Source organism: Mixophyes fleayi, chromosome 4 (genome assembly GCF_038048845.1).
Source record: "Mixophyes fleayi isolate aMixFle1 chromosome 4, aMixFle1.hap1, whole genome shotgun sequence".
Taxonomy (NCBI): Eukaryota; Metazoa; Chordata; class Amphibia; order Anura; family Limnodynastidae; genus Mixophyes; species Mixophyes fleayi.
Genome location: NC_134405.1, coordinates 167,015,984 through 167,076,931, shown reverse-complemented (window position 1 = coordinate 167,076,931; position 60,948 = coordinate 167,015,984). Strand labels below are relative to the sequence as shown.

Below are 60,948 nucleotides of genomic sequence, written 5' to 3'. Positions count from 1 at the left end.
TGTATCTGCTTGTGTTATTCATTTGTGATATGTACAGCCCATTATTTTTCTATCCAAGACTATACGCATCAGTGCTGCTCAATAATACTTGGGGGTCACATAAAAATGCCAACAGAACACAAAAAGGTAGAGAAGGCACATCATCATCATGTCTCCAAATTTGAAATCATTTATATTATACATAATAGTTATCTAACTCATGGATTCATTTCAATAACACATATAGAATATAAGGGTTATTTCCTAACATTGCTTAAATCTGCACTAAACCCATATCATCCTATGAATGTAAATACAAATGCTATGTCTGCTTACCATATTCTGTACACTGAAGCCACTGCAGTGCTTTCTCTGCTTATCTATATGTAGCACAGCATCATGGATTGTCAGGAAACAAATGTCCGGTTTGATAGCCTCATGAAAGAAATCACATTTTTCCAACTGTCCAAAAATTGTATCTGCAAAATGTAAAATAGAACTGATGGCACATTACAGACAACTGTGATATGTCAAAACAATAACAAAATTATCTTGGCAAATGTTTTCATGACTGATATAATTGTTTCTTACACAACATGGTAACATTTAAAGGAGAACGCCAGGCAAATAAGAAATTGCCAAAAAACACCCTTCCCCTCAACCAGTAGAGGTCAAATGCCAGCTACCCCAGGCATAAAAGCCTATAGAAGTACACAGGCTGAATTGAACAGTGAGTTGTCGCAGTTTTTCAGCTCAGTTGCATCGGCAACGGTTTACTTTCAAACTTTCCCAAGCTTTAATGCCAGGAGAAGTAATGTTTACCAACACTTGTGGAGATGATAAGCTTGAGAACTATGGCAGTTCTGGGCATCTGACGTCTGTATTTCTATTGGAAGAATAGTGGTATACTGACATTGTTGATTTGCTTTGAGTTTTCTTTATTAATTGTGGAGGGGAGGGGGTTACAGACATAAACATAAAATTGTTTAGTGACAAGGCAGAAATAATACAGTATACTGTTATACATAAGAACAAATCTGATGTACTGGAAAGTACTAAATTTAAGTTTAGAAAAAAAGAACATTTATAAAGTTTAAAGATAGTAATAGGTTAAGACTTAGAGAACTGTTTTCTAGTATATAACAAGGACAATATTTATCAATATATTTAAATTCTGCCATGGATACACTTTTGACCCAAGAAGCCTACCAGAAGAAATAACATACCATCACATCCTGCAAGGTATACATCCACATTAATCCTTTGGAATTCTTTAAATATCTACAAAGAGAGTAAAATGTGTTCTCATCATATATTGTAAATTATAAAATAAAACTATAAAACCAAGTTGCACAAAGAGAGATTATACTATTAGTCAGTGCTTTTTTTGTAAGAAAAAAGGTGCCTGAAATCACATCACGTAGTCAATCACTGTACACACACCCACACACATCAGTTGAGTAATGAAACATAACGGTAGCCGTCCGCAGTAAGCACATGACCAATCACAAGCTGAGCAGCGCCACAAGCCGAGCAGTGCCATCACAACCAGTGCGGACAAAGTACGCATGCATCGGACTCGACACACAAGCAGCCCATATGCACCGTTTTAATGATTTTGCCGCCGACCTGCTACGCTCGACAGGGCGATTCAAGTCCACATGGACCAAACATCAAATGTTCAAAAGTTACTTTTAAAACTTGGAAAATCCGTCAAATAAAGGTACCGGAACACAGTTCCGGTGAGTTCTATGACAAAAAAAGCACTGCTATTAGTTAAATAGATGAGCAAGTAGGTTAGATGCAATATTCTTTCCCATAATAAACAGCAATATAGAGCTCCCACAGCTGTTTGCACATCTCTATACTCATTCCTGGGCTCCACCTTCCTACAGGTCATAAGGCAGGATTATTGTGATAGTGCACAAGGCACAATGTAAACATGCATATAATGCACTTAACAGCTTAAAATGTGCAAGTATAGTACAAAATAGAGAGGTTCACTGACCCCCATTTTTTGGTTTTGGTTTTGGATCTGGATTAACTTCGTGTTTTGGTTTTGGCAAAACCACCCTCGCATGTTTTGGTTTTGGACCCCGATTTTTTCTAAATTCCCAATTTTTTTGCTAAAATCACATAATTTGGCTCTTTATGATTAACCTCAATAGCATTAATTTCCAATCATTTCCAGTCAATTTTTGTCAAGTGGCAAGAACACTGCTACCCCTCCTGTTTCTGTATGAGCAATGTCACTGGAGACTGAAGAGTGACAAGAACACTGCTACCCCTGTTTCTGTGTGAGGAATGGTACTGGATCTCCTGGAGAAGGAGGTACTTATGGAATCCAAAACCCGCAAGATCCGACAATGACGTTTTTACTCAATTCAGATCTAAGGATGCGCGAAAGTAACGAGCCGGCTCGCGAGCCTACTCGGATCCCCTAAGTTCGGGTGGCCTGAGCATCTCTAGTACAAAATGCGTCCAAGTGAAAATATCAGACAACTCCTGATTACCAGTAACCTCCAAGCACCCATAAAAACAGTCCTTTTGGTTCTGCAGCGACCAGTTAAGCTGGGTAAACACTACAGGCTTTTCAGCCGATTATCGGGTCAATCAGACGATAAACAATTTTGCCCGATATCACAATAGTGTGTACGCTCCAGCGATGAACAAGTATTGTTCCAAAGCACAGATCATTGTTTTATGTTATTGTTCAGCAGAACTGTAAATATCGTTCAGTTATGGAAGGACGTCCTTCCAATCCTGGAGTGTGTATGCATTCACAACTGTCTGCCCATTGTGTGACAGAAATAAATGAATGACTGAATGAATATTGTGCTGTCATTCTCTAATTGACTACACTGCTCTTGAACCAGATGAAGAGCACAGATATGAAGGTAAATCGTGTATAGTGTATACACATGAATCGTCAGACTGAATGGAACTTCAGTAGTTTTTAAATTCGTTAGTTATAACAAATTGGTCGACCGTTTTCGTAGTGTTTACCCAGCCGTAACCATGGGACAGCGTTGTAAACAAGTGGCCTCCAGACATTAATTTTCATTTAAATATAAAAAAACGAAATATTATTTTTGCATGTGTGAACAATATAAAGCACATGAGTGCGCCTAGCTTTCATTTGCCCATCAGAAAATGCAAACTTTTTCACCACCTAGGTGCCGCCATCTTGAAATCCAGATCCATGTGCTTCCTGTAAAACAGGAGCATTGGCACAAAAAAAAGTTTCATGAAATTTCCAAACTGTATGTGCATTTTTGCAAGTTCAGAAATGTCCCTTTTGAGTGCTAGTTATGGGACTTACTGATCAATACCTAAACTACATGCCTAACTTAGGTATCACTTTGCTTACCAGAATGTTAAAATTGTAATTTTATTCAGCTGTTACGAGGTAGCAGTATTGACACACTGTATATCTAGTTCACTCCCTGACTTACCCTGCAGTTGGTTCACAAGTCTTATATGCTCTGAGATCGTCACTGTTTGCATGAAGGGGTACCTGTTTGGGATCATTCCTCTTTACCCACATGGCACAGCTGTTCTGCTTCCGCAGGGTTTCTCGTGCCACTTGACACCACTACTGGGCTCTTACTACAAACTCTGGGGTAGAGCAGTTGCCAACGAATGGCCTAATAACCTGCTAGTAATTAGTTGCCAGCACCCAATGCTTTTTTAAGCCCTATAAAAGCAACTTCCTGTGAACAGCACATTGTTAGCTTATTGAACCTTGTCTCTGTTAACCAGCACTCTGAATCATGTTGGTACCTGGCTGCCTTCCTATGTATTGACTCTTGGGGGTAAATTTATCAAGCTGTGTGTGTTTGAAAAAGTGGAAATGTTGCCTATAGCAACCAATCAGATTCTAGCTGTCATTCTGTAGAATGTACTAAATAAATGATAACTAGAATCTGATTGGTTGCTATAGGCAACATCTCCACTTTTTCAAATCTGCAGCTTGATAAATTTACCCCTTGGCATTTAGACAACTACCCTCTCTGGCTTTCACCCCTAGCTCTTGGACGACTTACCGTCTGGGGCTTTCACCTCTTGCTCTCTGACTCAAAGGTACAGTACCCCTTTTTGTTTAGAACTGCTTGTTTGTTTTGTTGCTATTAGAAACCATTAACCCATAAATCCTAATCACCAGTCCTGTAGAGTTTAGTAAATGTTGTGATAAATACATAGAAATGTCTCTAAATAAGATCACTTACGCCCTTTAGAGAGTCCACAGCTACCACATCAAGGAAGCTTACTTGTCCAAAATCAAAAATGATGCTGTGAATAGTAACCACAGGAACTGAAGCACTGATAGGGATTTCTTCATTCAAGTCTGTTTGCAACTTTACGTCATTGACCTCTTCCCTTCCTGATCCATCCTGGTTCTCCAAGCCATCATCTGACTCTGAATCTTCATCAGTACATGAGCCTTTTATCACATTCTAAAACAATATACACATCATATTTCTAGAATTCCTTTAAATGCCTGCGGTCATTATGTACACATCTGCAGTTTGTTTAGCCTTAAAGATTCAAAAAAAATTGCTTGATTATATGGACTATATTGGTTCAAATTTTACATATAATTCACCTCTTTTGTTGTTAATTGACTTTTCTTGATAAGTTTGTTTATCTTTTGTTGTGCCTTTGTTCTCTTGTTAAAAACTCTGACAGCATCGAATCCAAGCTATGAAAAACATTAATGAAATTTACCTTAAGTGACTTCAGTATTAGTTCCAAACACTTATGATACTTAAAGGAAGATGTACTCACAATTAATTTAATTCCATTTTTCAGGCTATCGACATTGCCATAAAATATTGCACTGGAGAAACGGATAATTTTAATTCCCTCTGGCTCATCAACCTGTACAATAAAACAAATTGAACACTTATTTAAGATTGTGTTCTGCATTATTAGATAGCACACTGACTCTAGGAACCTAAGAAACATCGGTCCTATTATGTCATTGATCATCACTTACTTTTTATGCTAGCCAAGTATAAAACACTGATAAATTAATAAAGCACATATCAAGCCTTGGATATAGTATTGTGAAACTTCCTAAGAACTGTCTATAATTGGATAACAACGTTACATGGGAAAAGAAAATTTTAATCACTTGTGGTTCACCAGCCTGTACAGTAAAAACATTTGTGGGACAACGTTTTCTTTCTTTTGTCAATTTTCATGAGAATGCATCCAACTCACTAGAAACCAGCAGACAGTTAGAAACTAGTATGTTTTCGGTACAAACAACATTCATAAGGTAATGGCTGTATTCTGGAGAATATTAGTTAATCTGTAGACAATAGGTGATGCAATACATCACAGGCCGTTTCATTTTTCAAGGAGTCTGAGTGGTACGAAATGGCTTGCTCTAGAAAGCTAAAGTTAAAGCTAAACAAAGACCCAATTTATTTTCATACATACATTTTTGTATTTCTTTGTATCTTTGTATATATCTGTACCAGGCACATTTCCAAGAGAACTGTATGCTGGACTGAGTAAAGAGAGAAATTACAAGTAATTGAATGTTTTTTTGTACAGCCAAAATTATTTGATTTGAAAACTGCACTACTAAATAGCAAATTATCTGTAAGCATAAATATTGGCTAGATGTGCTATTATAGTATTATCACTAGATTTTTATACTAATCCATGTGCAATCATTAGCTAACTTACACTAGATCAATCAAGGCAGATTTGCTGCTGTACATTACTGGACCTGTGCATTTTGAAATAAGTAGCCCACAAGGCGATTCCACAAACACAGGTTCCAGGTAAATAAAAATGAGAGAAAAAAAAGTATAACCTTTAAAGCCCTATTTGACACTTCTGCATACCAAAAACTTTGTGTAACTCAACTGAATAATGTATTTCAAGTGTAAGTATATCTTACATGTTCTCTTACAACTCTTTGCATCAGATTGTCAAGATAGGAGGAAGGTGTTTCTCTATTTGAGCCAGCAGAGTGTTTGTGCAGAAACTAATGTTGTGGATACATACAATGGGGAGGACCAGTGATATCACTGCAGCTTAAATGACTGAACTTTAAGCTTTTTAACTTGTATAAGTTCCCATTAGGACACAGTACAAAAGTACTGTAAATGGAATGTACCTTTGGCTGTCTATAAGGGTGTAGGGATACAATTCTTAATTATTTTTTTTTAGTTGTGCTGTAGTGGCATGTCAGGATAACAAGCAATATATGTTGCCTTTATTTTTCATTTACAGGTATGTAATCTGTTATCTATTAAGCACTAGGTTCCGCCTGGTTTTCTGAGTAAAGGGTATGTAACTGATGATGTTTGGTAATAATGCCACATACACAGACCTGATTAGAAATGTCTCCTATAGTCACTGTGAGGAGCACTACTAAACTCTTTAATGAGGATGTTAGGCAGTGAGCAGAAACCTAGAAGTAATTTTTAAATATAGTTTATACTATTCTAAGTTTGTCCTCTAAATGACCCCCTTTGTCAGTCACATTGCTCTTACATTAATGATGGAGTCTATATTAAAAATATAGAACACAATATTTTATGATGATTTTCCTTTACACATATATTACTGCACCAAACACCATTTTAATGGCATTACTATAATGGTAATGTAAGGGAATTAAATTATGGTAACAAAATTCAATTGTCATACTCACTACTGAACACGCAGAAGAACAGTAAACAGTCCAAACCCGATGCCAACCAATAATCCTAAATCAATGTCCAAGAGTAGAGACGCGGCACATGTGAAAAGCCAAATAGCCTAGAATGAAACATGTATATCATATTTATCATAATAAATAGGATCTCTGTGCTGGTTAGGCTATGTAAGGAATAATTCACAGTCCACATCTCTGTGTAAAAGACAATGAGGTTTGTTTACTAAACAGCTGTATCTGCTATTTCCAGATAAATAAAGGACTTTCTGTTGCATATAACTAATTTGCTGCTTTATCAGCTGAAAATGAAGTCTAGGGACCTGAATTATGAAGGAACGCAAATTCCGATAGGTGCCGTATTTTGCGTTAATTTGCTCTGCGCATGCCCTGAAACGAACTATATTCCAGAGAATTCAAGTGTATAAAATTCATCTGCGCTAAGGACACTTGCGACAGCCTACAATTCCATAGGTACAACAGAGAGCGGAATGGGCATGTGTACACAGTCAATGTACAAAAAGGACCTGCCAAGCTCGAGCGCATACAGCAGAACCAGATTCAAACTTTGGTCATCTCTAAGGTACGTGTTTTTCTGTTGTATCACTTGCACCAGTTACAAATCAGGTGTGAGTGCTAAGTGACAGTGATGACGGTCATGTATGCATTGCTAGAACATGTGTTTACAATTAAGATCAACTGTAAAAGTGCATTCTAAGTACTGTAGATATTAGTAACATCAAGATAAACATATTTCATGGGAAATTATTTTTTTAATGCTTTTTTATTAGTGACTATGGGCCTGAATCATTAGGGAAAGAAAATAGAGTAAGTTTACTGAACAAAGCCATGTTACAATGCAAGGGGTGCAAATTATTTTATTATTTTGCACATAAGTTAAATACTGGCTGCTTTTTCATGTAGGACACAAATACTTGATAGCTTATTTGTACACTGAAATATTAAGTTGATATTTGTGTGCTACATGAAAAAACAGCCAGCATTTAACTTATGTGCAAAATAATAAACTCATTTACACCCCCTGCATTGTAACATGGTTTTGTCCAGAAATCTTAAGTAAGAAAACTTACTCAAATTCTTGCCTAAGTTCCTTAATGAATCAGGCCCCATATCATCAACAAGTGACAATAACTGATTTTTTTTTTCCGTTCTCTTGGAACTTTATATTCCATAAACGTATTGTACATTTGCTGCAATGTGTTGTCTGTCAGAGCAGAGCGTATCTAGACCCATATTCAACAAGAGACATTTGTTCAGATCCGCTTCCAGCTGAATATGAATGTGCATATGCCTGATTTACGTGTTTTTTTTTTAAAAAAATGCGCAATAAGTTCATTTTGCAGGCCTTAATGAATCAGCTCGTAGATCTGTAATCTGTTCTGCAGAGCCTGACAAGCTTTTATTTCATATAAACTACCAGTACTGTATTTACACTTATACTTTAGTTACCTAGTTCCCTTAGTTACCTAGTTCTTACTTCCCTTCATGTCCCTGCTTCCGGATACATTCTTGTATAATGCTCCATTAACAACATTTACAATGCCCAGAATACACCAATTCTAATGCTCCCTCACTGTCTATACTGGCAATATCACTTTCAATTACAAAACACAAGGAAGCCGTATGGCGTATGGATAAAGCTGGAATTCAGGTGGCACATCCTATCTATTGACTACTGCACTCTTGGTTCTTAGGGTTTTATTACCTTATTATTGGAGAACAATCGCACAATTGAAAATGAAATATAAGCCTAGTATCTGTTTTATTCAACAGTGAAAATTATGAAAAAATTCCTTGTACAAAAATGAAATAATGTTTTATGATCTTATATTTTATTTTCAATTTCATGATAGTGGTCCTTTTATCTCTATATATATAAAAGAAGACGTTTGTTTGTTTCTTTGTTGTTCGAATATTTTCCACAGCTCTCAAGATAAAACTGCCAAATCTTACATGGTTGTTTAGTATCGAAAAGTAACCTATTAGACCACATAGTGACAGCGCGACAATGTGACAGAGCGACAAATATTGAAAACATCATTTTTTGGCTCTAAGCAATTGTTTGACTGTTGGAAGAAAACCTTGCGACAACACGACATAATAACAACGTGACAAAGCATCAAATATTATTTTCTAAATAGCATTTTTGGTCTATTTATTAAATAATTGGCTAATATATAAAAAATTCTACACAATACCTGGGCAATACCAGGTGACCCTGCTTATTATTTCTATTGTAAAATATTTTTTTGCTGCATCATATTCATTGATATGCCAAAGGTCTTAGGGATTTGCTAGAATTTACTAGATAAATGATAGCTAGAATATGACTGGTTGCTATGGGCAACACCACAACTTTTCCTTTTAATAACGTTTGATAAATCAACCCTATTGTCTTTTATTTTTAAAATTCAGTACTTTAACTGTTGGGGGAATTAATAAATAACCCTACCTCAAGACAGACAAATTGTGGGGCCCTGTGTTTGGGATACTTCCTGTTTCTCATGTACTTGCTGAAGGCTTTTTTCCAAGGCTTTGGAAAAACCATTAGCGAAAAGCGTGTCAGGTGACAGCGCGCAGCTTGCTCCACAATATAAACACGTTCCACTAACTTTAGGGACTTTAACCAGTCAAAAATATTACTCAGTTAGCTTAGTCAGGTCATTCAATGCTGGATCATTGGTATCAATAGCGCACTATGACAGAACATAACAGCATAAATTTAATGACTAGCTAAACCTGTTAAGTTACTGGACAAGTACTGGCTGCCTTAATAAAAGAAGAGAGCATCATTCAATAGACTTTCCAACTTTATATATTGTACCAAGGTGCTTGCTAAGATTGCACTAAATAATGTACCTGAATTATTATTATAGAGGTAGTTAAGAAGAGGGTTATATATATTGATTTATATCTATAGGAAGGCATACTAAATATATTATAGGAGCTGATTGCATCTTATCAGCGGCGCGCTATAGCAGTGTGGAACTGCTATTTTAATAATTATAGACATCTTCCATTCTTTCATTCACTTTACGTTAATAATATTTCGCTAATAAACTTTGATCCATATTTAACATAGAGATTATTAGAATTAATTGAGAATATTTTAACGTATATCAATAAAGCTTGAAAGTATATTTTATTTTGGACCTTTGAGTGCCCCAAAATCCACATTTTCCGTTCTTTCTTTCCTTTTGCTAAATTGAATAGTTGTGTGGGTGCACCTCTCCCATAATGCCTATGAGGACTATGGCCAATGTGAAATAAGGGAGTCATCAATTTAATATTAATTTTTGAGGAGGAGTGCGCAGGGCCTGATCAACCACTAGGCTGACCAGGCTGCAGCCTGGGGCGCTGAGTCCTGGGGGGCGCAGCGCGGCACACTAGCAAGCTGTTTTTTTGTTTTTTTTTGTTTTTTTATTCAAATGCCGGCGATCTGCTTCTTTCTCCTCTGATGGGGCCGCCCCTGTCCACAAGGGGGTGGTCCCGCATGTTCCTATACCCAATCACGCTGCCAAACTAGTTAGTAACTAGTTCTTAATCCCCTTAGAATAGTCCAGATCCTAATCACTCTCTTTCTCCGATCCAGTCTGCTGCCAAACTAGTTAGTAACTAGTTCTTAATCCCCTTAGAATAGTCCAGCTCCTATTCACTCTCTTTCTCCGAGAAAGTTTATCATGCAAAATCACTGACCAACTAATCCGGACATAAGGATTTCAACCATACTTCCCAGTTCGTATTATTAATGTTTGGACCATCCTCATATTCATATCACAATGAGAGAGCCCTAGTGTGAAATCCAATCAGAGGCAAGTTCTGGATTCCAGTGGAATATCTTAAAGATGTGCAATTTATCATCTGCAATCTGGTACGGGGCCAATTTGGAATGATTATTCCTACACTAATTAATTGGTGATAAGACACCATGTTTGGCGCTTCTCTCTTTTCTATTTTTATATATCTATATATATATATATAAATTTATTTTTTATTTACCCACACATTGGTGCGGGGGGGGGGGGGGCGGTAACCAGTGTAGTAGCCTAGGGCGGCTGTGACCCTTAATCAGGCCCTGGGAGTGCGGTCTACCCGGTGTTAGGTGTTATATATGTATATTGTCTAAGTTACTTCCTTGTAAGAATCTGTGCCCTTGTGGGGAGAAATGGGGGTGAGGCAGAAATGGAAATATTAACAACGTATATAATGCAAACTGAAACAGAGTATAGTAAGAATCTTGTACATATTCGCTTTTAAAAGGAGAAATTAGTGGGGGAAGTAACTTTGGAACTACTGACTGCACATTATGTCATAAAAACAATTACAAAGAGATATAATAATAAAAATGTAATAACTCACTATACAGTCAGTCTCTGCCAACAAGTAGTAGGTTTATCTGCTAATATGACATTGTGGATGTTGAAGCATAAACTGTGCTCTCTTCTAAGGTGGAAAGCACTACAGTTCAAGATGGGGATTAATGGTTATTGCTCCACTCTTTGAGAACTGGGAAAGAACAGCTTGGTGCATCCAGGTAAGGAGGGGTATTTCTGCAGCAGTTGAAGGCCTTGTTCAGTGGGTGTTTATTATATGTAGGCAAGCACTACTGGAGATCAGTAGCTTAATGGGAAAGTCCCCAAAGTAGGAAATTTATAACTTGAGGTTTTTATATCACTATGCCTAATTCCCCTCCATTGATTGCGGCTCTATTTGCAACTTTTCATTTTCACACACACACACACATATATGTATATCTATAATATAAATGTCTAGTGGCGTGTGTTAGTCTGTCTGTGTGTGTAAAAAATAAAACCAAGCTGCAGCGCCACCTGATGGGCGGAGTTATATACTGACCTACTAAATTCTTAGTGTGTGTGGGAAAAAAAATTCAGAAAGGGCTGAAATTTGGTATACCAAGATGTTTTTAATTTGTTAATTTAATTTGTTAATTGTTAAAAGTGTTTATAAAGATTTAAAAAAAATATATATATATATATTTCTTGAAGGAGAAGTGACAGTTGGGAGTGGTTGGTGGTTGCTGGGGGTGACAGTGGGGAGTGGTTGGTGGTTGAGGCCTGGGCTATGGCCCAAATGCATGACAAGAACCTTTTTAACACCTTAAGTAGCTTGATTTGACTAGAATGCATGAGTATCATGCACGGGTTAACTGACCTACTAAATTCTTAGTGTGTGTGTGTGGAAAAAAACCTCAAAAAGGGCTGAAATTTGGTATACTGATATTATTGACGAGTTGAGGGGTCAAACTCATTTTCGTGAGGTAATTTTACCTCATGAACACACATGTGTACAGTGGCAGATCCAGGGGGGTGTGATCGGGGCAATCGCCCCCCCCCCTAGCAGGGGTTTGCTGCCGACGGCTGCACAGTATGTGCAGGTCCGTTTGGCAGTGACAGTAAGCTACCCGGCTGCTCTGATTGTGTTTTAAACACAATCAGAGCAGCCGGGCAGCACACTGTCCCTGCCTGTCACTGCCGAGCGGACCTGCACATAGTGTGCAGCCCCCGGCAGCCTCAGAAGTCGGAAAGGGGGCGAGGCCTAAATCGCCCCGTCCTAACATCCCCCCGGGGAACAAACATTTTCTAGATCCGCCCCTGCATGTGTAGCGGCGTGTGTTAGTGTGTGTGTGTCTGTGGGAAAAACTATTTTCTCAGAAAGGGCTCATCCGAATGACCTGAAATTTGGTATACTGACATTATTTGACAAAAAAATGCATGAGTATCATGCACGGGTTAACTTGTATATATGTATATATATATATGTATATATATATATATATATATATATATATATATATATATGTACATACTTTAAACTAGTTATTTCTCTTTAAAAACTGAAATGCTGAATATGTGTCTGAAAAAGACATTGTCTCATACTAATTGGCAGGCAGAGCCTAGTACCAACCGACTAAAAAAAACCATCTATTTTTAGGCCCCGCCCCCTTTCTGACTTCTAAGGCTGCCGGCGGCTGCACACTATGTGCAGGTCCGCTCGGCAGTGACAATGTGCTGCCTGACTGCCCTGATTGTGTTTAAAACAAAATCAGAGCAGCCGGGCAGCACATTGTCACTGCCGAGCGGACCTGCACATAGTGTGCTGCCACCAGCAGCAAGCCCCTGCTAGGGGGGGCGATTGCCCCGATCGCTTCCCCCTTGAATCCGCCACTGGGCTTCTGTCATAACTGTTTTCACTTATTTTAATTTATTCATGATGTTTTAAAGAGGCAGAGCTATTATAGTATCATCCATGAACTGCAAGAGCATTTTCAGAAAACAAAAATCAATCACATGCAGATGTATACTCCTTTGTTCTCTACCAATAAATCTATTTTTGTATCCAGTTCCAGCATCTTTGTACAGGAGAACATTAAGAGAATGTCATTAAGAGAATGGATGCTTGGTATCTGACATCAATGCTTTCAGGATAGTGTAGACTTATAACCTGAATTTACCATTAGATGATGTTTCTCACATGAGAACTCATTTCTATATAGTTTAGTAATACGTCAGTAAAACTGCTGGTCATATGTATTACTTTTTCAGTGTAAAATATTTTCAAATGTGTAAAAAATATTTTCAAGGTTTGGCTATACTTACCAACTTTTATAGCCAGCTGTCCGGTAGGGGGCTCCATCTTGGGGGCATGGCAGCATGAATCGCGCCGTTAGGCCACGCCCCTTGACAATTTTTGCCCATTTCAGCCTATCGGTGGGTGGGGGCGGGCCAGGATGACACGCTTAGCCCCGCCCCCACCCACTTCAAAGATGAGGTGAGCTGGACCCGGGATGTTGTCCTGCTTTCCCAGGAGAACTCTCAAAAATTTGTGAGTCTCCCGGACATTCCGGGAGAGTAGGCAACTATGGGTTTGGCAAACCAGAAACCAGCTTCAGTTACACTAGTTAATTTGCACTAGTCATAATTGTACTAAGAACTGCAACAATTTCTGGGTTAGGTTTACATATGCATTAGGATGTTTCTTTCTATTTAGTTATATGAAGCCTCATAGTAAATAATGCAGCATTTCTCCAGGCTACAAGATCCAAATAAATTTGCCCCTTCTACAGTGCAACCTGGTTTTGCCAGAGAGCAAATGTGCTCCTTTTCTGCTTTGTTTCTGACTATATGAGGATCATTATATGTGTCATTTGGAAGTGTGCTGCATTTTGCAGAATTGTTTGTGTAATTTTGTGCCCATTACATTTCCTTGGAATAAAATTGCTGCTATTTTATATTTGTATTTTATAGTTGCCTGTTGTAACAATGGCTGTTTTATTTTGTATTATTTTTGTTTGTTTGATTTTTCTGTACAGTTTCTAAGCAGTGTGTTGAAGGGTCAGCAGCACTGGTGTAGGAACTTACCATATCCCACTTGCTTTGTCTCCATAATCGTGGAACATCCTTCACTTGCCAAAACATTCCCTTTAGATTGCATATGACTATTGCAGCCAAAACTGACTGTAATGAGAAAAAATATTTAAAAATATGTTTTTATCAAATAAAGGAGATTTAGGGCTAGACTTACTAAGCTGCGGGTTTGAAAAAGTGGGGATGTTGCCTATAGCAACCAATCAGATTCTAGCTGTTATTTATTTAGTACCTTCTGCAAAATGACAGCTAAAATCTGATTGGTTGCTATAGGCAACATCCCCACTTTTTCAAACCTGCAGCTTAGTAAATCTAGCCCCTACAGATAAATTATCTGTAATTCTGAGATCAATATCAACAAGCGTATTAATAAACTCAGGTGAATAAAGGAAATCTATAGGTATTCTGTCTCCTGATATGATGACAAAAATCAAACAGAATTTTACATAAATCTTGTTATTTCAGTTGGCTTTCCTAACAAGGTTATCTGCAATATTTATTCAGGGGTACAAATATATTCACATGATGAGTACTGTATTATTGTTTTAATTTTCCTTTAAACAGAATAAAAAAATGTTAAAAAGCAGCGATCTACCTTCTGCAGGGGTTCCAGGTATGTGCCAACTGACAACAAGGAAATCATCACTACCGCAGCAGTAATCAAACCAGCAATCTGAATAAAATCATAAAAAGAATTATGGTTAAAAGAGAAGATTGAAATACATATAACATACATTATTTGTTGTGTGCATTATATATTTCTCCAAGATCTAATATCATGGCAGATAAAATACCCTATCACTGATATATGCCTTTCTCTGTACTCATTCTCAATGACCGTTACTGTTGAGGCTGTACTGGCAACTGTTCATTATTATGATTTATTCACTTTGATCACTTTATCCCAAAGGGTAAGCTCCCAAATTATTAGGTCTAAATAGTTTCATTAAATATTGTGAAGTTTTTAACACCAAAGAACAACAAGTACCTGCTTTGCCATTTACTTGGCAAGGAGAGGACATATAGTAATGGGCAGTGCAACAACTGATGAAATACTTCAACTCTCTCATCCCTCCTGTAATGCTTCTTCACAAACTGACACTGAAGTTTGAAGTCCCTATTATGCTGCTGCAGAACCTCAATGTCCCACAGCTTTTCAATGCCATCCGATTGTGCCAAGGGCAGTGTATCTTCATACAACAAATGCAGCGACTACCCCGCAGTTCTCCATTAATTTATTGGGTTTTTTTTGTAATCACCATCATCAAGATTCAGGGGCAGTTCTTCAAACTATCCAACTTGACAGTTGTACGTTACCTGCTCAACACCCAGTAACCCCCACTGCAAGAACCTGTAATGTTGTTTACAAGGAGCATTGAAATCACAAATGCTATTGCAAGTAAATGAAGTAGTAATTTAAAACAATTGAAATTATTTTTTGGGAAAATCTATGCGGAAAATGATTAGCCTGCTAGTATTTCATTGTAGGGTACAAGAGAAGTGGTGGTATACACTTGTCGATACACAATGAATAAGAACCAGGGCACCTGTGATTCACCCCGGTAGCCAAAAAAGTACCAATGCTTTGCCCTGGCTCACCCTAACGTGATCATATCATTGGTCTGCACCCAACAAAGTGTTAATGCTTAGGGCTTTTGTTATTTATTTAGTATACACACAAGACATAATCATCATCATCATTTATTTATATAGTGCCACTAATTCCGCAGCGCTGTACAGAGAACTCATTCACTTCAGTCCCTGCCCCATTGGAGCTTACAGTCTAAATTCCCTAATATAGACACACACAGACAGACAGAGAGGAAGAGACTAGGGTCAATTTTGATAGCAGCCAATTCATCTACCAGTATGTTTTTGGAGTGTGGGAGGAAACCGGAGCACCCGGAGGAAACCCACACAAACACAGGGAAAACATACAAACTCCTCACAGATAAGACCATGGTCGGGAATTGAACTCATGACCCCAGTGCTGTGAGGCAGAAGTGCTAACCACTAAGCCACTGTGCTGCCCCAAGTGGATAACTTGTTGGCACATGGCTTTATTACAAGGCACAATAAAATAGGCATATTTATCGAAGGGGGAATAGTACTAATGCAGGTAAAAGCTGGTGATTTTGCAGATGATGGCGCTTAGTGCTATAGCTACAGCAACTCAGACATGAAACTGACAATATATCCTGTAATTATAAAAATGTGGAATACATATGTGCAAACAGAGTTAATATGGATGTCCATATGGTCAGAAAAACATGCATAAGACATTTCCATGTGTAAAGAGCGACGCAATTATGAAAACAAAAAAGATATTGTAACTGATTACAACCAATCAGAGTATAACCGTCAATTTTCTTGTGCAATTTAGGAAACTAAATCAAATATTTTTATGGGAAGAGTAATTGATTCCCTGATCCATTATCCACTGCAGTTTTTGGTGCAGCACGGTGACTAAGTGGTTAGCACTTCTGCCTCAAAGCGCTGGGGTCATGAGTTCAATTCCCAACCATGACCTTATCTGTGTGGAGTTTGTATGTTCTCCCCGTGTTTGCGTGGGTTTCCTTCGGGTGCTCCAGTTTCCTCCCACACTCCAAAAACATACTAGTAGGTTAATTGGCTGCTATCAAAATTGATCCTAGTCTCTCTCTCTCTCTCTCTCTCTCTGTATGCTAGAGAATTTAGACTGTAAGCTCCAATGGGGCAGGGACAGATGTGAATGAGTTCTCTGCACAGCGCTGCGGAATCAGTGGCAGTATATAAATAAATAGTGATGATGATGATGATCATGACCTAAGCAAACATTTAGAACTGTAGTTTATAAATATAAGAGCTTAGTCTGTGGAGCAGACGTGGGATATCAGTCCTAGTAACTGAGATCTAGGACTACAGCTGGAGATGAGAATAGATTGTACAAAAATTGCACAAAATACACATCTTGTTCCACACTGATAAACCTTGTATGTTCTGTGCGGAATTCCCTCTATCACTTTATTCTGTACTGAAAGTCCTCCCTAGCACTTTTGGAATTCCCATGTAATGTCATGGGGACAGCAGTGCCTTACCTGCCACATAATCATCTTCTCATAACTATAAAATTCGACAGATAACTCCCTATGCAGCACAAAAGTGCATTCTTGCTCCAGAATCAGGAGGTTCAGTTAAATGGGGACAGACACTTATGGCTGACATCAACTCACTATCTTAGTATTTCTACAATAACTAGATCTTCTTTCATGTTTCCACCATCCACTGTTTCTCCTCATTCCAAATATACCACACCACCAATAGCTACACAGAAATGCTAGTCACCATTGGCCACTTCATTATTGGCGGATGATAATGCTGCTGCCTTATAATGGCCACATATACTCTCCCCACCTCCAGTTACAATTGTTATTCCACTACCTTATGTTTCAATTGTTCCCAGAACATCTTAGATTGTAAGCTCAGAGTAGATGTGGCATCATGCTCCCTGCTGGACACAGAGCAGGGCCGTCTTTCCCTTATGTTTTATGTCATTGTATATTTTTTATCTGTATCGTGATCACCTCAATGTACAGAGCTAGGTAATATACTGGCACTTTTTTATATAAAGGATAATAATAATACCACACCACAGCACAGGACTGAATTGACAACGTTGTTGCCCCAGCTCTATTTGCAGAACATAAGTTCTGCAAAATGCAGCCTGTTCTGCTACGAATATTGAGTTGCACAAAATCGTGCTGCAGTTTCTGTCATCGCTAACTGTAATTGCAACCAAACACACTCGGAATAACAGATTTCTAAACACTTGGTTAATTGGTTGCTTTGTGCCCAGTCACCATTTGGAGGCACTGGTATAAAAAGGATTTCAGTTGTTTAGTTACTGCTCAGACAAACTGGACTTATGCTGTATTTGACCTGTTTTCTGCAAAGTAAAAAGAAACCTATGTGTGACAGGTGTTTTGTTGCCTGCAAAATAATAAAACACAGATAGTCTTATTTTTTTGTATTTTTTTTGCTAACTCATCTTAGTAGGTTATCTTCGGTATTGGTGTACCAGCTGCTTTTTTGTCCTATGTGTGAAATCAGTAACCAGAAACAGTTTGGGTATTTTTTTGCATTCTCACCTGGGTTTTCCCACCGGTACTTTCTTGTACAGCAGACCGAGACAGGGCGGTGGAGGCACAGAAACAAGAGAAAAAGCCACTAAAAATATTGCTGATGCCAAATGCAATGAACTCCTATAAAGAACGCATAATGTTATCAAATAAAATGATAATTTCGTTCAGAGTGTTTGTAGAGAAATCATAACAATGATAGTCAACATTGTACCTGATTTCCATCTATCTCATAGTTGTACTTTATGGCATAAACTTTTCCCAAAGAAACAGCGAGGGCATATGCCAATATTCCAAGGGAGAATGCCGGTACAATCATTTGAGAGAATAGGCTCACATCTGGTGCCACGGGTGGTATGAAGCTAAACACAGAAAAATCATATTAATATTCATACAGAATCTAAAACATATCATCACTGATGGAGGAATGTTGTACAGCAATAGGGTCAATGTAAGTAAATATATAAAGCAAGCTTTGTCTTGTGCTCCATTAACCACGTGAGCCTGCTTGAATGCACTGAATGAATTGCCTGTATTGAGCATATACCACATTTCCAGAAGCAGTATTCAGTCAAGAATAAAAATCACCATGTCAGTTAATGGTGCTAGGGCAACTGTACTGATTGCCAAAAGTGGATATGCCCAATGAAAAGTGATATATATTATATAATCTCAATCAGTCTGTTGGATCACAATGTTTTTGGATTTTTTTAACTGAAGAAATAACATTTTCATAATTGAAGGGTTTGGATTTGGAGCACACCATTTAATGCCACAGCCTAGGAGAGACTGAAGCAGAGGGTGTTCCTGTCGAAGAGGGCAGCACATGATTGGACGTATGCACCACTTAATCACATGCAATCACATGATGCTCTCTTCACCCAGGAATGCCCAGTGCTTCAGTCTTCCACAACATATGACATTAAAGGGGGGTATTCAATTGACGGCGTGATCGCCGGAAATCGAACGCTCGAAAAATATTACCGTTAATACGGTAATTACCGTACTCGCTGAATTTCAGCTCGCAGCTCCCTGAGTAAATTACCGTATTAACGTTTTTTTACGCGCAGATTACCGTATTAACGGTAATATTTTTCGAGCGCTCGATTTTCGGCGATCACGCCGTCAGTTGATTACCCCCCTAAGGGTCAGAGCCACTTGGTGCGAGGTGCCGTGATGATTCTCCGGAGCAGTCCGCGAAGACACATTACCTCAATGTTTTCTACTCAAATCTCCACTCATTCTCCCCTCAAATCTCATAGAGATAAGTGGATGAAAATTAGCTGAGACTTGTTACTGTATTGGCCAGCAATATGCGCAGCAAGGCGATGTCCGGTGGCACTTTACGGACAACTTAATCTGCCACTGAGAGATCCAATCAGACAAGGGCAGCCCTCTAAATCTTACAACTTATCTATCCTAAATTACATATTAAGGATGCTGCAATTATTTTTTTGTTCTCATCTAACAAAGCTGAAGCATTGTAAGACACACTTTCTGCTACTATGAGTATATATAGGTGCAGTAAAACATTTAAGGAGACGGAAATTACCCTACAGTTTGACAAAAGCAAAATCAGTAAATATTTAGACCTGAGTTACACTTACCCACTTGGAACATTCTTCACAATGGCAGCATTATATTTCTCTTCCAAATTTACTCCATATGAAATCCCTGTAGCAACTATCGCCTAAAGAAAAAGGAGTGTAAACACTTACAAACACATATTGCATATTAGAGTATGCAATATATAATAAATATAGAAAGCATATTAGATAATAACAGCAGTAAATTATAACTGGCAAGTTCTAATGTCAGAACTCACCTATTATAAAGTTATTTTGCATACTACTGCTTCAATTGATGCTTCTCATATCTTGGTGTGATCACTTTTAATGGCCGTTTTATACTGTTGAATTGTACTTATTCAGAAGCAAGAAATTATTAGAATATATAACAAAATTAATTTCATTATGGAAAGTTCGTAATGAGTACATAACACAAGTGGACAATGCTATTTAAGATACAATTAACTAAGGCTTGGGCCATTCTTGTTATTATTCTTCATCTCCTGTATATTTGTTTGCTGGCAATTTTAATAGGTAGCCAATCAAATCATCAAAATGTTCACAGCAGTATAGATCATTTCATGAGATTAGTGTGCTGATCTTGTGAGAAGCAGGTGCTTGTCCACTTGTTTTTGTGAGGGCAGGGCTATATCTGACAAGAAGTGTCATAATGGGGATGAAACAAGAGAGAAGCCATGGATTGAGCCATGAATTGAGAATAAGATAGTGTAATGAGGAGGGTCCTCTAACAGAACAGAGTAGTGATATCAGGTGTATGTCGAACTGATGCTGAAAGATTGTGGTATCAAACGCAGTTCTATATGAGATAACGTTTATATGTCCAACTTGTTCTTGTATCCAAATGGGCAAACAGTGCTTCATGCATCTGGCAAAACACACCAACACTTTTAATTTCCAATATTGTATCCTCTTCCCTGACATCACTTCCTTTTACTTTTCAGTCACATTATTATTATTATTATTATTATTATTATTATTATTATTATTCATTACAAATAATGTATTCCCCAACACTATAAGCAATATATTTTCTCTACTTACTATTTCAGGTTTTTTTTTAAATATAATGTTAGTGGTATAATACATCAGATGTTCTGTCCTCTAAGTTATAGAGATGACCTATTGACACTTTATATGGTCACTGAAATCTTGGTGATTTCCATCCTTATAATGTACACTACAGGATACATTATCTCGTATATAATAAAGGTTTTAGTGTAAGCCAACATGTACACAAGACAGAATAAATTTTCCACGTGTTTCATAATATTTCTCTGAGTATGGAACATCTATTCTATATTTAACGTATTACAAATTGAAATACATTTATAAAGATATCCACTAGAGGTCAGTGTTGCACAATATTTGTAGATGCTGAAATGCACTCTTATGATGATAATAAAGCAGGTGTACATCATTACATTATCACATGTTATCATGTTATTAATTGAGAACATTGAATTTATGATAAACTAGTGTTCACAAAACTGTTGACTATGATATTAATTTTCACAGAACAATCATTAAATTATTTTAAAAAATGAATAATAGATTTGATGTAAAAAAACAGGATTCTATACAGGTATGCTGCAAACTAGCCATCCAACCACTCAGCCTGACTGCCAGGCAACCAGTGGATAGATTTATCAAACTTTCTAAAAGGAGAAGTGGAGGTGTTGCCCATAGCAACCAATCAGATTCTAGCTATAATTTTCTAGGATGTATTAGATTAATGATGGCCAACAGACGGCTCTGGGCCACATGAGACCCTCCGAGCCTTCACCTGTGGCTCAAAGCTCCTCCCTCTTTTATTGTCCGAGTCGTTTGTTGTAACATGTAACACTTGTTTAAAATGCTTGCTGATAAGTTATTACAGATAGGTGTCTTGTTCTTTAATTAAATGTATTGCTTTAACTTATTACTGAGATTAAGAGTAATGTGCGGCCCTTTTGAAGGTTATAGGGCCGCACTTTGCGGCCCTTTGAATTATTTAATGTTGCCCATCGCTGTACTAGATAAATGATAACTAGAATCCGATTGGTTGCTATGGGCAACATCTCTACGTTTCTTTGTAGAAGGTTAGATTTTGAAATACACACATAAAGATCTATGCTACCAAATCTGAAAGGTTAATGCAAGTAAAAATATCAAAGGCCCAGTAATCTAGTAAGTGAGGAGCTCTCCCTTAGGAGTAGTTTATAGCAGAGTGGCTGGGACACAAACACAGTGTATTTCTATTTCAATTGAATTATAGACCTGAGCAGAGTCAGAGAGTGAACACAGTGAACTTTTGGGGTCAATATACAGTGCGATTTGTGTCTAAAGCAACCTAATTGAACATTAACAGTATCTTGAGTATTTCTTGAAAAGTCTGATTTATCCTTTAAAACTGCATGTTTAATTTTCTTACCCCAGCAAATAAGAAGTTAGTAATTTAATCCTATAAATTTAATTTTTTTGCATATGGAGTAACCAAGTTACACTTATTATTAGATGCCGTTTGTAATAATAAGATTACAATAATAAATGAAGGCAAAAGTCACCAATATGAGTGTAAGTTTTTTCAACCTCCATGGTACCTATGGTGGGATATCTAAACTTTTGTAAAATTAGGCCTTAATGGAAGCCACTCTAAATGATTTAGTAAATAAAGTAAGTTACAAACTGGTTCAATGCAATATACAGTTAACAGGTTCACTTTCTTTATCTCCTTTAATGCTAATAATCATTTTCCCTTATACTCATACTAGAGGTTAAAAAACATGAATAAACACATGAAATGATGTGGCTGGTCTACTCTTATAATATTTAACTTACCACAATGACTTCAATGGGAACAGGGATGCGCAGAACATGTTTGTATCGCTCATTTAAATCTTTCACCACCAAACATATCACTAAAGTTAGAAGTCCAGCTGTCAGATCAGCAATGTTGGTTTTAGTAATGTTGGCAAAAATGTCAATAGATGACTAAATAAAAATAATAATGAATGATTAGTGCTGTTACTGCAAAGCAAATAAAATAAAGAAAATAACTTAATTTTCCATGAACACGCAAAATATTTCTGGATTTTCTGCCCATTAAAAAAATAAGGATGACCTGTTGCCTTTGTCATATTATCCAGCCAAATGAATGTACAATATTTCTAAATAATCTACTACATACAAACACACACACACACACACACACACACACACGAACATTAACCTACTGGTATGTTCTTGGACTGTAGGGGGAAACCAGAACCCCCAGAGTAAATCCATGCAAACATGGGGAGAACATTCAAATTCCACACAGTTAGTGCCCTGGTCGGAATGAAATCCATGGCCCCAGTTCCACGAAGCAGCATTGCTAACCACTGTGTCACCCACATATATAAATTGCTTAAATTGCTAAATAAAAACACTTAAGACTACCATAGACCTAAAAACCTTATTTCACTTAACCTATACCCAAGTCCCCATTTCTCTTTTATTCCATAATGACTTTACAGTAGTCTGCCTTTAGTATGTAGATCTTTAATTGCATTCTTCCTGTATATTATTGTTTGTATATTTGGAGATCAATCATGCTTGAGCAGAAATCCACATATCTTATAAAAGAAAATCTTATCATGGGCTTGTTTAATAACTTTATACAAACTCTGATTAGATAATTATTACTGAATTAAAAGTCCATAAGTAATCAGTTTAGTCTAATGTATTCACATTAAGTAAATAATTCTAATCTCCCAGATTAGCTGCCCGCACATAACACTTTAAACTAAGTGAATGTATTGCCATTGTCGGCCTTCATCTATTAGAACGACCCATTTTGTGCACTTACATAAACTATTGATAGTATTCCGCTATAGTTTTTTGATGGTATATTGAAAATCAGTTTGATTTGTGAGATGAACACTTGAAAGGCAGCAGCCGTGGTAAAACCTCGAACTAGCGGATCTCCCAGGTACCTTACAACAAAGCCGAACTGAAGAGCTCCTAATACAAGCTGTTGAGAAAGCAAGGAAAGGACAGCTCCGTTATCTATTAGGAAAAATGTATCACGATGTAAAAAGGTCTACAACACAATGTAAATTGTATTTCTCTGGATTTATAAGTGGAATGCTTTTTACATAGTATTATAAAACTATATTATAAAACTATAACAATGTATCGGTGTATCACAAAAGTATTGTCAGGCGCCGCCCCCGCTCTCCCCTCGCGTTCCAGTGCCAGACTACTGGATCACTTCTTGGTCTGTCCCTGGATCCTGTCATGCACCACTAATCCTGTTACTGACTTGTTTGGTCCTGACCCTCGTTTGCCTCACGTTCTGGTTTCATTTGGATCTCCTGGTTTGACCTCATGTTTCTGGCTTTATTTGAACCTCCTGGTACTGACCCGGCTAGTCCACTATCTATGATCCCAGCTACCTTGCTCGCGTCTGTCTCTGAGAGCCACAACCTGCACGTCCCATACAGCTAAGACCAAACCTCATTGCGGGTGTCCCTGGTGAACACCCAGGGTGTGTTAGACTCTGCGCGATTTGCTCATTAACGTCCACTGCTAACAGGTGTATATCCACATTCCCAGTGTGTTGTGTGGCAAATATACAAATAAGTGAACTTTACAAAAATCACAAGTAAAGTAATATTTTTAATTTATGTCCGGGTGTTTTAACAAACATTGCACCTTCAAATCTTCAAACATGCAGTCTGAAGTCTACTAAATATTGAATTATACATCTCCCAAAAAAGTTGCTAAAACTCACCTTATCCACGTCCATTAATACTAATAATCTGATGTTAATACTTAATAACCCAAAGATTAGATTTGGCTTTAGCAGCATTTAGTGGGAAGCCACGGGCAACTCTCAATAGAACATGAAGACAGATAATGCAGTTGTTTACTTAGATGCAGTTAGATTTTATTGACTGAGCAATACCATTAGTACAAACAAATCATAAAGATTCAGGGGTCTATTTAACTAAAAGCAGTGACTGCTATTTATCAATAAAAAGGTGGCCACAGACAACCACAACTACAAGCTTAGGTTATTGTGAAGAAACTAATAAACATATTCACAAATGCAGGATTAACAGTGGTTTAAATATTTATCAAAAAGTAATGGAAACAATATTTTACACCTTTCCTTCTTAACATTTATTTATACATTGTCTGTCTCTATGTTTATATATAGCAAATAAAACATTTTTTTTTTTAAAATAGTGACATGCTTTTTTTCTTATCTCCATAGATTTGAATCATTTACGTTAGTCTTTAAAAATGGTCTTAAAGTTGACACTTTCAGAAATATGACTGTCTGATTTGTCATTAACTTAGCCACATCCACTATGGGTTCTGAGTTATGTGTAAGTCACAGCATAAAAAACTGCATTTTGCCTTTGTAAATAGTTTTGTGTTGTTCCAAACAGGTGCAATCCTGCAAAAGCGGGTGTGACTATTAAATAACACCAGCAGATTTGCACTACACAGCTCAATCATAATATAAAATGTACTACCTGTATGATTCCAATTAAGAAGCAGAGTGTACTTGAAATTACAACTCTTGCAGCATCCCGGGCTTCAAAATCTATCATGGTTTCATTTAGTTCTGTGGAGTTGGTGGATAAGAATTTTTCATCTGGAGCCATGGAAAGCACGACTTGTCCCACCATTAAACAGACAACTGGAAATGGTCCTGTTGGTGTATATAGGAACGCAATGTGGAAAGGTTTTTTTTTAATATCATTTAAATACTTAACAAAACATAATGATTTGATGGCAGCACACACGCAAATTTTCAACAACAAAGTCTGCAACATAAAGTGTACATATTATTACCCAAATTATTGCCTAAATAGTGTTTGCTATTTTGTGACCCAGCAATTGTAGTAAAAGGACACATAGGAAAACATACTGCTGATATGTATGATTCAGTGAAACAGAATAGCCATTTCCAATCATAGGTCTTTGTTTAAGTTGTTTAGCAGGGTGCATATGAATACTATGGAACTGTTGTCTTTGAAAAACCTATTTATTTGGCCATATACAATATTCAAAGCACACCATCAATTGGGTTCTCAAATCAGATTGCCAGCAGGCATGATTACGGCACAGAAGAAAAATATAAGTATAATGGAGCAGACTGGACCTGAAGAGAATGTAATAAAGACACAAGAGATGCTGGGGTGTCTACCCTAAAACAAGGGCCTCAAGTAAGTAAAAAAATAGAACTTATAATCATAAATCTAACTATTTCACTTACAGTGCAGACTGGGGCTACAGTAAGAAGTTGCTCTTCAATGCTTATTGTGTTTAAACAAAGAAACAGTGGCCTGTAGTCTATATATTAACGATTATATTCTCTACTTGGGATGCACTAGAACCTACCAACTGAGATATGTCTAGATGTCCCCAAGAAGAAGTATGTCAGGATAGGGAAGAATGATGAGTAAAGGCCATATCCAACAGGAACCTCAGCAAGTAATGCAAAAGCCAGACCTAAAAGACAAACCTATGCTTACATCATATACACCATATTCATTATACAAGCAATGCAATTGTTTGTGCGTGGCAAGAGACACACAATACAATTACGGATTGGTACATGATACATGAATGCAATGGAATCAAATAATTTTTAAACTTTCTACAAATGTAAAATGAAACTATGATTTTAAAAACATAATATTTCTTCTTATTTTAGTTGGGTTGCATTCATTTTAGGTTATATGTTAATGCAATATATAGCAGACTGTACCACCTGTATGATTTTAAGAATATTCAAAGTCACAATGAGGTCACAGTCTAAATTAGTGTTAGACAAAGATGTATAAAAACATATTACAGAACATAACAATACATAAACACAGAATAAACTACAAGATGAGCTTATTTGGTTAATGATCAGAGGGCAATAGACTCACTTTTTTTGTGACCCCCCTTGTATTAAACACTATAGGTGTTCACTTGGGCTTAAGGCTGACAAGAAGATGTCTAATAACTTTAATAGGCAATCAATATGAGTACACTACTACATAAAATACATAGAACTTTTTAATGAGTAATGACAGTGACCACTGAATATTTATTATATTTTATTTGTATCCTTTATTCACCAATCCAGCTTGAACCAAATACTGCTACATTACATTCTCAAAATAAACTCTATTTCAACATACTTGTTGGTATCTTCTTTATAACAAAATAAAAAAAATCTAAGTAACAATAAAGGGGCAGGTGAAAGTTAAGGGATTGGGATGGGGGGAGGGGAGACGTGTACTTGAGGAAGAAAAATAAAATGACCAGTCAACACTCTAATGCCTGAGATTCTACACAAAAGGAAAATGGGTGGTAGAGTAGTTACTATATCTCCTATACATATAAGGTTCTTTAAATTCTAAACAACTGAATCAGTTAGATATAACACCTGCATTCCGGTCTAGTGCTGATGAAGTAATGTCATCATCATCATCAGCTATTTATATAGCGCCACTAATTCCGCAGCACTGTACAGAGAACTCACTCACATGAGTCCCTTCCCCATTGGAGCTTACAGTCTAAATTCCCTAACATACACACACACACTGAGACAGACTAAGATCAATTTAATAGCAGCCAATTAACCTACTAGTATGAGTGTGGGAGGAAAACAAGCACCGGAGGAAACCCACGCAAACATGGGGAGAACATACAAACTCCATACAGATAAGGCCATGGAATCAAACTCATGACCCCAGTGCTGTGAGGCAGAAGTTCTAACCACTAAGCCACCCTCCTCCATAGACAAATAAAAGTTGAGTCTATCAACAAGTCTTTAATAGATGGAGGAATGGAATTTTTCCATTTGACTGAGCTAACAGCTTTCACTCCATTGTTAAAATGTCTCAAAATGGACTTTTTATATCTGGACATAGGATTATTAGTCACAACTTCTCTCAATATCTCTTTAGATATATCTACCAATCTTTACAAAATCTATGAAATTTAGAACAGTCCTGCCAAACATGGGTCTCCTACTGTAAACCCACATCTCCAGACCTTATCTAGTACACCAGGACATATGTTGTTTAAAACACTGCGGCATATGTAAGAACAAGTAATAATCTTATACTGAGTTTATAGGATCATTGTAATTTGAAAAGAGCCTGTAGAAATTTTCGACCACTTTGACTCGTTAAGAGGTCTGCTTAAATCCCGTACCCATGTAGCTGTAAACTAAGGCAGAGAGGTCAATAAGACTTCTTCTAAGTAAATTTTAGGTAGCCAATACCGAGTGTTTGGGGTAATGTCATATAGTAGTTCAAACGGGGTTAGATCCCTTCACAGGATAATATTTCTATTAATACTCCCCAAATAATTTTTAATCTAAGTATATGCCTGAAATTCATTGTTAGGGAGAGCTAGGTCTTCTTGTAAGACCTAGCACGGACGTATTCCCTCAGTGTGGACCAAATGGCCGACCCGGAGCTAAAAGTGTTAAACCTGATGGGAAGTTCTTGTTGTATAAAAGTGATGAGAGTGGAGATATTAATGAGGTAATGTGCTTAAGGGCCCTTAGTTTTTTAACTGTTTTCAACTGCAGAGTTGACGTAATTATTGGGTGTAATATAGGAGGGTCCATGGAGCTATATCCACCGGCCTGGGTAATAAGTGTTCTTCTATTGTGACCTGCTGCCTAGATCTGTGTTGTACAAATCATGTTTTTATGGTTATTTTAATTCCCAAATGCTTAATTTGAAACAGGTGCCATTTAAATGCAAAAACATGTTGTAAGCCTTGTATTACCTATTCCAGTACATTTACTAGCTACTGAGCTACTAGAGCTACTGACTTAAAGTAATTGATTTTGAAATTCCAGAGATTGCTAAACTTCTGAAATTCAGAAGATAAGCTGGGTATAAATATCACTTGTGGCCAACAGGTCGCCTGCAAAAAGAGTGAGTTTTGTGATCTATCTCACTAACACAAACCAAGTGACGTCTGTATTAGCTTGTATTGCTCTTGCTAAGTCTTCCATGCATAAAAAAAATATTTAAAGGGAGAGTGAACATCCCTGTCTTGTACCATTGGAATTGTTAAAGGGATTTGATAACATTCAATCTTAATTTTGGCAAATGGTTTCCCACAGAAGGAAATAATTATTAATAGTCAGGAGGGGCCCAAACTCATATGATCGAGCAATCTTCTAGTAAGCTGCCAGTATATTCTATCAAAGCATTTCCACATCTGTAGAGATGAGGATTGTGGGTGTTACAGAGATGGAGGCCAGATATATCAAGTCTATTATTTTAGTGGTCTTATCGCTGGCTTCCTTACCAGAAGCAAAATCCAATTGGATTAAATAATTTAATAAATATTTTAACTGGTTTGCAATAATTTGTGCACCTTGAAGTGTCGTTTATGGCCTGCTGTAGAAAGGTCTTATAGTATAAGATTGTAAAACCATCAGGCTCAGGACTTTTCACCTATTGGTCTTGTATTCATTGCTGCTATAAGCATAAATGGGTGTTATAGTTGCACTTTTGTTTCTTCAGAATTGTTTGGATAGTCTATGTTGATAATTGTGAACATAAGGCTCTTGCCAACAGTATGCCTGTTTTATTACCCCATTGGAATTATTTATATCTGCATTTGTGAAATGCTAATTTTATCTTATCATTTAGAAGTTTGTTCAATTTCGCCCTTGTTTCCTTTAGCTCTACATAAGTGTTATTGGCTTTATGTGTTGTTTCTAATTTTAAATTTTTAAATAGAAGGGCCTCTTTTTGTATCTCTTTCTGTTTCTTAGCCCATCATCCTAGTTGTATAAGCTTCCCTCTCAATACACATTTATGGGCTTCCCACAGGGTAGTCCTGGAAAAATCTGGTAAATCATTTGTTGCTAAAGTAATCTTCATTCATGGATTCTATTTGATGTCTGTACAATGGGTTTTGTAATGCAAGCTTGTTTAATCACTAAGTACTACGTCTGGAGGAGTACTCAGGGCCCTCTTAACAACATTTGGGGCCCCCGGGCAAAGCAAAGCACCAGGGCCCCTATATATATATATATATATATATATAAAAAAAAAAAAAAAGATTATATATATGGGCCCTGCAGCCCAGGGGGCCCGTCAGAGGCTCTGCAATGGATGTCGGGTGGGCGTGAAGCCGTCACGCCCGACATGCACTGCGAGCACCGCATGGAGGAGGAGACCAGGGAGGGAGCCGGATCGCCAGCTGAGAGCAAGGTAAGTATTTTCTTCTTTTTTCCAGGAACTTTTTTTTTTTAACTGCCTCTGACAGGCTCCCGGGCACCTGCCCATCGTGCCCTATGGAAGTGACGGCCCTGGGAGTACTGCAGGACCAGGTGTGACATAGAAATTGAAGCATGGTCTGACCAAGTGATCTGTCTTATTTGGGATCTCAGCAGTAGTTTTAGGTGCCAATGGTTCAAACCTCGGCTCTCAGACTGTTATGCCTACCTCTGTTATCAAGGTCATCCAATCTGTATTGAATCCTCCTCCTCTCTTGTGCTTGGTGGCTGTTTATATCCTGAAGCTTGGAGTGATAAACCCCTATTTTCATCATTCTCCTCCAAATCAGGGAGCCTATTAGACAGGCGGACAATATCTGATTGTATAGTCGAGTTGTTCTTGCACTAAAAAGTCTTGGTTGGTGAGTAATGAATCTAGGTAGTGTAGGATTTCACTTAAGTCACCTGTCCACATGTTTAGCAAGACTGATTTGCTAGGGTTCTGGTCCTCCATTCCTGAAACATAAGTTTTGAAACTCACATTTGGGCAGATGCTGACCTGGTGTTAGGGTCTGAGATTTTGAGTAGTTGCCTCATGTTTTGCTATTGAGAGGCCTCTTATGCTTTTCCACGATCTGTCTTTTGTGATGTTTTCTTGCTTTTGCCAGTTAGAGCTGTTGTTAAGAAATTCTGTTAGTTAAGGCTCAGAATTAAATATGACTCAGGGTCATGTAGACAGACCATCCGCCATCTCCCCCAAAGCTCAGATTCTAATTGTTATTACAATGATGGGATGGACTTTACAATTGCAGAGAAGTCAATATGATTATAATGCATATTTGATATTATAACTTTCAAGGTGTCTGGGCACTATCCAGAGGTATGGATCTTGGTGTAGAGAAAAATGACACAATTATTCCACTTCAGATATGGTCTGATTCTACTTATACTTTACACCGTAGTTTAGTGAGTAGTCACCTGAGGGCAGCAGACCTTCAGTATGGAAAGCCCAATGACTGAGTATTGTGCTTTAATAGATAAAGTTGATATAGGACGTTGGGGCCCTCTAGTGGCTAATACTGGTATTTCACGAGAGTTGGTGAGGTGATAAAAATTCTCCAGCAGAAGAGAACATAAATAAAAGTGAAGCACATTGAGTGACTTGTTTTGTGGACTGTTGAATTGTCCTCTTGTGCACTGTAAGAACTGATGAACTTATGTTTTCCTCATAGCATTAAGATCCGTAAGACCTTGTAGCCAAATGTACACAAACAACTAAGCTGCAGGACTCTGTCTGTGGGTTGAGGAGCTCTAATGTATGTCCTGCATGAAGCTTATGCTGATAGACCCCACAGCATCCACTGCTTGTAGGCTTAGTGGGGCTCTCCTGCTTTAAAAACAACTCATTCAGGTTTTGCTATCAGCAATATCAGTTAGTCTCCTGGCAGGGAAAGGGGTGTCATTCAAGGGGGAGGGAGCACTCCTTGCTGAAGTGATTAAGCTCACCTGGACCCCCTTATGGAGAGAGGCTATAGGGCAGACTCGCAGATCAAGCCGCAATGCCCACTGTGTAATCAGCAGATAATAAATATTTCCGCTTCCTCAGCAGGAACAGAGCCTTGTGGGATCACTGTATTTCTGGAGCAGGTGAAACCAGAGAGGGAGGTGATAGGGACGGAGCACGACGAATTGACAAATCTAGTTTCTGGCTTCTGAACTTTGGGATGGAAGAGTTGAGCTGATCAATATTAGCCATAAAATTATGTTGATTTGTTAACCTCAATGAACAGACCACTAAAATAAACACTAAGGAGTAGATTTATCAAACCTTCTAGAAAAAGAAAAGTGGAGGGTTTGCATATAGCAACCAATCAGATTCTAGGTATTGTTTATCTACTACATTCTAGAAAATAATTGTTAGAATCTGATTGTTTGCTATAGGCAACACCTACACTTTTCCTTTTAGAAAATTCAAATTTGCCCCTATAAGTTAATTTTAAAATTTTCAAATAATTTTGCCCTTTAATCAATAAATAATGATTGCCCCAATCATTTAAATGTCAATGGTGCTTCCTTTTATGTTCTGAATGGCAAAATAGTTCAAACAGCATGTTTGAGTTATCAAGCCATTCAGAAGCAGTTATCAAAACTGTCCTGTCCTGTCTTCTGGATGATGGTTTTGATGGTATTTTTAACCAAACCGCTGGAAGTTTGGAGAAAAAACGCTGGTGGTTAAGCTGTTTTCAGTCCACCACACATTGCCATCCATTTTACATCGTAGCCATTTGGAGCTCTAAACTGCTCTAAAGAGATGTGTTGCAGTTTAAATCAGCCACCAAACTCAAATCTCAGTAGTTCTAGCCCTTCGTGTTAAGGCAGGACATAAACACAAGTAGACTATGAATAATGCTTTTTGCCATTTCATATCTGATTTCTTCAATGCTTGAAAATATACAACATGAAAATAAAAGTAAGTCTTAAGATTAAAATTATTTTTTTGGTAGAACAAGAGATCAAAGTTATATCTGTGTATTATATATCTATCCTAGTTACAAAAATGGTTTTCGAATGTTAAAATAAAGCTGAGCATATACCACCAGTTTTGTTTAATGGGACATTCAAACTAATAGGAGTTCATATAATGTTAATTGAGGGGATCCACTATCTCTTTTAATGCTTTAAAGTAGTCAGTGCATTTGTCACGTTTTCTCCATAAATTCTGTTTTGTGATCCACTCCCCTACTGACATTAAAGAAAATCGAGTACTACTCCCAAAGTAGTAGCAAAAGGTGTTGCATATAGTTAAATAAATATTGGGAAGAAGTGCTGATAAGGTGTCATGCCAAATTGACATATCTAGAAACACTTTAATTCTTCAAACTTGTCACAGTATAGACATGTAAGAAATATAGATTAGAGTTATCAGTTTGAGTTAATGAAGGGCAAAAAATGTACTATGTATTATTAGAAAGGATACTGAACCTACGTTTATTACACGTGTTCCTTTTGTGGGATTTTTTTGGCTTCTTTACATTAGGCAAAATGCATCTAAATGTATGTCAAAATGTGATGCTTACAGAGGGGAATTGACCGTGTGCCAATCCGTACAGCAATGTAAGCCCATAAATAATCCTCCAGGTGCTCCGGTTCCCTTCCACACTCCAAAAACATACTAGTAGGTTAATTCACTGCTGACAAAATTAACTCTAGTCTGCAGTGTCGGACTGGCCCAGTGGACTACCGGTTAAACCACCGGTAGGCCTGGCTACCGTACGACCACACCCCCTTTTACCCGTGGGCGGAGCTTACCTGGAGGCCCCCAAGAGAACCCGGTGTCCCCGCTGCTCAATTGCGATCGCAGCTGCGATCATGTGACCCACCCCTCCCCCTGTCGGCTGACCTTTCTGTCTGCCGCCGCCTCTGAAGAAGAGAGAAGGACAGAGAGCCTGCAGCAAGCAAGATATTGGTAAGTATATTTTTTAACCATTTGTGGCATAACATTAGGGGCACTATGTGGCATAACATTGGGGGCACTATGTGGCATAACATTGGGGGCACTATGTGGCATAACATTTGGGGCACTGTGGCATAACATATGGGGCACTGTTGCATAACATTTGGGGCACTATGTAGCATAACATTTGGGGCACTCTGTGGCATAACATTGGGGCACTATGTGGCATAACATTTGGGGCACTATGTGGCATAACATTTGGGACACTGTGGCATAACATTTGGGGCACTATGTGGCATAATATTTGGGGCACTATGTGGCATAACATTGGGGGCACTATGTGGCATAATATTTGGGGCCCTATGTGGCATAACATTGGGGGCACTATGTGGCATAACATTTGGGGCTCTATGTGGCATAACATTTGGGGCACTGTGGCATAACATTTGGGGCACTATGTGGCATAACATTTGGGGCACTATGTAGCATAACATTTGGGGCACTATGTGGCATAACATTGTTTTGGGGGCACTACTGTGTGGCATAACATTGTTTTGGGGGCACTACTATGTGGCATAGGGGGGCTGCCTATCTATACTAAACTATAAGGGGCTGCCTATGCTAAACTATAGTGAGGGGGCTGCACAGAGAACACTATAGGGAGGGGGTGATTGGACCTTTAATGCTGAGTTGGTTTGGGTCTATAATTGAATGTGGGTGCTGTTTATTTAATGGCAGGGATGGTTGACGTTTCTAAATGTACCCATTATATTTTCCAAATAGGGCCAGCTCTCAACATTCCAGGATCCAGACAAGCCGCAAATAAAGAAACCAGCAGCCACAGGTGTTAAAAGTGACAAAAACAGGTAGGACAGTCTGTCAAATGATCTGAGTCTAGTGCAGGTTTGGCTAACCTGTGGTACTCCAGGTGTTGTGAAACTATAAGTCCCAGTATACCCTTCCAGCAATAAGCTTCTATATATTGGCAAAGTATGCTGGGGTTTGTAGTTTCACAACACCTGGAGTGCCACAGGTTAGCCAATCCTGGTCTAGTGGGACAATCCTGATTTTTGGTGAATGTTCTGCCCAATCTAAGGGTCAGGTCAACACTGTGTACTCTTTATACACACACTGCATTCTTTACATACTACACTATGGTGCTAGCTGTCCTTCGTTGACTGACCACTCCCCCTCTAGTGTCTGGTCCCGCCTCTATGGTGGCTGACCACACCCCCTTTGGTGGGCCCCTAGTGTTGCATTCCCCGGTGGGCCCTTCATGCCCCAGTCCGACACTGCTAGTCTGTGTGTTAGGGAATTAAGACTGTAAGCTTCAATGGGGCATGGACTGATGTAAGTGATAAAATATTCTCTGTACAGCACTGCAGAATTGGCGCGATATTAATAAATAGTGATGATGATAATGATAACAAAGCAAACAATAAGTCACACTAGGAGCAGTCGACTGGGGGCTAATCCGCCCTGCCAGTGAGTCGCACCCCGGTTATCCCACTGCCACTGGCGCCTATTGCATCTGCAGATGGGAGCCACATCTACAAGGACAAAGAGCCATATGTGGCTTGAGAGCCACTGGTTAGTCACCACTGCTCTAAAACTCAATATAAATGTATTATGTATTACATTTTTCGACAATTTCAACAAGTAGTCAGTTATATGAATATATGTATGAAACAATATTGATTACAATGTTGTTTGATTCTGTTACTTTTATTATTTCTGTAACACAATGGAACAAAAGATGTTTGTACATTAAAGGGAAAATATGTCCTTGTAAAACTGGTTCTTTTTAATGATTTCTATATAAGAGTTCAGGGAAGCCATATAAATAATATTATGCAGACCAAAAATTTGACAGTATGATACTGGACACACTTGGCTGCTAACACACTACACACATTCATGACTGACCATGGCTTACTTGCCAATTGTGTTGCTCTACTAGATTGCAACTGGGGCTGCCATCTTTTTGAAATTGGACAGCTTTGTGATCTGAGGTTTGCTCAGCCCATACAATCCACCCCATGTTTCCTTATAGCTCACATATAAGGTAATTCGTTATAGTAACCATATACTTGTCCTTTTAATTTGGGCTCATCAGCAGTTTAAATTATGGGACCATTAAAGTTAAAGATTTTGAAGGAAAAAATGTGACCAATTACACTTGGGAGCCCTCATTTTGGACCATCCTCCCCATCATATGGCTGAAAAAAAGATTATAGGGTTAAGAAAAGTATTGGAGCTGGCAGCCATGGCTGAATGGGGAGTACCTAAAACGCAACAGATTGTATTTTGACGGCAGTGATCACATTAGCAGAGGATATACAGTATTTGCCTGATTTCCTGGATACCAACTTCTATGCTTTATGTTTCTTGATGATGAACTCTTGCATATGGTCCCTGCCCTGGCTTTATCTGCCTATTAAAATGACATAGCATCTACAAATCTCAAACATCTCAAACTGATCCCATTCTAGTAACTCCGCCCCAGCCCAACAAGTACTTCCCCTATTTGCAGGCAAGAAGGGTAGGGAGGGCTCTGCTCACGAGAGAGCTTACATTCTAATTGGAACATGACAACATGGAACTCCTCATCCTCTCTTACCAAGCCTCTACATAATGTGGCCTTGTATTATTAAATAGATAGATGGGTGAAATAATTGAAGTGTCCATTGAACTTTTCTTAACAAAATTGATCAGTGTTGTCTTTATTGAAGAATGCTATATGGATAAGAAACTTACCTTGCAATGTGCCAACGAGCCCTGTACAGAGTCCTGAGATAAGGTCATGTACAAACCATGATTCCCATCGGTACTTGGGCAACCAGTTGAGGACTGGAAAGAATTTCTTGAGTATTTGACGAGCTTCTATAGATGTGCAGCTGCCAGATAAGTCCCATATAACAAAAATTAGAAATCAGCATTACCAGTCATATGTCTTTAAGATTTGAATAGTGCCACAAGCAGCACATCAACAATGCAATCTAGCCAAATCTGCAAGTTAAAAAGATATTTATCAACATCTGAAAATTGTAAATATATTTAAAGTACAATAAATCCACATTAATAATATTATTACAACGAAACATAAGAACAAATAGAAATATTACAATTTATTTTATTTGTGAAAAGACACTGGGACTGAGTCATTAAGGAGAGCAAAGCAAAAAAAAAGGAGTAACTTTGCACCTCGGCAAAACCATGTTGCATTGGGGGGATGAAAATTTAAAATCTTGGGACAGCTTTATAGTTGGGGTAGGGCATGTCCTTGATCAGCTTTAAATTTCAGTTTAAAAATAAAGCTATCAAGTATTTGTGTGCTTCATGATAAAACAGCCAGTATTTTCCTTACATGCAAGATAATAAATTAATGTGCACCCCTTGCATTGTAACATGGTTTGTCCAGGATCAAATTTACTAAATTTTTTGCCTTGCTCTCCTTGATGGCTCAGGCCACCTATGTTTTTCTCTAAAGAAGCAATATCAGCATCTAAGTGACATTCTCACCCACACACCGCAGCACACTCCTTAGGCTGGGTGAACACTACAGAAAATTTCTCCCCATGCCAAATCAGTAACGATTTTACCAACGACTGAAAAAAAACTCCTGGTCAGCATGCCACTTCATATGTACACTCTATACATGTTTTAAAAAGATTTACCCTCAGATCTGTGCTCATCTGTCCTAACCATCTGCTGAACAGATCATGACTCTGTAAACTCTATGGAGATCCTGATCCTGAGTGCATCAACACTGCAGGATTGGAAGGACATCATTCCATTGTTGAACAAGATTTTTAGTTCAGTTTAAAAATCAAATAAAAAGATACGTTGAGCTTTGGAACGATAATTGTTCGTTTCAGTGTACTCACTAATGCAACATCGGGCCGAACAGACGTTTATCGTGTGATTGGCACGATATTGGGCTGAAAAGCCTGTAGTATGTACCCAGACTTAGACATTGCACCAAACCTGCGAAAAACACAAACCTATCTTACATTACCCTACACACATCGTCTATGCAAAGCTGAGTTTTATTTCTCAACTTAAAACACTATGTACCTACTAGGAAAAAGTGGAACATAGTCCTTCTCCATCACATCCTGTTACACCCAGGATTTATAAGACTAACATTTCCATAGGATTGAAGCCCTTATGCCGAAAGGCAGAAAAAAAATAATTCCCCTCACTTGCCATATTTTCCTAGGCTCCTCAGAGATGTTAAAATTTTTCAGCTGTACCAATCTCACTATACATAATATTGATATCTCAGGGCAGCTTACACACCTACTATCACCTATACAGTACAAGCTGGGGTTAGATATTTGATGGAACATTAAATCTAGACTATGCTTTATTTATGAGTTGATATCTGAGTCAATATAGTCGGCTAATGTGCAACTCTGTAACTATAAGCAGCAGGTGGACTGGTGATTTAACATACCATCTAGGCTGGCCTTATAGCATTGGATGGCAAGATAATGGTAATCTGCTGTATGACAGTTTCCCCACGCCCTATGATCCTCCAGAGGTGAATCACCATAGCCTCAATACGCACATAACTAGCAATCTTCCCTTGGTGATCTCTGCAACTTGCTTTGTCACAACTTTCAATTTCAAGTGTCACCATCATTTTCCCAAAGAACTGCACTCCCTCCCCCACAAATAAATAATACATTTAATATGCTTCCTCTCCAATCCACTGCAATGACCTCCACAATCTAGAGATATAAAGAGTAAGGCAGCACATTGCAGAAGTAGTCAAGTCACAGTGACTCAGTAGAAAATAAATCAATTTCTTGCTGCTCCCTGTCCTCTACTGGACTATCATCATATTCCCAAAGGGAACGCCCTTTCCCCTGATCCCTATCAGGTTCAAGCTGTTGTATAATTGCAAATCCCGGCATTGCAGACATGCCGGGGATTGTAGTTATTATTATTATTATTATTATTATTATTATTATTGATTTTCAACTATGGGAAAAACAGGACATACATAAAACAGGGACATATAAGGTAGACAAAATAAATGCAGACTTGAAAATAAAGGGTAGGGAGGGCTCTGCTCATGAGAGAGCTTACATTCTAATTGGGAGAGTGGAGATGGGGACAGCTGTGATGATGAATTAATGTGGGTATAGTGTAAGCCAAGCATGTCAAACTCAAAACCCCAATTGGGCCAAATAATCAAAGTCTAAGATTGTGTGGGCCAAAAGAAAAAGTCTCATATGCAATTTTGTAAGGTTTATTATTAAGAAAAAATGAAAATAAAGTTTAATGTACTCTTCCCGATGCTTGACACTGTGCCCTCCATGCTGCTTTTACTCCCCTTCACCTGTCTCCCCTGTTTCACACTGTGCCCTCCATGCTGCTTTTACTCCCCTTCACCTGTCTCCCCTGTTTCACACTGTGCCCTCCATGCTGCTTTTACTCCCCTTCACCTGTCTCCCCTGTTTCACACTGTGCCCTCCATGCTGCTTTTACTCCCCTTCACCTGTCTCCCCTATTTCACACTGTGCCCTCCATGCTGCTTTTGCTCCCCTTCACCTGTCTACCCTGTTTCACACTGTGCCCTCCATTATGCAGCTCTTGCTCATATTCACTTACCTTTCTATTGCCTTCTTTCTTCTGATTTCTTCTCTTGTGTCTTGTCCGTTGCATCTCTTTTCTGTGCACTCCTCAATGAAAAAGTTTGGTGTGATGACATCACACCTGACATTCAGTGCGAAGGGAGGAGGGGAGGAGGGCGCCAGGTGCCGCTGCATCAACTAAGTATTTTTTTCAATATTATTATTTATTTCTGTGCCGGCGACTCTGGTGGAGCCACAAAAAGAAGGGGTTTGGGCCGCATGCGAGTTTGATACCCCTGGTGTAAGCTATAATAAAGAGATGGGTTTTCAGAGAGGATTTAAAGATTTAAGGATGTGGGAGAGTCTGATTGAACATGATCTGGAATTCCAAAAGTTGGTATTTGCACGTGAGAAGTTGATGGTATTGAGAGGTGGTTACCAGAGACGAGGTGCAGGCCAGAGCTAAATCTAAGAGGGCAAGAAGGAGAGGATTTTGAGATGATATCTGAGATGTATGAAGAGGTAATGTTGTTAAGGGCTATGTAAGTAAGGATGAGTCATTTTAATTGTAGTCTAGAAGCAAGCAGCAACTGAGCTTAAGGTAGTCAGGTAGTCAAAGCTGCAAGAGCAGGTAGGAGAGAGCAACACAGAGTTGGAGAATGGTCAAACTTTTGTAAAAGCAAAGGTGCTGCCACTGGTCAACTGCATCTACTCACACCAAAATATGGGGGATAGTGCTAGTGTTCTGTCTTGGCCAGGCCACTAAAATTTCTTGTTACGTCTCTGCCTAGGTGTCATTCCTAATGCAAAACCACTTATGTTCCACACGTATCATCTGTATCTAAAGCCTGTTACAAATATCTAAGAAACATTCCAGGATATGCTCACACAAGATACTGCAAAAACTTGCACACATGGGTCCTGACTCATGTTCGGAAGTTCTATTTTAAAAAGAATACAGAAGAGCATGGATCTTGTGCTTAGTTCTGACCACATTCAAATCCAAACGTATCTCAAGATACTATTAAATTTGAATCTGGATGTAAGTACGCTCTGCCTATATGTTACCTGCTGTATTTAGATACACAAAACAGACTGGGCCTGATTCATTAAAGAGAGTAAGGCAAAAAAAAGTGAGTAAGTTTTCTCCTGGACAAAACCATGTTACAATGCAAGGGGTGCAAATTAGTTTATTATTTTGCACACAAGATAAATACTGGCTGTTTTTTCATGTAGCACACAAATATTTGATAGCTTTATTTGTACACTGAAATTTAAAGTTGATCTAGGACATGCCTTAGCCCAAATATAAATCTGTCATCACAGTTTAAATTTACATCCCACTCCAATGCAACATGGTTTTGTCAGGGTGCAAAGTTACTCATTTTTTTTGCTTTACTTTCCTTAGTAACTCAGGTAATGTCTCGAGTCGTGAGTTGTCTTTCCAGTCTTTCTACACCCCCATCTACAGTACAGTTACCATCATATATACTTTAAGAGGAAGAGTCAGGAAAGTTATCAAAAGTAAGTGAACATGTGAAAAATACACATAACAATAATAGGCATTATAGCAACAACATACAGGTCAAACTGGTCTATAGTTTATATAAAAAAAAAAAGACTGGAACATTTTACTGGGCGATAGGGAATTAAAGAAAATCTTGGCTCTGAAACCAAAATATGTGTATAAACGGCTGAAAATCTAAAATCCAGACTAGTTAAAAGCACAATACCCCCCGAGAAGAACAATAAAAAAGTTACTTGGTTAAACGAAAAGGCAAAAGGCTGCTTTTACTGTAATAGATGTGCGGCATGTAAAACTAGCAAGGTGAGAGACACTAAACCAGTGACATCCTTCACTTCCAATGTCACTGGGAAAGATTTTGAGTCAAGGATAGGCTGACCTATGATATATCTGGGATAGTGTATCTGTTGGAGTGCCCCTGCGGAAAACAATACGTGGGGAGGACAATTAGGAAATTATCAGTTAGAACTGCTAAAAGAAATATTAGAAATCAGTTTGAAGCACATAGTGTCCCGGGACACTTTATATGACCCCACCAAACTGAGATTTATAGGTATTCACAAGGTCAAAAAACCATGGCAAGGGGGTGACTAAGTGAGACTCATATCACAAGAAGAAGCGAGATTTATTGATACCTTAAAAACCCTCACATCAGGTGGTCTAAACTTAGACTTTGATCTGAACACCTTTTTATGATTTGTTGCTGGAACCTACTCACATACATCTCTTTTAGTTTAGCAATCATCTTTGTTCTTCCACAATTCTTAGTTTTTACATCATCAACCCATACAGTTATCATCTGTATTCTGGTCCTTAATGGTTATTTACAAATGTTCTGTACACATGTTTCATTTGAACTTTAATTTCTAATTAGCCCTTGCATCTAAGGGCTGCTTTTTACAACACTTTAAACCAAACCAATGAGGAACTTCTAGGCGGTTCCTTATTTTGTCGATCAAAGCAAAGGACCAACCATGGAAAGGAAGGAAATTGGACACTGTTAAATGACGGTACTGATCAGCCATAGACTAACATTTGCTGCCAAATATCCCTGAGGAAGCTCAACTGGGGCGAAACACATACTAAATATTATCCTAACAATTGCACCAACTTGGTTTTCATTCTATGATCCGACAAAATAAATTGCGGTACACTTCCGCTACGGACGCATGCGCATTACAGACTTTTCACACCGTTGGATATTATACCCAACATTTGAAAGGAGAAGACGGTGTGCGGTTGACAATTGAGGAGACGCTTGAGGACCGGAGCACCCGGAGAATCTACCGAAGAGAGGGATAAGTTCTTATACCCACAACCTCACACCGCCTATTTTCGCCTATGGTCCTTTGATCTCTATAACACCTCCATCTCGGCCACGGGAGCACCAAAAGACTGACAATTTACAAGTGTAGCACATTTGTACTATAGCTGAGCTTGTGAACTGAATCTACTTGTTCTATTCTATTGATTGGATACCTGGACAGTCTAACTCACCCGGGACCAATAGCTTTGATTGAAACCTGTCACTGGTGGCTAAGTTTCTTTATATCATTTATGGACAGTTCTTCCCAACAATTGTGGTAACTATTGCTCAAATTGAACGCACGGTGAACATTTGTTTATTTGATTTTGAATAATTTATGGACAGTTTCCTCTCCACATTTGTGACAACCAATGCCCAAATTGAACACATGGACATTTATTATATTGATTTTGTTCCTTGGTTTTTACTTATGTTTCTTTCTCTTTGAGTGATCACTCATATCTGTAATATTTTTTGATTCATGTTTATGTTGTTTTAACAATATTTGCACACCTCATTAAAACTTTATACTTCACATATAAACATATCATTCACCAATGGGTACCATTATCTTTTAATTGTGCTGGGGAATCCACTGTACTATAAATATTGTATTTATATAAATAAAACTGAAGGGAAAGCTGACCATAATTAGTTTACTTTTAGCCTTGTTTAATTGGGCATTATCATTGGTTGGATGGGTTGCAACAGAGAAAAGCAGTCTCTCATTTCAGTTGAAACAATGAAAACTGCTGCCACTCTTTCCTTGTATTTGACCTACTCCCTCATTTTGGCAGTAAATGAAAGAATGCAAAACTCCCACTACTTAGCAGACACTCCACATCAAGCCATCTCTTCCTAGCATCTGATTAATGAGTGAATACTTGTGGCAAGTATAGGGCTGCTGTCACATCTTTCACTAGGAATATCACTGACTCATATTGGCGCTACTAAACTGAGAGGCGCGGAGTCTAATGCACCACCGGTGTTCACCAGGGACCCCCGCAAGGAGGTTTGGGCTTTGCTGTGTGTGATGCGCAGGTCGCGGTTCTCCCAGATAGTTATAAGAGCAGTGAATGGAGAGTATAATATTGTATGGAGCTATAGTGGAGCACTCCCACATAAGCTGCCTTAGAAGTGAAATAGGATGTCACCTACTGCATCACATATATAACAATTTTTGAACAAACAATCACTTCAAAAATAGGCGCTAATGGTGCACATAGTAAAATATACTGGAAATTAAATATCCAATCTTATATCCCAACATATGAAATGGATATGAAAAATACCAAATATTGTCCCACAAAGTCTAAGTATTAGGAAACAGTTAATATCCATATAACTTGAAGAATTTTTTTTCTCATGTGGATGATATCATTTCTCTCCCGTATTCATATTGTCACAGCATATATGGGAGAGAAGAAAAACATGGAAAAAGTCCCATAGTGCATTATCCTTCAAAAATGATTTATTCAACATATACAGCATAAATTTCAAACAGGAATCCTAAAGTGGTGGCCGCATACCAGAGGGAGCAGGCGATCTGAGCCTGTAGCAAGATCTTTGAGCTGGGTCTCCTCTAAGGGAAAACGAGTCACCTCATCAGACTGTCACCGTAACCACAAACACTTCAAGTTCTTCCGACGCGTTTCGACCCGCCTGGGGTCATTTTCAAGGTAAATTAAAAAAGGGGTACTAGTCCCATTTTTATACTGTCATCCCGGACTACCTGCCAATCGGCAATCAGCGTCCGTTATATCAGTAGAAATAGCCATATAAATAACACATAAAACATCTCACCTTATCTTATAACCTCTTCTCTAGCTTTTTCAGAATATTCCACAACCTTACCGAACAAATCATATAACCATATTCGTTATTACTGCACAATGTGATCATGTGACTGGCCTCTACTTTCTTATTGGATTAAGGGTAACATGTGTTAAATTTCTTTCACAATCACGAGGAAGTATATTTACCGGAGACCTAAGTTATCTTATGGGCATGGTGTATATAAGTATAATGCTTCCCATATCATATCCATTGAAACCAGAAATCTATACATGAAATAAATTGAATAATTACCCTATACATGATTCTTCAATATCATCATAAAACATATCATAAAAATCAATACATCATTATCGACATTTGACACTTAACAATATCATCTATGCAATTATGTACAGAGGGTTATACAGCCTTATTGTGTATATATAAACAGAAACAAACCAATGATAATGTAAATAATCTAGATGTCTATTGGAAAATAACAATACATTTACAAAAACCATTGAAGCTCGAAGTCAGCATTGAGTCCATCAGGGATCAGGGTCTTTAATTTATGGATCCAGAACATTTCCTTTTTTGCTAATCTCGAAATTATATCATTATCTTTCCAATTTGTCTCAACTCTGGAAATACCCATAAATTCCATGATCCCTTTTGTTGAACCATTATGTACTTCTTTGAAATGTTTAGAAAATGGGTGGGTTAAAATGCCTTTCTTAATATTATATAGATGTTCTGCCATCCGAATCTTAAGAGGACGTGTAGTCCTTCCAACATAACATTTATTGCATTTGAATTTCATAAAGTAAACAACATTCTTACTGTTGCATGAAATTAATTGATTAATCTCAAACTTCTGATCCCGAACTTCAAAGGTGGTGTTCTTATTCTTCTTATCAGTTATAAATGATTCTCTACACATTTTACATGTGCCACATCTAAAAAAACCTTTTGATGTAACCATATTCTCAGATCTAGGATGAGTGCCCTTCACAAGTCGTTCCTTGAGGTTTTTGGCCTTCCTATATATAAATTCGGGAAATTTTGGTAGATGAGGTCCAATAACTTCATCTTTTTTAATAATTCCCCAATATTTCTTAATTGTTCTCTCAATCTCTTTATGTTTATTGTTGTATCTTGTTACAAATGACCATTGATTGTCTCTATTCTCTTTTCTTATTTTTTTCTTTAAACAATGCTTCCTATCTAGTTGTACAGCTCTTTTTTAGCAGTTTGAATGATGGAAATAGGATAATCTTTTTGTACTAGTTCTCTCGATAGTGAATCCATTTCCTCCCTGAAATGGATATCTTCCGTACAATTTCTTTTAAATCTCAGAAATTGCCCATATGGGATGTTATAGAGCCATTTTCTTTGATGTTCACTAGAGTTCGGAATGAGTGACTTAGAGTCTGTCAGTTTCTTATATAACTTAGTATGTATCTGATTCTCCTTAATATAAACGGTCAGATCCCAAAAATTTACTTCAACTTTACTCTTATCAAAGCTAAGTTCTATGTTTAGCTGGTTATTATTTAGTTCTCGACAAAATACATCTACATCTTCGATTTTTCCATTCCAGATAAAGAATATGTCGTCAATAAATCTAATCCAGGACACCAGGCCTGCCCCAAGCAATTCATGGATTTTTATTATTTCCTCTTCCCAGAAGGCCATGAATAAATTGGCATAGCTTGGGGCAAACCTGGTGCCCGTGGGTGTGCCGATCTCCTGCAAATAGAAATTCTGATCATAATAGAAGTAATTATTCTCTAAAATGAATCTGATTCCATCCTTAAGAAATTGACTTAAATTAATCTCAATATCATTTTTTCGCAGGAAATGGTCTATTGCTGTTAAACCATTTTCATGATTTATTATCGTATATAATGATTTAACGTCTGCCGTTATTAAAATGTAATTCTCATTCCATTGTATTTTAGATAACTTATTCAACACATCCGTTGTGTCTTTAATATGAGATAACGTTGTAAGAACTAACGGTTGTAAATGGGAATCTATAACTGCTGATAAATTTGAGGTGATGGAATTTATCCCTGAGACTATAGGCCTCCCTGGTGGATTTATTGAGTCTTTATGAATTTTGGGTAAAATATATAGTGAAGGGGTTAAAGGTTTTTCAATATAGATGAAGGTATATAAGTCCTCATCTATTACATTTAAATCTTTAAATTTATCCAATAATTTGGAGAGTTTACTTTGAATATTTTGAATAGGATCTTGTTAAATAATTTCATAGGTGTTGTTCTCCTTTAGGGGATTAGAAATAATGGACTTATATTGTTCTATATCTAGAATTACAATTGAACCGCCTTTGTCGGCGGGTTTAATAATCCAATTTTTATTATTAGATAGATCTCTTATTGCTTTAAATTCACTCTTAGTACAATTTCTTTTATTCATAGAAAAAGTCTTGTTTTTATTTTTCTTATTATTGATGGTTAAAAAGTCATCCTCCACCAATTTAGATAAACTATTAATAAAGGGTCCTTTGATGTAAGAGGGATAGAATTTAGACTTCTTTTTAAATTTACTGATAGAGTTATTTCCTTGATCTGCATCATTTTGTGATTCTTTATTCAGAAAAAACTTTTTTATACTCAATTTTCTTACAAATTTTTGTAGATCCATAAACAATTCAAAATCATCAATATTGCTTGTTGGAGCAAATTTTGGACCCTTTTCTAATATAGAAATTTCGTCAAAATATGTGAACTCAAATTGAATATTTTAGTTTTACACCCTGGTTCATCTGTTTTTAATTCTTTCGTTTTAGATTTTTTACATCCAATTTTAATTTTATTACATTTTTTAGATCTTTTTAAAGATTTTTTCCTTCTGCATCCTCTTCTATTCTTAATAAAGACTGACTTGTCTAAAAGAAGGTCCTGGATGTTTTCCTGCGGTCTAAAAAACGAGTTTCATAATCCTCATCTAGGGATTCATATCTATTTTTGATCGATAACTTGAAAGGTGACGAATATCGTCTGTTATCCGTCCTACCATAAAAGTATGTTCTCCTATTCATAGAGGGATCATTCTTAAATGTTTTCTGAGACTGACTATCTTTCCTGTATTCCCTAAATTTGTAATTCCTTTTATAAGAAGAATAGGGATGATATTTCTCTTCTTCCTTGACATGTTGAGGGAAGTATCTTTCTGAATACCTATTGACATGTTTTCTATCCTGTTGCTTATTATAGTTTGGTTGTTGTCTAACAGTGCTCTTATCAAAAGATTGTTTTGATAAGTCATGGGATCGATGGGAGTATCTGATTATCCTTCTCCTTATTAAGATTTCTATCGCTATTTAATTTTTTATGTTTTTTATTCATAAGATCTTTAGTGTTTCGATTGATTTTGGTGATAATCTTTTCCTCAAGATCCTTATAATCACCTAAATCTGAAAACTGATTAATGAGGGTTCGTAGATTTTCAATTTTTTCCTCTAACAATTTTAAATCCTTTTTCCTCTCCTTTATTATCAAGGTGATCAGAGACAAAGAGCATTGTTTCAAAATATGTTCCCATTCCTTCCTAAAGGAAATAGTAGCATCTGAAAATGAAGAAGTTTTATCTATTCTCAAACCTTTGGGGACAATACCCTCTACCTGATATTGCTCCAAAGTAGCAATTTCCCACCATAAACGATTCTCTTTCAACATAAAATCTTCTAGTTTGTGCATAACACTTTCTAAATCTTCATCTATCAATTCTATTGAATCCTGTCTTTCCAATTTATTATCATGCATATTATTCTGAAAGGTTTCTATTATCTGGACCTTTCTCTATGTGTAAACATGGTGTAGCTTCACAAATAGCCAAAGGTGATAAAGGTGTAAAAATACACCTGTAGGTATAATATTGTATGGAGCTATAGTGGAGCGCTCCCACATAAGCTGCCTTAGAAGTAAAATAGGATCTCACCTACTGCATCACATATATAACAATTTTTGAACAAACAATCACTTCAAAAATAGGCGCTAATGGTGCACATAGTAAAATATACTGGAAATTGAAAATCCAATCTTATATCCCAACATATGAAATGGATATGAATAATACCAAATATTGTCCCACAAAGTCTAAGTATTAGGGAACAGTTAAAATCCAGATAACTTGAAGAATTTTTTTTCTCATGTGGATGATATCATTCCTCTTCCGTATTCATATTGTCCAGTATATTTTACTATGTGCACCATTAGCGCCTATTTTTGAACCGAATGGAGAGTAGTCAGACAGGCCGAAACCAGAGAAGCGCAGTACCACGGAGAGAAGACAAAAGAGTAATCAGGAATGGTCCAAGGGTCAATACCAGTGCGGGCAGCGAAGTACAAAAGGAGATCCGGGAGAGAAGTCAAACAAGCCAAGGAGTCAGTATACAGGAGGTATTCAGGAACAATGAGAATAATGCTGGAGCTGGGTGGAACCAATACTCTGGCACCCTAATGGTGCCAAAGTGGAGTTTTAATAGAGGCCAACAGGTAGACATGGAGAGGGGAAGTTCCGGCGATCAGTCTCAGCTGATTGCCAGGAACTAACTGGGTTGCTTAGCAACCAAAGCGGCGCATCGCGCATGCACCGCGATCATGCAATTGCGTCCCATTGTCTAGCAACGGGACGTGAGTTGCGGCCAGAGGGCGTCCGTCTCCGGCACCCAGCGGAGGTGTGGAGACGGCACCTGACAGCCGCCAAAAGGAATTTCGGGCCCGGTAGCGCAACTTCTATAACCGCCAAAGGGGGCATGGCCACATCAGGTTGATGGCTCCTCCCACTAACAAGGCAGGCCAGGGCCCCCAGGAAAGCAATTATTACACTGTTATTTGGGACCACCTCGCAAAAACTGCCCTAAACTTTTATGATATAACATATTTTTAATGGTATTTAACCCACAAACATGTATTTGTAATATGCACATGGCCTTTTTCATGGAAACAAATGTCAGCACTGCTTATTGCTCACACAGGGATTGATACAGAGTTGTACAAGTTTTAAGTCCATATGCTGAGATGAAAAGATGTGTCCGGCTCTGCATTAGTAGCATATGTGCACTACTTACGGTGTACATCAAATATACCTACACCTATATCAGCCCAGGACATACATGGGCAGCACAGTGGCCTAGTGGTTAGCACTTCTGCTTCACAGCACTGGGGTCATGAGTTTGATTCCCGACCATGGCCTTATCTGTGTGGAGTTTGTATGTTCTCCCTGTGTTTGCGTGGGTTTCCTCCTGGTCCTCCGGTTTCCTCCCACACTCCAAAAACATTCTGGTAGGTTAATTGGCTGCTATAAAAATTGACCCTAGTCTGTGTGTGAGTGTGTGTTTATTTTAGGGAATTTAGACTGTAAGCTCCAATGGGGCAGGGACAGATGTGAATGAGTTCTCTCTTCAGCGCTGCGGAATTAGTGGCGCTATATAAATAACTGATGATGATGATGTGCATGTAGGGTGAAGTACGCTCATTAGCAAATGTAGAGTGCAGTGTATCATGCATTTCTGAATAAAATAAAAACCCATTAAATCATATTCTACATAATTACAGTAATGTTACATTAACCATGCATATTTATGTTATACTGTTACATCCCAATTAGGTACTGTTTGGGTTTACATGGAACAAAATTCATACTACCTATTATATAAGTATTGGTTGTCAATGTATTGTACCTTTACTATTAACACCTCATCAGTTATGTAGTATGTATACTATACTGTCAATACACCACTAATAGCTAACATTAATCATACTGTTTACTAAGAATTCATTCACGTCATTGCAAAAAACTTACACACCCAACCATTCAACAACATTTAAACAACAATAACATTTTAATTTATAAATCAATTTTTTATTTTTTAAAAAATAAAATTATTTTTCAACAGTTTTTAATAAAACTCCATGAGATGGTGTCCCGAGCCGCGGCGGCTATGGGCACCGCCGCGACTCGCTCTCCTCTGCTCAAGAAGACGGCCGGGACGTCTCTTCCGGCTTCCGGCCCAAACATTGCCTGGTGGAACGGCTGGACGCCGAGATGTCAGTTTTCCACGTCCCGGAGGGGAAATTAGGCGGGCGCATGCGCAGTAGGGGGAAATCTTTTTTCACCCGCTTGGTGTGTCACTCACCGGACTGTGAGTGCTACTTCTCGTGTGTTTAGGAACCGTGGCCGTCCACCATCCTGAGGGTCTGCGCATGTGCAGCCCTTTCAAACCTTCAGTTCATGTTCCTTTTAGTTAATTGGCTGATCAGGCAACACTCCCTATTTAAAGCACCTGAGGTCAATACCTCGTTGCCTGATCTTGGAGTCTCATTCCCCATGAGCCTCTGAAGGTGTTCCTGTGTTTCCTCGTGTGTTCAACTCCTGCTGATTCCTGTTGTTCGCTTGTGGTTTCCAGACCACTTCATCTTCCCGGTGTTTCATCGTGACTGCACCAGCTGATTCCTATCCGCTGCCTCTGTGCTACTTCAGTTTGCACTTCCACTTCAACTCTCCTGTGTTTCATCGTGACTGCACCAGCTGATTCCTATCCGCTGCCTCCGTGTATCTACAGTATCCTGCTCACTTCAACTCTCCCGTGTTTCATCGTGACTGCTCCAGCTGATTCCTATCCGCTGCCTCCGTGTATCTACAGTATCCTGCACACTTCAACTCTCCCGTGTTTCATCGTGACTGCACCAGCTGATTCCTATCCGCTGCCTCCGTGTATCTACAGTATCCTGCTCACCTCAACTCTCCCGTGTTTCATCGTGACTGCTCCAGCTGATTCCTATCCGCTGCCTCCGTGTATCTGCAGTTCCCTGCTCATCGCTACCCTCCAGTACTCCTCGCATCTGCAGCCAGCTGATCCGCTCTCCGTGCTTCTACAGTGTCTCCGCTTGTGTCAACTCGCCTGTCTGCATTGGATCAACGCCCCGCTGCTTTCATCTCGTCTAGATCATCTCTACTCTTCAGTGTTCTCCAGGTGTCCAGTTCGATATACTACTGCTTCCTGAGTATTTGTTTCTATTCCTGCTGGTTCACCTACCTGTGCGCTGCACCTACTAGATTCCGCTTCTACCCTCCTGGGACTTCGTATCCTGCCGGCCTCCCGCCGTCCAGGTATCTCTGCACTTCTGTCTGACAGCCTGCTCTCCTGAACCACGGTATGCATACTTCTCATTGACTGTGCTGGTGTATTGCATATCTTGCGGGACTGAGTTGTTCTCCTCTGGAGTTTACTATCTGCTGAGACTATTGCCATCATTTGACTGTGTTACCTTTTGCCTGGATAGTTCTTGTGACTTTGTATTATTGTGCAGTGCTGTTCAGTCATTACTATATTGTGCATATCATCGTGGGATCAAGTTCAGTGTGCCCGTGTATACTCTGCATTGCATTTCTCTCCCCGTGCTCCTCCTCACATATATATTCAGTGGTACAACTTGCTAGAGGCAGACCACTGTTCCCTGTTTCCTGAGTCACCTGTTTCCAGTATCCTTTCACATAGCAGTGGTACAACTTGCTAACGCAGACCACTGACTTCCCGGATACCTCCACCCGGATTCCATTCCTTCACCTAGACAGCGGTACAACTTGCTAACGCAGACCGCTGACTCTCATCACCTCCTCGTTACCTCTGGACATTCCTCCTCACTATAGCAGTGGTACAACTTGCTATCCGCAGACCACTGACTACCCTCACGTTTCCCTTGTCCATTCAGTTCCTCGTGTACTATTATTACATATTACCAGTGCTGCTAGTTATAGACTTTCCACGAGCATTCTCTACCATCTGCTGTCTCCTGTTCTGTGATCACCCCGCTACCAGAGTACCATATTACCACCTATACTGCTCTGGTAAGTCCATCATCTGGTGATCCCTGGGTAAAGACTCCTAGTGCCCGTGACATGGTTTTAATTATCTTAGGCTGTGACTTCCTAGCTGTGAATGACTGAGCCTCCCTGCCGGTTATAGCATTCACAGTATGTGCTGTTGCTGACCTACTGTTTGTCTCCTGGCTTTGGCTGACCTTCTCTTGTGACCCTTGCCTGTACTTTGGACTTTGCCAGTTTGCCTGTTGCCCTGACCTTTTGCTTGAATACCGGACTCCGCTGTTTCGCTTGTAACCCTGATCTCTGCTTTGATACCAATTTGCCTGTCTGCTACCCCTGACCTCGGCCTGCCACTGACCACCCACTCCAGTCTGGGCTAGCGCCTCCGGTTCCATCTGCGCTATGGCCATCATAGATGAGCTATTACTACACTGAGCTTAAGACCTGGGGGCATCCAAGTACCTGTGAGCACATAAAGCTCTACGGGAAAGGCGGCTGCTAAAGGTGAAGACCTCAACACTATCCCTTTTAAAAGCTCATCTTGGTGGTCGTGAGCCTTAACAGATGGCCCAGACACCTGCATGACACCCATCTCTATCAACAAATATTCATCTCTATTTGTTTTTGTTTGCTGATGGCCTCCTGTGCAGCATCTGTGGATGTGAAAATTGGTCAATGAAGCGCCAGCTCCCGAGTTCTTACCCCAAACGGCATTTGTCTACATGGTAGTACATGGTCTTTATGGAGTTCCGGACAGGTACTTCATTAATGACGTATCCATCTATGGTGTGTGTGTAAGCAGCATGATTTATGCTTTGCAAAACCTTGCAGCTTGCATGGTTCCAAATTAAAGAAGCTTTTCAATATTCTCCGCACTGATTGGCTGTGTGGCGTACCGCGGGCTTTCCTTGTCAACATGCACTGAAGCGGAGCCTCAGCAAACACCTGGCATAAAACTGTTCTCTGGTAAATTAGTTTACACTCCTTTGACAATATATAAAGTTGCAGCCATCTTAAACAAGCCCATTGTTTGTCAGGTTAATTAAGATCTGTTTAAAATGAACAAAGATAACCATCTGAATGTGTAGTAAATATATGAATCTGGTGACTTGTTCAATTAAATGCGTACCAAAATGAATAGTGGTGGTAGTGATCTGTTTATCTCTAATAAGTCTTGTGCATTCCTTGTTTAAAGTAACAATACCTTGTAATGCATAGAACACACACAGAGAACAACCATATAGTATTCTATATATAATTTTAATATATACTTTAGAGTTTAAGCACACATTAGAATTTTTTTTTTTTTAAAAAAAGGCTTATCTGGACTAAACAACTAAAGGGCAGCCTTCAGTGGTTTCAAACAGAGGTGTTTTGATTCCTGTAGTCCCTGCTCACTCCCAATATTAAAGTTGAGTTTACAACACTTTAATACAACTACATCAGGGTGACACATACATAGTGGGCTGTGAAATTCACCCATATGCGAGCCACATTTTTAGTTTAAACAAAAACATAATACGCGTGCACCAGCATCTCTAATGAATGATATTACATCCAATTACTTAAAATAGTTCTAGGTAGTACAAGGAAGACGTCCATTGATCTCTCACACATGTGCGAATGAAACCCTAATATGAGCATGCGTGCCACCGAAAACAGCGATGGATTTGTTCTGAAGTTAAAAATATACATTGTGTATATATAAGATAGCGGTGCTCTTACACATACAAACTATTGGGCTCCAGTTACCAGTTAGTGCTATGTATGGACATAACTAAATATCACCATCCGTCATTGTCTAGTAGACCTAAGTAAGGAATGAGGTGTCCATCAGGGATTTTTTTGTATTTTTTCATAATCAAACCATGCTATGGAACTTGCTATTCAATCTGTCAATATTAGACAGCAAGTGAACAGTCAGTTCTTGAAGTTGTTGGAAACAGGATAAATGGGCAAGCGTAAGGATCTGAGCAACTTTGACAAGGGTCGAATTGTGATGGCTAGATGACTGGGTCGGAGCATTTCCAAAATGGCAGGTCTTACGGGGTGTAGTGCCTATACACATATTGTGTATGTCCCCCTCGTGCCGTCAAAAAGGCTCTGACATGTCGAGGCATGGACTCCACAAGACCCCTGAAGGTTTCCGGTGGTATCTGGCACCAATACGTTAGCAGCAGATCCTTTAAGTCCTGTTAGTTGCAAATTGTAGACCCCCACCCAACCAGGTTTAAGCATCCCGTGCTGACCACGTAATTTTTGCCCTGGGGGGAACTAGTAATATAAAACAAATTTGCATTTTAATTTTGATCAAAAAAGATAAAAATTTAAAAAGTCTGCTGGTCTTTTTCAACTAATTTTACATATGTAATGGATTAAAGCAGAGTATATGATATGGGCAATACATTTGCTTGACAACAAATATATATGTTGCATGTCCATCAACAAATCTGTACATGTGCCAAATGTTTACTATACACATCTCATCAAAAGTTCTATTCAGCAGGCCCATATATGCCTAATTGTGTACAATTTAATTTCCAAAATTAGCATAGTTTAGCTAATCAACTTTTAAATGTACAAAGGTATAAAGAGAAAATTGGGCAATAAGCAGTATTTATGTTTTAAAAAAAATGTATTTTTAGTTTGCACTTACAACATACTTGCCTACTTTTGGAGGCAGCTGTCCGGGAGGGGGTCCGTCGAGGGGGACGTGGCCACACGCGGTGCGCCGTTAGGCTCCGCCCTGTCAATCTCGGGCAATTTTAGCCAATCGCAGCAGGGGGGCGGGGCCAAAATGCAGTGTTTAGCCCCACCATCTTAAAGATCGGCAACAGCTGGATCCGGGATTTTTGCCTGCTCTCTCGGGAGTCCGGGAGAACTCCCAAAAATACGGGAGTCTCCCGGACATTCCGGGAGAGTAGGCAACTATGACTTACAACTGAAGTATTGTTGAATTACATAATCTCGAAAGCTCTATTTTTCCTCCATGGAGGGAGCCTCCAGTTTATGATTGGCAGTCTGCTCCCCAACAATCTCCACCTCCTCCTCTAAAGGCCCCAATTTCTAATTTTCTAATTGCTTTATTATGAAATATGGCACAGAGACTAACAATGTCACACATCCAGCGTATGCATGAGCTCTCCTTCAGGGCAAATAAGGTAAGGAAAACTGTCGTTCAATGACCAATCTGGTAGAGACATGTGCAAATTTGTATTCAACCTGTTGATCTGTGCTTGGATTTAAAATAGGAGTGAGGAGCCAGGGTTGGAACGGGTAGGCTCTGTCTTAAAGTAGAACAAGCACACTTTAGAAAAAACAAACCCATCTGTGTTGTTGGATGGTATGTTATTACAGACACTTTAAATGTGTAGCTTTGATGGGTACAAAATTATCTACAATATATATTAAAAGGAACAGGATGCTAAAGAGTTGTGAAAATTAAATTAAAATACATTTTGCACCTGGAGTGCATAATTTCCATTAATGCATACATTACCATGTTCACTAATGTTTTATTATTTAAAAAACATTATTATCTAATAGCCACGAACGTTTACATTGCCTCTTTGATAATTTCTTTCATATAACTGATTGCATCATAACAAAGGAGTCATTGGTACTTCCTGAAAATTTTACAACAATGCTACGTAAGACGAGATATGTACCACATATAGCCTGGACATTGGTGTAATGAAAATGGCTCCATTTCCAAAATATACAGTATATGAGTAGCATCCATTGCTATATGACATGTGAAAATAGAACTATGTTATAAAACTGCAGCGTTATTGACAAAAGGGTAAAGGGATTCCTCACTCAGTGGGAAATTAAGGAAATACCAGACTGAAAGCAATCTGGGACATTTGTGTCGCCTCAACTACTGTGGTCTGGAATGATTCAGGCAAGACAAACTTCCAGGGCTGTAATTGTTGCTGCCAATGTAGGCGGAGGTGACAATGACATTGTCTCAGGACTACATAAAATGAGAAGCAATGTGCTATATGTCAGAAAGGGAGAACAAAAAAGTAATCAAAACAGTGCTAATAATGTTGAAATTCTAAAAAATAAATTGCTTAATATTAGCTAAAACTTTAATAACAAAATAAGGTGGTATGTCATCTCAAAAGCACACATGAAATATTTTCCAAAGTTAAAATGACATAAGGTTTGCAAGGTTTTTATAGTCAAAGAAAACTTTTAAAAATATACTTCTTGTAGGAATCCTAGAATGTTGCATTTGTAAGATCTGGGAGGGGAAATTATATTTAATAAGTATCAAGGCAAAGTAGTGTGTTTACAGTACTAATTGTAAAAGTGTCAATCGCAGCACACTAAACATAGTCAATTGCATAAGTCTAGCTAAACTTAATTGTAATGTAAATGTCCTAAAAAGAAGCATTTGCTGACATTCGTTTTTCTAGCATGACATGCATTCACTATTTTTAATTTAACATACCTCTATAGAACTCCAGTGCTGTGTTGGTCTGGCTGAGAAAAATGTAAAAAGTCACACAAACAACGGCTTCTAAGCCCTTTGATATGGCAATGAAGAAAGTGGCAACAGCTGGAGAGGTAAATCCGCAATCATCCAATAAGAAGCAACTAGCCAATAATATCGGTCGTCATCATCATTAGCCTGTATTTGCACCTGTCCTCTAGCAGCTGCAAGAGATACGACCCCAGACAGGTGCATATGCGTCTTCATGCTGGTCTGTCTCAGCCGCATTTGTATGAACACGCCCTTACTGTATTTTCCTATGTTAGACCGCCCTTTCCCTTCCCCCTTTTCCATCCTTAAGGAAACACAAGTGTCAGATATGAGCAAATTTGCAGATTTTACTCTACGCAAACAGGCGTACGTACCACTCTGCAACAGCCCTAATATATTTATCTTAACTGCAACCTAGAATTTAGAACTCAAGATAAATTCAGGATAACTTAGTGTTACAATTGTAAGTGTTTTTCTTTATAGGCAGATGAGTTAATTGACAGAACTACAGACCATTGACATTATGATATAATAAGGATATTAACAACCTGTAGCTGTTTTTAAGTCTCTGTGGTATACTTTTTCGTACAACTTCATTCCTCTCATTTTCCTTCTGGAAGGTTGGTTCAGAATAAATAGATCGAGACACAAGATAGTCGTCATATGCAGAGATAGTCACGTCCATCCTTTCTGATATCATCTGAATTTGAGAGAACAAATGAAACAATGTAAAGACTACAGTAATTTGCATTTTTAAGGTATGAGCTATTCATGCTTGTTACTATAGGAATATAATACAAGTAAACAAATAATATTAAAAGAAACCTACAATTATTGGTATAATGATAAGTTTGGTATGTACTGATGAACAAGTTTGAAAAAACAAAGTTAGTAAATGAATTGCTAATGGTTATCAGTTAGTCCACATGTGCATCATCCACTTCATCTGTGTTCATAAAATCAGAGCAAGAGCAAAGGTGTATTAATAAACCATTGTTATGTAAGTTTGTTTTCTATTTCCTACCAAGACCATTAAAACTTAAGCATGTGCTTAAAAAATAATTATCCTAAGTTTATACATTGTTATTTTTTGCTTTAGGTAAGTGAATTCATGGAATTCCAGGAAAAAAAATCTGTTGTTTCCTGACACCTTGACTGACCACAGTTGCCACATAACCCGAGCAGACCACTCTCTGCCTGACAGGTGATCCAAAATAGCCTCCCTGCTCTGTGCTTGTTACCTCCATATGTGACTCTTTTTACTATACTGTCATAATTTTTTGGGGCTCTCTCCTCAGTATTATTATTATTATCATTTATTTGTTGGGCGCCACAGGGTTTTCGCAGTGCCTTACATAATACGAACAGTAGACCATACAGGGTAAAACATCACAGAACAATAAACACTAAGTACCAATGCTTCGGAAACTCCGGGCAGACATATGGAGTGAGGGCGGAGCAGAAGAGTCGGTATGGAGACAGGAGGGGAGAGGGGCCCTGCTCATACGAGCTTACATCCTAAGGGAGGGTGGACAAAACAGGCACGAAGGGAGGCAGTGATGCAATGGAGAAAAAGGGACCAGGGGAGAGGAGGGAGAACAAGCAGAGTGGATGAGGGGTTAAGTGGATGGTTGGTAGGCTTTCAGGAACAGGAGAGTTTTGAGTGCCCGTTTGAAGGAGCACAGATTGGGAGCGAGACGGATGGAGCGAGGGAGGTCATTCCAGTGCAGGGGGGCAGCTCGGGAAAAGTCTTGGACTCGGGAGTGGGAAGAGGTAATGAGAGTGGAGGAGAGGCGACGGTCGTTTGCCGAGCGCAGGGAGCGAGCGGGAGTATGAATGGTAAGGAGGTTAGAGATGTAGGGAGCAGTAGACTGGGAGAGAGCTTTGTAAGTGGTAGTAAGGAGTTTAAAGAGTATTCTGTAAGGGAAAGGGAGCCAGTGTAAGGCCTGGTAGAGAGGAAAGGCAGAGGAGGAGCGACGTGAGAGAAAGATAAGTCTGGCAGCTGCATTGAGTACAGATCGGAGCAGGGCGAGATGGGAGAGAGGGAGGCCAGTGAGGAGGAGGTTGCAGTAGTCCAGGCGGGAGATGATGAGTGCATGGATGATGGTTTTGGTGGCGTCTTGTGAGAGGAAGGGTCGGATGTGGGCGATGTTGCGCAGTTGGAAGCGACAGGCTTGAGCAAGGGATTGGGCATGGGGGGCAAAAGAGAGAGAGGAGTCAAGGGTGACACCCAGGCAACGGAGTTGGGTGACTGATGAGATGGTAGTGTTGTTAACAACGATTGAGAGGTTGTGGTGAGAGGGGAGTCTGGAAGGAGGAAAGACTATGAGTTCCGTTTTGGAGATGTTAATTTTGAGAAAGCGTGAGGACATCCAGGAGGAGATGGCAGAGAGGCAGTCAGATACACGAGAGAGGAGGGTGGACGAGAGATCAGGAGAGGAGATGTAGAGTTGAATGTCGTCAGCATAAAGGTGATACTGAAGACCAAAGGAGGAGATGAGCGCACCAAGGGAGGAAGTGTAGAGCGAAAAGAGAAGGGGCCAAGAACAGAGCCCTGGGGGACTCCTACTTGGAGGGGCGTGGGGGCGGTGGAAGAGCCGGACGTGGAGACAGAGAAGGTGCGGTTAGCAAGGTAAGAGCAGAACCAGGCATGGACAGAACCAGAGAGGCCTAGAGAGAGAAGAGTTTGCAGAAGGAGGGGGTGGTCCATGGTGTCAAAGGCCGCGGAGAGGTCGAGGAGGATAAGTAAGGAGAAATGACCCCTGGATTTGGCTGATAGGAGGTCATTGGTGACTTTAGCCAGGGCAGTTTCAATGGAGTGGAGGGGGCGGTAACCAGATTGGAGAGGGTCGAGGAGGGAGTTGTCCGAGAGGTATCTGGTGAGACGACAGCAGACTAACCGCTCAAGAAGTTTGGAGGCATAGGGGAGAAGAGAGATAGGACGATAATTGGCGACGAAGGTGGGGTCGAGGTTGGGTTTTTTGAGGATAGGAGAGATGAGAGCGTGTTTGAATGAGGAGGGTACAACACCAGAGGAGAGTGATAGGTTGAAGAGGTGTGCCAGGTAGAAGCAGGCAGTGGGAGAGAGAGAGCAAAGGATGTTAGAGGGGATTGGATCAAGAGGACAAGTGGAGGGAGGAGAGGAAAGAATGAGGGAGCGAACTTCATCGCCTGTTGTGGGGCTGAAGGAGCTCCAGAGTTGTTTGTTAGAGGGAGGTGAAGCAGTAATGGCAGCGGGAGAGGGGTTGGAGAAGGGAAATGTTGAGTCTGATGGCTTCAATTTTGGAGGAGAAAAAAGTGGCGAAGTCATCAGCTGAGAGGGAGAGAGGGACCGGAGGGGGGGGGGGGAGAAAGGAGGGAGTTAAAGGTGGCGAAGAGACGACGGGGATTAGAGGACTGAAAGGAAATGAGGAATTTAAAGAAGGTTTGTTTAGCCAGGGAGAGGGCAGAGCAGAATGAGGAGAGGATAAATTTAAAGTGAAGGAAGTCAGCCAGGGAGCGAGATTTCCTCCAGAGGCGTTCTGCAGTGCGAGAGCACTTTTTAAGGAAGCGGGTTAGTTTGGAGTGCCATGGTTGGGGGATGAGACAGCGTCGGCGGATGGGAGAGGCAGGGGCGACAGCGTCAAGGGCAGTAGTGAGGGAGTGGTTGTAAAGACAGGATGCCTGGTCAGGGCATGTCAGGGAGGGAAGGGGAGAGAGGAGAGAATCAAGAGTGGAGAAGAAGGAGATGGGGTCGATTGCATCAAGGTTGCGTCTGGTGAGGGTGGCTTTAGGCGGGGGGGAGCAGGGGAGGAGGACAGAGTGAAAGAGAGGAGATGGTGGTCGGAGAGTGGGTAGGGAGAGATGGAGAAGTCTGAGAGATCGCAGAGATGCGAGAAGACAAGGTCGAGGGAGTGACCAAGATGGTGGGTGGGGGACGAGGTCCGCTGGGTGAGACCAAGGGAGGAGGAGAGGGAGAGAAGTCTGATAGTGGCAGGGTCTGAGCAGTTGTCGATGGGGATGTTGAAGTCCCCGAGTATGACGGAGGGAAGGTCAGAGGAAAGGTAGTGGGGGAGCCAGGCGGCGAAGTTATCCAGGAACAGGGAGGTAGGGCCAGGGGGGCGGTAGATGACGGAGACCCGGAGATGGATGGGGGAGAAAAGACGAATGCAGTGAACTTCAAAGGAGGAGAAAGAGAGGGAAGGTACAGTGGGAATGAGCCGAAAAGTACAGCAGGGGGATAGGAGAAGTCCCACTCCGCCACCAGGACGTTCGTCCAGTCTGGTAGAGTGGGTGGCGGGTGAGGTGGTGTCAGAGGGAGTGAGCCAGGTTTCAGTGATGGCGAGAAGGTTAAGAGAGTTGGAGACGAAGAGGTCGTGGATGGAGGTCAGTTTGTTACGGATGGACCTTGAGTTCCAGAGGGCACAGGAGAAAGGGAGGGAAGGATGAGGGGAGATGTGGATAAGATTGTCGGGGTTGCTGGAGCGAGGGGATGGGTGTGAGTCGGACCGGTGAAGGGGGCTGGGAGAGAGGTTGAAGGAGTGAGGGGGGGATGGGATCGTGCGAGAGACACAGGTGGCGGTGGCCCAGGGAGAGGATAGGTATAGGAAAGGAGCGGGGCGGCATATTGAGATATGGGGGACGGGAGTGAGAGAGACGAGGCAGCAGGGGCCGGAGGAGAAAATTGAGCTAGGTAAAAAGGGCAGCAGAGGCTGGAGGAGAATTGGACTAGGTCAAGTAGAGACTGACGGAGCAAAGAAAGGCAGCACGTAGGAGAGTAGAGGATTAGCACTCCTAAGATACCCTGGCGCCATCTAGAGTAGGTAATCCCTTACTACATTTTATGCTTGTACAAATCACACAGGCTGCTACAGTGAACAGCTCTTTGAGACTTTATGTGACAGCTGGCATGCACATTAATGCCTCACATGTGTATACATCTGTAAGCTTTCATACTGCTTCAGACAGCCGCAGGCTCCAAGTCATC

At 39.3% G+C, this 60,948-nt stretch overlaps 1 protein-coding gene across 1 annotated transcript; it reads right to left on the bottom strand.

The window, feature by feature from the left end:
* Window positions 1–264: 264 nt before the first annotated feature.
* Window positions 265–56,682, bottom strand: LOC142150770 (pendrin-like). Its single transcript, XM_075205962.1, has 18 exons — window positions 56,531–56,682; window positions 36,202–36,341; window positions 26,144–26,254; window positions 25,273–25,451; window positions 23,595–23,759; window positions 22,586–22,738; window positions 19,787–19,869; window positions 18,394–18,541; window positions 18,189–18,302; window positions 14,657–14,734; window positions 14,056–14,151; window positions 6,656–6,762; window positions 5,428–5,497; window positions 4,768–4,860; window positions 4,586–4,681; window positions 4,209–4,436; window positions 1,206–1,260; window positions 265–458 (listed from the first exon to the last, which is right to left on the bottom strand). The coding sequence occupies exons 1-18, from the start codon at window positions 56,680–56,682 to the stop codon at window positions 265–267; spliced, it is 2,262 nt and encodes a 753-aa protein (XP_075062063.1).
* Between the last annotated feature and the right edge of the window lie 4,266 nt (window positions 56,683–60,948).

Excerpts from the sequence above, each read along its gene's own strand:
- LOC142150770 (XM_075205962.1), bottom strand. The coding sequence starts at position 56,682 with ATGATATCAGAAAGGATGGACGTGACTATCTCTGCATATGACGACTAT. Across the intron at positions 36,342-56,530 it reads AGACTTAAAAACAGCTACAG|CTGCACATCTATAGAAGCTC; the intron begins GTTGTTAATATC and ends CTTATCTGGCAG. Across the intron at positions 4,861-5,427 it reads ATACAAAGAAATACAAAAAT|GTTGATGAGCCAGAGGGAAT; the intron begins GTATGTATGAAA and ends TTTATTGTACAG.